Genomic DNA, 71866 nt, shown 5'->3' on the forward strand with positions numbered 1-71866 from the left:
CTCCAAGTTCTACAGGTTATTGGACGTTCTAAGCTGACTGTTCCCTCTCACTCTCTCTTTAGGGGTCGCCTTAGATTCCGCCCGTCCAATGGCCGTGGTAGAGTGTCCAGTTAACCCAATCAATGGCGAGCAATGGGGGATTGGGCACCTTGCTTAAGGGTATCCCAGCCCTTGACCTGCAACCCTCCAGTTACAAGCCAAGTTCCCTTTCGCCCTGTGCCGGCTGGAATTGGCCCCAGTGCAACTTCCATATGGGGAGTAAAGTGGTGAGTGGGTGAATATCGGGTGAATTCCAATTCCTTGCTTAACCCTCAATCTCAAAAATGCGCGCTCCCTCTAGTGCAAGTGCTGTCCCGATTCTCAGAAAAATTAAGTTGAGCGACAAGTTTAAGGGCTGTATCGCCCTCAATATTGAGATTTTCTGAGACCACCCTTGGGAGAAAGGGCTACCCAGAATGCATTGCGTGTTTTGACATAACAAAGATGGCGCCGAAAGCAGCGAAACGAGTACGCTACAAATTAAGTATTTTCTTTGTTAATAGAGATATAAAAATGATGAAAACCATTGTATTATCTTAGTTTAGGCCCATATTATGGATTACTGATGTCATTGTTGCGTAACATACATTTTTATTTTACGATCTTTTGTCAATAGTCGAATAGTTTGACAAACGGATCGTAATAAATAATCCTGATGTAAATGTGTTCTTCTTCTTCTTCTTTTTTGGATTTGACAGACTGGACGCAGCTTTCGCGTTATTCTGCCCCCTACAGTCTGAAGACGCATCTGCATTTAAGGGGTGTCCCATTCCTAAGTGACAAAATAACCCTCAACACTTGGTTTTGAGGGCCAGTGAAGATTAAGGGTTGAGCTTGAGGGTTAAGATTGGAATTGGAATTGGCCCATCATCAAATTGCACTTACTGATGCCATGGAGGAAAAAAGTGATTGTGCAAACAGTCAATTTCTGCAGAAATGTCGTGAAGTGCATGCTTTGCTTTGCTCATTGATTCTCTGAACCGTTCACCATCCGAATGGTGTGATCATTATTACTGCAGAGTGGAGAGAGGCAATACTATTCAAGCAAAGTTACTGTCATTTATGATCAGCTGTCAAACTTGTTTTTCCTGCGAGTTCCACCCATTGGCTGCAGGCAGGTGTTTGACTAACATGTGCATGTGCATGTGTGAGTTTGTTCTCCGAAGAGACAGAAAGGGTGACTGGACGAGAGTAGGGCGTGTGAAGACTAAATATGGATTAAGAAGTTCGTGAAGGAGATGAAGTAGCGTGGTCGTCGCTTGTGGCTGAAAAAAATTCCAGCGCATGCGTCACAGACTCTGTCTTGACAGCAGTTTGCCCTAAAGCTCCGTCATACTGCTGTCATTTAAAGTGTAATTAAAGCAACTATTTTCCAACTGAAAACTATATGGGAGTCTAGTAACGTCTTTGCAGTTTAGCGTAAAGTATTTAAATGATACATGTTCATGTTCATCAGCTGCCTCTCGACTCAGTGGATGCATTCAAATCGTCTTTCTTCGCCCATGTTTGTGAGCATTTGTCACCATCTTTGTCGAATCAGCACGACACTCGTTGTCCCAGACTCCTCCCCCTTTTATAAACGCCAAAGCTGCAGGAAGTGCGGCGTTTTATTCATATTCAGATGTCACTACAGGACCACGCCCCCCCTTGCACTGCTCCCCACTCACGCCGCACCCCTAGTTCTTGGCATTATTCAAAATCAGGCACTGGGCGGAGTTAGAGCCAATTCCAATTCCTATCTTAAGCCTCAATCTTAAACTCAACCCTTAATCTTAACTGGCCCTCAAAACCAAGTGTTGAGGGTTATTTTGTCACTTAGAAATGGGACACCCCTTAAATGCAGATACGTCTTCAGACTGTGGGGGGCAGAATAACGCGAAAGCTGCGTCCAGTCTGTCAACTCCAAAAAAGAAGAAGAAGAAGACATTTTAAATACTCTAAATACTTAATTTGTATCACACTCGTTTCGCTGCTTTCGGTGCCTTCATCTTTGTTCTGTCAAAACACACAATGCATTCTAGGTAGCCCTTGCTCCCAAGGGTTGTCTCGGAAAATCTCAATATTGAGGGCGATACAGCCCTTAAACTTGGCCCTCAACTTAATTTTTCTGAGAATCGGGACACTTGAAGATTGAAGGTTAAGCAAAGAATTGGAATTCACCATTTGTCTCTGGACTGTGCGGTTTCATAGAGCGAATCTCCTCCACACTCTACACATAACGTGTAAAAACTAATAGCCCTAAAAAAAATGTTTTCGTAAAGAATGTTTTAAAACATAACATAGATATATAATGGAAACTAAAGTGATAGCATACTGTCTCTTTAATTATAATGATATGCATCCCGGCTCTGAACCCAAAACCACAGCATTACTGCACACTGAACACTGACATTAAGTTACATAACTAATTCTAAATCTTAAACCAAAGCCATGTCTTAAACTTCCAGAATAAGATCTTTGGCAGTGTTTGGATGAGGAAAAGTAACAGATGTATCACTCACTAATATAGAAAACATCCTCTCTGTCTGAAATCATGTCCATATCCATACTTTACCATCAAAGAATGTCAACATTTCATGCTTTAAAAATGCAAACTTTAACAGATCGTTCGGTTCCAACTTTCCAAATGTGTCATCGTGCTCCAGTTTTGCCCGTTGCGTTTCTAAAATGTCAAATCTGAGGTTTTAACTGTCCACATTTATCTTTTCAAGATGGGTACAGTGTCACTACCTCGTGTCATATTGTCTCACTGTCGTTACAACATTTCCATATAGAATACAATCAAATTTAACAAAAAAAAACTGAGCTATTGCTTTAAACTCAACAGACATGATTCTTCATTTTAAAGCTGCAGTGCGTAATGTTTAAATAAAACTCATCAATTAAACAAAAATATAGTGATAATATGGGATCGTAATCTAAATATTGCGATAATATTGTGACTTAAATATTGTTATAATATCGTATCCTAACTTAAATATCGTGATAATATTGTGAATTAAATATCTTGAAAATATCATATTGTGACTTAAATATTGTAAAAAAAAAATGTATTGTGACTTAAATATCTTGATAATATCGTATTGTGACTTAAATATCGTGATAATATCGTATGGTGACTTAAATATCGCAATAATATCATGACTTAAATATCATGATAATATCGTGACTTAAATATCGTGATAATATCATATCGTGACTTAAATATCATGATAATATCTTGACTTAAATATTGTGATAATATCGTATCGTGACTTAAATATCGTGATGATATCATATCGTGACTTAAATATCACGATAATACCGTATTATGGTGTCTCTGTTTATGCTACAAACGCCGCTACGTTTCCGAAAATTAGATCAGTCGTTCTTGCAGTAAATGTTAAATTTTTATCCGTTGAAGCGTCGCTTCGCAGTTTTTGCGAACAAAATCCCGCGTTGATTGCTGTTATCAGCTGGTATCGCTAACAATTGCAAGCCCGGCATACGTTTTCTGACCTTGCAACCAGAACATTTTGTGGAATTACACACTTCATGACCAAACGTTTGCAGCTTTTTGACTCATCTGAAAAAGTCTGTTCAGAAAGTCAAAACAAAACAAAACCACCCACACACAGATTTTGAATGAAAACATGGGGAGTGTTCTTTTCTTTTTTGGCTCAGTAGAGTAGGGAGAGACAGAGGGGCGTGGCCTCCTCCTCCTCCTCCTCCTCCAGCCTCCAAAAAGGAACCTCCCTTGCACTTTGTTGCAGTCTGCACCAGAGAGGCCGGGGGCCCAGGACCAGGGCGCACAGGTGGAGAGAGAGAAAGACAGACAGTCAGCGGGAGTGATAGAGAGGAAGAAAGAAAGGAGAGAAGCAGCTCCTCTCCTCTCTGCAGAACCCGACTCCTGTTCTGGCTCCTGTTCCTGCTGCTGCCGCCTTTTCCAGTCACCATGAGTTATTACGGGTCACAGCAGGGGCTGAACGTGAGCCGCAGGGCCGGCTCTAAAAGCGACTTGACCGCCGGGGGGACCTACCCTTACTCCCGGAGCGAGATCCTGCAAGGAGGCGGAAATGGATACGACCAGTACATGGACGGATTCAAGTCCTACTCCTATTCAAAGTCATCTAAAGGAGGAATGGTCAGCGGGATGTCAGGAGGTGGAATGGTCACCGGAATGTCGGGCGGAATGGTCAGCGGGATGTCAGGTGGCGGAATGTCAGGTGGAATGGTCAGCGGGATGTCAGGTGGCGGAATGGTCACCACAATGCCAGCCGGAATGTCAGGTGGAATGGTCACTGGGATGTCGGGCGGCGGAATGTCAGGTGGAATGATCAGCGGGATGTCAGGCGGAATGAGGTACGGATACGTCTCTTTTTGGTCACTTTCCTTGTGTTATCCTGGCTGCCGTCTGTTGCCTGTCGTCTCTAAGCAGCTGCTTGACATAAAATATTCATCGCCAAAGCCTAGAGAGCGACCAATACATGGGTTTTCCTCAGGCCGATACCAACGTGCCCATATCAGGCCGATATATAAAAAAAAATGTTTGGCTAGTTTTCTTGTATCCCTGCACGATATGACCCAAAATGTTACCAATAAACAAACAAGTTAAAACTTTTTTTTTTTTACAAAAACAAAACAACATGGAAAAAATTTAATAACAATTATGTGTCGTTGGGGTGGGAATCGCCAGAGACACCGCGTAATGATTTTGTTTTTTATTTTATTACGATATAGTTGCGAGAGAGCACTTGCACCATCTCGTGGGTGGAAACACGTCAATCGATTCGATTTTTATGCTAACGTTATGCTAAAGGTTGAATCTTTATCTGTAAAAAACAATAGCACACTAAAAAAATCAATCTGAAAAACGATATATATCGTCGTGCTAAATATTGCGATATTCCACCCCGCCCTTATTATGATGTGTCTTATTGAATTCTTGCCTAGCCCAACGTTGTGATTGTTTTTTTTTGATTGAGTTTTTCCTTTTATACAAAACCAATAATGCATTCACTCACTACAACTACTTTGTTGTAAAAAAAAAAAAAACATTTATCATCTTTCTGAGAGCTAAATTATCCAATGACGAAACAAGAACTGCCTGAGGCAGATTTAAAAAAAATGCATCTTATACGTTGGCGTCCCTGCAGTTGACTCGTTGCCAAACGAGCATTTAGCGTTTGTGCATTTGCAGAAGTTTCAGTGTAATTTGCAGTAAAACACACTCCAGTAGAAAACCATTGCCCTGAGTGCACTCTGCAGAGTTTACAGAGCTCATTTGTAATGTGTTTGTTGAAGGAGTTTCCCACTTTACCTAAACCTTGCATTACACAAGTGATCAAACACAGATATGGAGAAGAAGCTTCAGTGTAATTAACGTGTGAATGATGACTTTAAACTGGTTATTAAACTCACCAGTGAGCTGTTTCTTTTTCCAGCTTCCCTCCCAGAGGAGAAACACTCTCACTTTGATTTATGTGTCACAATGAACTGCTAAAACTGTGGAACACTCTCTCTTTGTTCCAGAGAACTCTCCCATCACAGAGGCACAGAGGGAAAATGTCTCTTTAACGAAAAAGGGCAGAAAGAACATTAAAGCTGCAGTCTGTAACTTCTGCTGACGTTATTATTCTGCCTCGGAATTCCTTCAAATTCACCATCATAATAGTCGGCATGGCCCTGAACCAAGAGCCGTTGAAAATATTTGCAAACCTCTTAAGGAATAATTTTTATGAATTTTTGAAATTCAGGAAATTATCCATTTGATTTTTGTGAAAAGAAATGACTACAGGCTCTATCAAGCAAAACGATCAGACCTGACTGAGGGAGCGTTTGTGTGTATACACCTTGCAGTTCAGGGGTGGGTGGGGTTAGGAAGCGTTTTGCACTCCCGAGACTTTTCGTGGACGCACCTCTGTGTTTTTGCTCAGACTCCAGTCTGTTTGCGATCGCCTCGCTTTGCTAGCGCACCGTTGCCGATGCCTCCGTCTAACCTTGACATGAAACAAATCGCTTCCTGTGTGCAGCCGTGGTGATTTCGCTCTCAATGTTACCTCCCAAGTAAAGGCACTTGGTTCTTTTGTCGAATTGTGAGCCTGAGCTTTAGCATTCCAAACCGTACCGTACTGGACCAAACTGAATCGTATTGCGATGGAAACGTGGAAAAATTGGCGCAACCGAAATGCAATGTGAGATCGAGTACACATGACGCCAGACCCTCATTTTCGGTATGAACTGTGAAGCTCTCAACGGACGCACAAAACCTTACCTGCAGTACCAGGATGGCCCATGAGGGGGCACAGTCCACACATTGGGAACCACTTTTGTTATTTGGGTTTAGGGCTCCGACTATGGATATTTACGGTTATTTTCTCGCATAATTTGGGGACCGTTTGGTCTCCAAATCTTGAAATGATGAGCTCCTCAAAGGCCTTGTTTTGACCTCAAACCAAAATGAATGGGTTTTAATGATTTATTTGTTAAAACGGAGCAAAGAAACCAGGAAATACACTCAAACCTGTAAGTCGATAATTGGAATAGTTGAAAGGGATAACAAAAATATACATCACGTTTTTTCATCGTTTTCTTAGTAAAATTGTATTTTTCAAGGTAAACTAGACGAGTGTTTAGGTTTGCTGTGTGACCCTTGATGTTTATGTTGTGTATCATTGTATTGTTTGAATTAAAGAAGAAAAAGACAAAAAAAACACAATAATGATTTTCCTCTGCTGTTCCCCTGCAGCGGCGGCTCCAACCTCAGCGTCATCCACCAGAGGGCCATGAGCCTGCAGGCCCAGTGCCAGGACTACCTGAAAAAAGCTGAATACGCCCTTCAGTCTGTGAGTCTGGATTTATCTCTCTGGGTTTGGGAGTTTTTTTTTTTGTGTGTTTCACCAGAAAGAAAGAAAGAAAGGATTGTGTTGCAGCTTCTCTGCTGGGAACAAAAAAGACACAGAAAGAATGAGAGAAATGTTGCTGGGTTGTAAACGGAGTCACTGGATCAGCGAGACTTGTAACAGAAACCAGGCTGAGAAAGGAAGAAGTTTAGTTTAGTTTCTCTGCTTGGATCCATTTTTGGAACCAAAACCGCCTCCAGTGCTGTTTTCACCTGTCACTGAGAGATTTATGTTGATTTAGCACACGTTGCAAACGCCGGCACGTTGAGCAACTTTCCCTCAAATTAGTTTTTTTTTTTTTACAAACTTCAAAACAAGAAAAAAAGATTCATCATATTTCTGAAACATGTGGGCGTGTGATTTATTTTCCACGTTTGGCTTTGACTCCTCCTCACAACCGTGTGATTCTGGTTGAGGGAAATATGTGAAATTCTGAACAGCGTCACGATTTGATCCTCTCCAAAGTCTTGAAATCATCAGAGGGGTTTTAAAAATCTGTGAAAATGTCGGTCAAACGTGTGCACATCATCATTTTTATGATGATTACTTAAAGGTCCGTTGTGTAATATTTAATTTATTAAAAAATAATTGAGCCTAATACATACTAAGTATGCTTTAATGTAGTGCTGTCAAACGTTAACGCGTCAACAGCGTTTAACGGCGCCAACGTTAACGCATGACGTCATGACTCCCGATTGCTAAAATGAGTCTCGCTAAAAAGTAACGCTAAACTTTAAAAACAGAGGCACTCATATGCAGTTACACAGGTACGCTGGTTATTCGTAGCGCTGTTCTTTTCCTTTAATAAACAGACCGCTCCAGTTCAACTGTAGGCGCGCTAACGGCGCTAAAAGGAGCTAATGCAGCTAACCGAGCTAACTGGTAAACGGTGCCTGGACTCCGAAGTCGCGGCACGTAAACGTGACGTAATTTTTGCGTCTTTTTCCGGTTGGTCGTCATGGAAACATGTCATGCCTTAACCTTTTGCACAGCACTACTTTAAAGTAAAGAATCTTTTGGTCTGATAAAATTAGCCTTTTATTCGTAATCAAGCCTTGTTTCTACAGCCTGAGCGTGCGTTTTGTATTTTAAAGTTAAATCTTGCTTTGCAAACAAAGAAGAATGACATCCTTTCTGGCATGTCTCTGTAAAGGGAAGGTATATTTGTTGTAATCTGCAGTGTCACCAGTAGATGTCACTACTTCTTACACAGCGACTTTTCGTCTTCAATTTTTCCCCAAAAAACATGGCTGCCATTCACAGAAATGGGCGGAGCTTAGGACATATTGGTAGTCATGCTTTTGGTCATTGAAAATCTTCATGATTTCCATTTGATCCACTTTCGACCTCATCTAAACTAACATTTCTATATACTGTACATGTATTTAGAGATTATGCCATATATTGGAAGCCTGATGAAGTTCTAGCACCAAATCGTTTACCCTTGCATGTTGAAACGTGTTCAGTGACTCTGTTTCCTCCTCCTCTCAACACATCTGTCAACGTGAAATATGATTGTGAAATGAGTGTATTTAAGTTTTTAGGGCTCACTTATATTTAGAGAGAGATATAATTTACACTGAAAACCAGATGTTACACCAGCTCTCGTCTCTATTCACGGCCGATTATGTGCAACAGATTGATTTCTGCAATATTATAACAAAAAAATGGAAAGAACGGCAGGTGAATTTATCCTAATAACGTATTCCTGTGTTCGTGTCCCACAGGGCGGCGCCTCAGGTGAGGCAGAGCGCTACATGATGATGGCCAAAGAAACCATCGAGCAGCTGAAGAGCTGTGCTCTCGACCTGAGACACATGGGTCAGCCCAACGACAACGTGGTCAGGACGTAAGGACGACTCCCCCAGTCCCTCCCTCTCGTCTTCTGATTCCCCAGGTTTATAATTTCTATAAATGTCCCTTCTTTCTTTCTTTGTTTCTTTCTTTGTTTCTTTCTTTCCTTCTTTCTTTCTTTGTTTCTTTCTTTCTTTCTTTCTTTCTTTCTTTCTTTCTTTCTTTCTTTCTTTCTTCTGGATGTGCAGCCTGGAGCAGTGTAAAGACCAGCTGAAGGGCGTCCACATGGCCATCACAGGATCCATGAGGAGGAGGAGCACCAGAGGAAGCTCCGGCGGCGGCGGCGGCTGGGAGGAGCCTGGTAGGAGCTTCCAGGATGCTCTGGGCTGGATTGCACAGCAAAAGGTGTGTGCAAGTGTAACTACTTAATGACTAAGCTTAACCAGACCACAATAATCAAAGGTTCTTTATTGTCAAGTACAACGTAAAAATGCAACATTTATTACCAGTAATGGCATTTTTTGTACCTGTTGTTGACAGAAGCAGCAGAAACAGGAATAAATAAATGAATACCTAAATAAATAAATACAGGAATAAATAAATAAATGCATAAATAAATAAATAAATGCTTTACATTTACTTCTTCATTTCTGTTGACCTACATTTATTAATTAATTGATTAGTGTATTTATTTATTTATTTATGCATCTATTCAATTATTTATTTATTCCTGTATTTATTTATCTATTTATTTATTATTAGTCAGGTTTAGTCCATACAGATGAGGTAGACAATAGTGAGTAAAGTGATGTAACATGACTAATATGCAAATAGAAGAAGATAAACCTGTAAAAATATAAAGTTAATTAATTAATTAATTAATTAATGCATTTATTCAATTATTTATTTATTCCTGTATTTATTTATTTATTATTACGTCAGGTTTTGTCCTCCATATGGATGAGGTAGACAATATAGTGAGTAAAGTGACAAAACATGAATAATATACAAATAGAAGATAAACCTGTAAAAATATGAAGTTAATTAAATTATTAATTTATGCAATTATTATTTATTCTTGTATTTATTTATTTATTATTACGTCAGGTGTGTCCTCCATATGGATGAGGTAGACAATATTGTGTATCGAGTAAAGTGACGTAACATGAATAATATACAATTAGAAGAAGATAAAACCTGTAAAAATATAAAGTTGAGGAGGAAACTGAGTGACAGAGCCATCGTGGAGAAGCTGAATCTTGGACACATTTTGGTTGAAAATTTTTCAACTGACTGCATTTTCTTTCCACTGCCGCTGAGGAGCAGAAAGTGAAAACATGAGTTCTGAAGTGAAAGCGGGAGCTCGATGAATTCCAATCAGCCTCTTTTTCAAGTTTAAACAGGCTTCGCTCTTATGTGTTTTTACAGGCGTCGAGTATAAAGGGAGGAACTCTGACATTAACAGCTGCGTACAGTGTTTATTACAACATCACAGAAAGGACACAGTCAGACATACTTCAGTGTTCTCAGGCGGAAACTGTGGAGACTGGGTTTTGTTCCAGTGGTTTAAAATGTTTGCCCTGGAAAAACAAACACAACCTGATTTACTGTCACCACCTGCTGGTGTTATAAGGCGCATGTGGTTGTAAAAAAAGAAAACACAGACAATATTGTGTGTATTAATCGCAATACAACAGAAAATGTGAAACTTTAAACACCTTTAAAAACTAAAATGTGTGATAAAATGACTTTTATTTGCAAAATATCTACATAAGGGACTTCTAACGACAAAAGCACAGTGGTCCAACACGGCAGAGCTCATCCCTTCAAAAAAGATCTTCTATTTCTTCTATTTCCATTTTGGTTAAAGTTTTTTTGTGCGTTTTGTGCATTTCAGCGTCTGATCGAGACGGCTTCGTGGGGAGACGACCCCGCCGCCATCCAGCAGCAGCTCAACAACCACCAGAACTTCCACAGCAGCATCCAGAGGAGCATGGAGGTGGACCGAGCCAGGGAGGACCTGGTGGGTTTGCCCAGTCCAAATAATCCTGACAATGCTATCAACCGAACGTTTAGGAAAACAAACAAACCTTCTGTCACCCAGTGTGTTTGCATGCATTTTAAAAGTCCAATTTTTGTCCGACTAAAATCGAGCTAGTCTTAGTCGGACTAACCGCTACCTGGATAATGTGATTCATAGTAAGTTTCTGGCACATGAAAGCCACCATACGTAATTCCCTAACACGCTTTGGAAAGGGAAGGGTGTTTGTTGCAATCTGCAATGTCACCATTAGATGTCACTGCTTCTTACCCACTGGACCTTTTAAGTGATCACAAAAAGAAAAACGAGGAATGAACCAGTAATGATGCATGGCTTCCCTGCTTCAAGGAACAGGCAGACACACATTTTGTCTTTAAACGAGTCAATTTTCTCCCCAAAAAACATGGCTGACATTCAGTGAAATGGGCGGAGTTTAGGACATGGCAGGGCAGTTAGGCTTTCGTCATTGAAAATCCACTTTTTTTGCATGCATCTTAAAAGTCTGATTTTAGTCAGACTAAAACAATTATCCAGTTTTCTTAAACACATTAGTCCGACTAAAATCGAGCTAGTCTTAGTCAGGCTAACATACCTGGATAATGTGATTCATAGTCCAATTATGTATGTGCATGTATACGCTTAGACAGACTAGAGTCAGACTTGGCTTTCCGCAAGTCAACTGATTCAACACGCACTCGCTTATAGAGAGATACAGCGCCACCTATGGAGGTGGAGTCAGACGTACGCGGCCAATAAATAGATTTTCTGATTGTCTGTCTTAGTCGGACTATGGCCTTAATATGATAATAAAACTTAATAAACTTAAAGAGGGCAAACTCTCACCTCATGGACACATTTAGTGAGATGAACCATTTGTTTACAGACAAACAAGCTAGACTTACGAGCTTAGAAGACCGCCTCTTTGTGGAGTCTCCTGAGTACATCTACTATCCTTCTTTAAGCCTCAACAATGCTGTATATATAAAAAAGCTTCTCATACAAATGCTCCCAGACACACAGTCGTGAGTCCCATGTGTCAGCAATCGCGGGGAGGTTTTGAGGTATAACCCAGTGGTATGAAATCATCTGGAAGTTATTTGGCTCTGCAGCTCCGTTGGTACCGAGGCATAACTTGTCAGTTTGACACGTTCAGTTTGAATCTGTTAGAAGAAAGCTGACAAATGCATCGCGTACGTGACAGAGTTTATTACTGCGACTGCATCTAAGTATAGAAGGTCATCTCCACGCCACCTGTGTAGTATTATTTATCTACTTAAAGGTGCCATATGTAAGAATGTGGCCAAAAACGGTTACTACATTCAAATTCAAAATACCAAGGTCTTCTAGGTGACGTAACTGGCAACCCGTGGTTGCTCGGCAGCTGAGATTCTACTGACTGCAATGATTGGTAGACGGCGCTAGGTGGCGCCACATGACAAAACATGATTTCAAAACATAAACATGATTTGCACTCTTTTTTTAATGCAAATATTTTGGCTGTACTGTTGTTGTTGGTGAGTTCAGGTTGAAGTTTCACGAAAAACGCTAAGAGTTTCAAAAAACTTTGATGGGGAAAAATGCTTCCACCTCTGTGCTGCCGCTGTATACACACAAACGCTCCCACGGTCAGGTCTGATAGTTCTGTCTTTAGATGAAGGATGCAGCTTACAAACATTGTGACAACATTTTTGTTCATACTGATAAAACAGAGATTACTTACCTATCTATTATCTAATGTGCATGATTCTCTCCACTTAGGTCAAGAAAGGAGATAAAGGAAACATCCATGCTCTGGAACAGGAGTGGGACAGTCTCCAGGTGAGGACAACCAACACATCCCTGTATCTACATATAAATTGTCCGCTTCATTCATATATCCAATCAAACTCCCATCTCTCCTCTCTCCCCCGACAGCAACTGTCCTTCGGCCGGACCGAGCAGCTGCAGGAGCTGCTGCAGGTCCTCCAGGACATCTCCAAAGAGATCATGTGGGTGAACGACAGGGAGGAGGAGGAGCTGGTGTTCGACTGGGGAGACAAGAACATCGACCAGTACATCCCCAGGAAGCAGGAGAGCTACTCTGTGAGTCACAACACATGAGTGACACCAATGTTGTCATTTCACACAGTTCTGTTGCAGGTCTACATCTCTGTGTCATATAGGAATTCTGCCCCCTAGTGGTCAGTCAGTTTTGAAGCCACAGCAGCAATTTGAGAATGTTTTGTCCCTCAATTTTTAGAAAATTACCCTAAGACTGGAGGATAACGTTTGTTTGTATTGTTTAATCAATATATATTTTTAGAAATGTATTTAATTATGAGGCAAAATACTGGTTAGTTAGTTTTGGTCCACATATACAGGTATTTACTCAAGTCAAAAGCAATAAAAGTGACACTTAAAGGTGCATTATGTAATAAATCTAAAGTAACTGGCCATAAAATCCTTCTAATATGTCACAGAGACTCAGGAATAATGTTCATATAACAAACTGAACTCACCAACAACAACAGTACAGACAAAATATTTGCATTAAAAAAAATATTTTGCAGACTGCAAATCATGTTTTTGTTTTGAAATCATGTTTTGGCATGTGGCGCCACCTACCGCCGTCTACCAATCATTGCCGTCAGTAGAGTCTCAGCTGCCGAGCAACTACGGGTTGCCAGATAAGTCAGAAAACGAAACCTAAAAGACCTCTGTATTTTAAATTTGAATGTTGTAACCGTTTTTGGCCACATTCTTACATATGGCACCTTTAAACAGAAGAAAATGTGAAACAAAGAAAAATAAATTAAATAAAAACCACATTTACTGAGCAATAATGGTGTATAAACCATTACTGAAAGTCACGCTGTGTTAAAATGGCTGGACGAGTTTAATAAAATCGTCTTATAGTGAATTATTATAAGAAATCACACAATCAGTATAAAAAATCCACCGAAAGATACCAGAGGGGAGGAGTTTTACGACACATCGTAGATCAACATAGGTATTAATACATTCATATTTGACTTTCAAATGAATGCAAAGCTTCTGTCTATGGTGTCAGGTTCAAAAGATGCCACAGAAATCCGTGTTTTAGTCTCAGTTTCTCAGCGAAATAAATATTAAAAGTCTGTTTTTTGTATGACATTAATCTAATCTCATAGGGGAGCAATGACTTTTGGTGGTGGATTAGATTTTGACAGCTGCAGTAAATCATCTGCATTCCTGTGTGTGTGTTTTTCCCTCCCGTCGTCTGTGATTTGTAAACATCTTTTCTTATCTTTTTTTTTTCCCCCAACAGAAACTAATGAGTTCCCTGGAAGCCAAAGAGAAGGACCTGAACAAACTGAAAAGCCGAGTGGACATGCTCCTGAAGAACGGTCACCCCGCCTCAGACAAGATCGAGGTGTGGACCGATCATAGCTGTGTGTGTGTGTGTGTGTGTGTGTGTGTGTGTGTGTGTGTGTGTGTGTGTGTGTGTGTGTGTGTGTGTGTGTGTGTGCAGTTAGGAGGTGTTGTACTTGACACCTTCCTGTTTTCCAGGCTTACCAAGACACCTTACAGACTCAGTGGAGTTGGCTTCTTCAGATCACCAAATGCATCGACACTCATCTGAAGGAGAATGCAGCTTACAGCCAGGTAACACGTTCAAACGCCATCTTTAAAGCCTGCCTTCAGGGTGCGCGTTTTAACGGCCATAAGCCAAAAGAACGTTTAAATATAAACAAATGTATCTCACATACATTTAAACCACTGTCAAATTAGTTCACGCAGTGCAATTAAAGCTGCAAACGACGCTTTCGGTGTTTCTCAGATTAGCAAGTGTTTAGATCTTGTGTTGTTGTTCTGCACACAGGAAGTGATTTGTGCTATATCAAGACAGAAGGAGGCAACGGCGATGTTGCGCTAGTAAAGCGAGACACCCAGTAACCCAGTAAATCTTGTCCCCGCCCATCGCTGCTCTACAGTCTTAGAAATAAAAGTGCTAAGTAGAACCATATAAGGTTCTTCGGCTTGTCCTCATAGGAGAACCCTTTTTGGCTCCAGGTAGAAGGTTCCACCTGGAACCCTTTTAAAAGCCTTTATTCAGGAAAGGGGTTCTCTGGATCAAAATGGTTCTTACTGGAACCATTAATGTTACCAAGAACCCTTGAAAACCCCTTTCTTTGAGAAAGGGTTTTTCAAAAGCAAATGGTTCCAGGTAGAACCCTTATTTCTAAGAGTGTATCTCCCTCTACACTTGGATCTACCTGTTCCTATCTAACGGAGTTCTTTCCAAGACTTCTTCTATGCAGCTTATTCCTCCTAAGAGTGTACTGCTGTATAGACACCAACGCTCCCTCAGTCAGGTCTGATAGTTTTGCTTGACAGAGCTCAGACGAGGGACGCAGCATACAAATAATTGTCATAATTTCTGTTTATGGAAGATGAAACAGAGGCAGAATAATAACATTAAAAAAAGAACGTCACCAAATATTATGTACAGCACCTTTAACGTTTCCTGTATTGTTTGTCTGCACTGTAGTAAAAGTCTGCAGTACTCAGTGTATTAGTACAAGTATCTGGTATAAAAACTCTTTTGTGTTAGTGAGATTTAAACATAAATATCACATGTTTTTTTGAACAGTTCTTCAGAGTGGCCAACGAGACGTACAGCTCTCTGCAGATGGAGCACGAGAACGTTCGTAAGAAGTTCACATGTGATAAGAACACGTCTCTGGAAAGCCTCCTGGACCTTCTCAAGGAACTGGAGGTACTGTACAGCAGCTTTAACGGGACTGAATTCTGGGTAGAAAATCAATGTTGGTTCCAGTCTTCCATGTGTGTTTTCTTTTCTTTGATGCTTCTTTATTTAATTTCCACCAGAGGGAGAAGGAGAGCATCATGGACAACAAAAGACAGGTCCAACACGTGGTCAACAAGTCAAAGAGCATCGTGAGACTGAAACCCAGAAACCCTGAGGAGAAGAGCAGCAGCCCCCTCATCGTCAAGGCTCTGTGTGACTTCAAACAAGACCAGGTCAGTTTCCTGATGATGATGATGATGATGATGGTGTCAAGAAGTAAATGAAGAGTGTCATACAGAGCCGGATTAAGTTTTTTTTGCACTTTTTTTTTTACGCCACAGAAATTGATCCAAAAGGGCGACGAGGCCATCCTGAAGGACAACTCTCAGCGCAGCAAGTGGCACGTGACCGGCCCCGGAGGACTGGACATGTTGGTGCCATCTGTGTGTCTGATCGTTCCTCCGCCCAATCCTCTCTGCGTCAGCCTGGCTAAAAAGTACGTCACGGACTTTAGAGTCGTATAAAAAAACAAAAAACAAAGAAACATCACGAGTAAAGGTTTGAACTTGATCTCTGTGTCGTCCAAAGGAACGATCAGTACTACGAGGCCATCCTGTCCATCTGGAATCAGCTGTACATCAACGTCAAGAGTCTCATCGCCTGGCAGTTCTGTCTCATGGATATCAAACGCATCAAGTCCCTCACCATGTCCATGGTCAGTGTCAAGTCAAAACATGAACAAGCTTAGTTTATCTCCACACTGTTAGCGAATAATATAGCTTATATAATATATATATAATATAATAGTTTATGGTTAAAACACTATCAAACAAGTTATATCCAAACTTGCTGGTACCTGATCTTCCCTATATAATTTTACTTCCACATTTGGGGACCCGAAAAATATTTCCTATGACCCATTTGTGGTTCCTGACCCAGTCTTTGGGAACCGCCGGAAAAAAGAGAAACATACAATACAAACGCTGAGAAACATTGACGGCTCCTTCACAGACTTCAGTCTCCAATAAAACGTATAAACTTAGACACTCAGGGTTGTGATATTGTTGTGGTACCAGCCCGTGAACCATGGATAAACGTGCTGTTTTTGTGTGTTCAGCTGATCAAGATGCGCCCCGAGGAGTATCGGCAAATCATCAAGAGCCTGGAGTCTCACTACGAGGAGTTCAAACGCACCTCCCACGGCTCGCAGATGTTTGTCGACGACGACAAGAGGAGCATCGAGAACCAGTTCTCCGAAGCCCAGACCCACTACGACCTGCTAGTGGGGCAGCTGCCGACTTACAGTGAGTATCGCAGATGTGAACGAACGCTGGCCGACAACAGGTGGAAGCTCCAGCAGCCTTTAGCTTCAATTTAACAGTGTTACGTCAAGACAAACGGTGGGTTTTCTCCAGGACCTCCAGTGAGTTGGACGTTGACCGTTTGACCTTAGGTGTGGATGTGAGAGTGAATGGTTGTTCCTGTCTGAGTACCTGCTTTTCACAATGTACTTTACATCCTTAGTTTGAAATAATTAGTGCTGAGCACTTTAACGGCGTTACTAGCGTTAACGCATGACGCGCTTCTATGGCGACTGACCGGTAAAGGATGCGCGTGACATCATGTTTTACGTACCACAGCACCGGAGTCCACGCACCGTTTACCAGTTAACGCCGTTAGCTGCGTTAGCTCCTTCAGCGCCGTTAGCGTGCCTACAGTCGAACTGGAGCGGTCTGAAAAGAGCAGCGCTACAAACAGTGGCGCAGCTTGTGATAAGGCAAGGCAGGCAACTGCTTGAGGCCCCGAAGCTGATAGGGGGCCCCCGACACTCGGAGCCTGAGGGCTGTTTTTACTGAAATGTGCAGTGACCAGCCGCCTCCCCGTCCCCCGTAAAAAAACAATGGGCGATTTGCAATGACATCTCAGTAGTAAACCTCGCTAAAGGGGCCCCACCTCACTTTAACCTGTGTGAAGTTATCGTTCTGCAAGTTGGAAAATGAAGAGGATTATTTACAGTGTAATGCATATCTTTATTACTCAGTTTATATTTTTTCAGTTATTAACAGTATTTAATTGTTCTATATATTTATATTGTTTTATAATGTCGGTTCTTTACAGTGTAATGTATTTTTTGAATGAAGTTTATATAGTTTTTTTAAAAGCTATTTACAGTATTTTATTGTTCTTTACATTTATATTTTCACGTACTTTTTAATTGCAAGGTGTTTCCATGTTATTTCATTCATTTTGGAAAAAAAAATTATTTTGAACTCATACATTTTTCGTTGGTGTCATATTATTTATAACATAATGGTGATGAACACTGGTTGGAAGGAAGGGTCCCCTGGGAATTTTTGCTTAGGGCCCCTACAGACTCTAGAATCGCCTCTGGCTACAAATAACCAGCTTACTTGTGTACTTTTTAAAGTTTAGCATTACTTTAAAGACTAATTTTAACGAGTAAACATGACGCCATGTGCCTCTTTTTCTGGTCAGTCGTCATTGGAAACGCGTCACGCGTTAATGTTGACACCGTTAGCGCCTCACACCAAGTTTGTTTCGGTCGTTCATCTGCCTCTGTTTTCCCTGTCATAACCCTAAAAAACACATCTTGTGTCTCCACTCAGTCATACAGTATCAGCAAGAAGAAGCGAGACAAGCGGCCAACCAGCAAAACCAGCTGATCATAATACAGCAGCAGCAGCAGCAGCAGCAACAAGACGCCGCCGACGCGGAGGCGTGGAGGCTGGAGGAAGAGGCCAGGAGGCTGGAGGAAGAAAGACACAGGGCGGAGCGGAAAAGGCTGGCGGAGAAGAAAGTGACCGCAAAGAAGGAGCACGTGATCAAGAAGGAGGTGGTGAAGTTGAACAAGTCGGAGCCGGCGAAGAGGAAAGTGCTGTCGCCCTCGCCGGCGTCGTCGTCCAGCCGCAGCCTATCAGAGCTGCACGCTCTGAGACTGAGGCTGGAGGCCGCAGAGGGTTCGCTGAGTCAGCACGTCCACATCTGCCTGGGAGACGAAGGCACGCACGACTGCGGCCTCAGAATCACACAGTTAGAGGTAGAAATAACCGTAATGTCGCATTTAAACACAACATCGAAACACCCTTTTATATTAATTTATGTGTTGTTGTTTTTTTTAGACGACGCTGAGCGACATCGACGCAATTCGCCAGGAGTTCCTACATCTGAGGGACCAAATCCAGAGGGAGCTGGAGGGCATGAGCGACTCCGACAAAGCCCAGTTCCTCCGCAGCGAGCTCAGCATCATCAACGAACGACTGGGCGGCCTGGAGGGCAGCTCTTCTGCTTACCTGCAGAGGTAAAGACAACCGTCACCTCACACTGTTTCACTCAGAACGAGAAAGTGCAAGCACATCATGCACATAATAGAATTTTTGGTTGTGGGGAATTCTTCATTTATAAGTTCAATTTGTCTTTTTGATCGCTTGATATTTTAATTTCAAGTTGCTTGGAAGTTTAATCTCATTAATTGGTCTATTCCAGCTGTAATTTAAAGGTCCCCTTTTGTGCAAAATCAACTTTTTAATCTTTTAGTACTTATATTTGGGACTCAGTGGGCCATACCAGTCCCCAAAATGTGAAAAAACAAGACTCAGTCATGTTTTAGTGGTTCCACTTTGTGTAAGTATAGGCGATAAAACACGAGATGTTTACACCTCCCGACCAAATGACGACAGTGCGGACATTTCACCGTGAATGTTGGCACCCCGCCAGGCAGAGTACTTCACAGCTCCACCATAGCTCCCCCTTGTCCCTGTGAAATACGAGAGTGCAGGCGAGGGAGGAAGAGTGGCTGCACAGCGGAGCACAGTGTTTTACACAAACTTCTAGCCTCAGAGGACTTGTGTGTGATATATTTTATATATGAAAAAAATGTTCACAAGCTTCACAAGCCCTTTGTTGTTGATTATGTGTGTAAATTCCTATGCTAGAAAAACACCTTGAACACACCAGTTACGTGCCTGCAGTTAGGGATATGAGGAGCACGCGTTTGAAAGCACTGCAGAATGATGTAGATGTTGTCCTACATTTCTTCTCAACCAAAGGCTGCCTTTCTGTCGTGTTTCCACGTTCTCTCCTCGTGTTGTTGATCCACACACCTCAGTTGGAGCCGCAGTTACACTGGTGCGTTCAGGGTCTTTTTCTAGCATGGGAATTTACATACACACCGCGGCGCATTAATCGTTTTTCTTCAATTTAAATGTTTTTATGATCGCGAGGAGCCAAAATCGTGGTCACTCACTATGCATTACGGTGAAACTCAGTAACAACGGGTAAACGGACATTACTATGGGGTATATGGAGCGGGGGTTGTGACGACAGTGCATGACAATAGGTGATAAGTGGCGACACTCCCCTGGAAGCAGTGGATGTGTGTTTACCTGGGTCCCATTCACATGTAAATGACCAGGCACAAAACCAAGCGTTCTGAAAAAGGCTGTTTTGGCAGAGTTATTGACTTACTACATTCAAATTCAAAATACCGAGGTTTTTTAGGTTTTCGTTTTCTGACGTAACTGGCAACCCGTGGTTGCTCGGCAGCTGAGACTCTACTGACAGGCTTCAGGCTTTTCTTTGTTGAGTCAGAGTTGTGATTAATTTTATATCAGGAGTAGCAATGATTGAGCAGAAGTCACAAAATTGACCGTTTTACTTATTTTTGTTCAATAAAAACGAGCCGAGCGAACTTTGAATTGTGACATATTTCCAAAATTTCACAAATTTAATCAATTCTGAGAACTTTTTGCTCATTTGTGTTTACATAGTTGGTGAAATTGTCTATAGGTTGTGCTGGAAAAAAGGATAAAAGATGCTCTATATTGCACTTAAAGGTGCATTATGTAATAAATCTAAAGTAACTGGCCATAAAATCCTCCTAATATGTCACAGAGACTCAGGAATAATGTTCATATAACAAACTGAACTCACCAACAACAACAGTACATCCAAAGTATTTGCATTAAAAAAATATTTTGCAGACTGCAAATCATGTTTATGTTTTGAAATCATGTTTTGGCATGTGGCGCCACCTACCGCCGTCTACCAATCATTGCAGTCAGTAGAGTCTCAGCGGCCGAGCAACCACGGGTTGCCAGTTACGTCAGAAAACGAAACCTAAAAAACCTCGGTATTTTGAATTTGAGTGTAGTAACCGTTTTTGGCCACATTCTTACATATGTTTTTTACATATTCATGGGATGTGTTCTAAGGGAACGTCAATCGCTGCTAAAGTAGCCATGGGTTTTCACACAGTTACAGCCACAAACAAACAATCAAATGTTCCTCTTCCATCATTCATCTCCTGGTGTTTTCAGGCTGCGGGCTCTCAGGGACATGCTGGAGAGTGTGGCACGAGCTGAGGACATCGTGAAAGTGCATGAAGCCAGACTGACGGAGAAGGAGACCACGTCTCTGTCCCCCAGTGAGGTGGAACAATACATGCTGGCCCTGAAGGTATTGTGTGGCATTTTTATTTACACACATTTCAACAAAAATGTTGTCGTTGTGCAGCGAGATTTCAGCGTAAACTGCCCTCTTGTGGCCATTTCTGCTTCATTCAACACGATGTTTTGGATATAGAACGTGAAAGCAGAGTTGGATCAGAAGAGGGATCTTCTGGCCTCCATGGAGGCGGAGCTTTCCAACGTCAGCCACTGGAACGGTCAGGTGGGCGGAGCCTCCCAGCGGTGTGACATGGTGCTGTCCAAGTACAGAGAGCAGGTGGGGCTGCTCTCAGACCGCTGGAGACGGATCCAGGGACAGATGGACACCAGGTATGTCCCTCTGCGCCGACGTATTGTTGTCTTTATTTGTAACCATGGCGACAAAAATCGCAAAAAATTTGAATAATTTCCACATACAGTACACAGAGCCTCACTGTGTCGTCATACTTTAACGTAGAGACGTGGTTGAAACTTTAAACGGATCACAAGACTTGATAATTTTTGCACTTAAATCAAAATGTATATATATATTATGGTTTTAAAACAATCTCAGTTTAAGTTTTGTACTTTTTTTGGAGTGTGTATTGCGCCGTTAGAGTGGCACAATCCATGACAATCACAAAAATCTCTTCTCCTGGCCACAATTTCCAACTTTCACAGATAATTTGTACATAAAAATGTTGCTATGGTTGTTGTCTAACCCTGTGTGTTGTTTTCCTTTTCATATAACTTGCATTTTTTTCTTAAAATCACCTAAAGGTGTCTGTTCCCATAAGTGGGAAACGAGTCTTTCTGTCTCTGTCTAAAGCAGGGGTCTCAAACTGGCGGCCCCCCAATCGATTACATGCGGCCCCCCCACTTAATATCATGTTATCATGAAAACATGGCTCACGACCTCACTGTCTTTTAAACACAGTGTGCAGCTGATGCACCGCGATTTGTCCACACTATTATTTATGTTTTTGATATTAAAATTGACATTAATTTTGCATCATAAATAGTATTATTAAGTATACGTGTGATATCATGATGCAATATTGTAAACAATTGTTTTTTCACCCACTTTTTGTTCTCGAGGCCGGCCCCCTCTTAAACACAATAGATGTGCATTGGCCCCCAGGTCATTTGAGTTTGAGACCCCTGGTCTCAAGCTTTGTTGTTGTCTTGTGACTTTGTTCAGACTCCAGGATCTGCAGCTGTATCTGCCTCAGCTTCAACACTACAAACAGACCAGCTCGTCCCTCAGCGAATGGATCAACGACACGCGCAAAAAGCAGGACGTGCTGCAGTCCACCAAGATAGACAGCGTCCAAACACTAAAAGAGCACATCGGCAACCAGAAGGTTTGTTGTTTTTCCTGCTGCTCTATATCCATTTATGTTTAAAATCACCTGACATTATTGTTGCTTTTTTTTAAAGGAGCTGAACTCAGAAATCAAAGCGAGGAGGGAGGTGTTGGAGAGCGTGCTGAAGGACAACGATGCCTGTGTGAACTCTGTCAAGGTGAGGGAGCTTATCTGATGAATTTTAGCACAATTTCGTTTTGTTCATCTGAACGTCCACTGGTTCTCATTTGGTACAGTTTTTGGTCGTCAAATAAAAATAATTGACTTCACATAATATTAGAACTGTGAGGACGTCATTCTTGTTTTGTTTTGTTATCCAGGATTATGAAATGTACCTGGCCTCTTACACATCTGGTTTAGAGACTTTGCTCAACATCCCCATCAAGAGGACGATGTTGAGATCCCCAACAATGGATCTCAGTCAGGAGGTAAAAATGAATGAAAGAAAAAAAAGTCTTGTGGGTGAAACGAGGACATTAAAAGGGTGCGAGGGTCAGTGCAGATTATTTATGAATGATTAATCTTTGAGTTTGCACTGCTTGTCTTTCAGGGGACACAGCTGCAGACCCGCTACATGGAGCTGCTGACCCAGTCTGGTGACTATTATCGGTTCCTGGGAGACTTGCTCAAAAACATGGAGGAGCTAAAGGTACAGTTCTGTCAACATTAGTGCTTTTTTCATTTAGTGTTTACAAATATTTGCTTCTTATTGTAACAGTATCCTGTCCAATCTTGAAATGCATAGATTCATTTTTGCACCATAAATATGTTTTTTCTTGTGAACTCTGTTTCGCTACGTATCAAAACAAACGCCTTTATTTTGAAATTATCGTCACAAATGTTGTGCGGAATATCGTGATATAGTTCTGAGCTAATATTACTCACTCTGACTGAACAGTTACAGTCAGTGTAACATTATATGTTCTATCAACATATTATGCCAGTGTTCAAATTGTGAAAATGAAGTGAAATTCAACCTTTTTTTGACTTGAAAACTTCACTAATGACCATTTGTTACACAGCATTACAAATGAAAAATGACTTTTAATTGCTTGCGGAGACAAAGTGGCCGTTTCCCTCAGCTCTCTGTGACATTTCACCTCTTCTCACCTATTTGTTTTTGAGTTTAAGACCAGGATCTCTACTGTTTTGTTTCAGTGTCACCAGATATTTTTGCCTCAGAAGTTAACTGAGACCAAAACAGAGATAAAAGTAACCTGAATTAAAGATACATTTTAAGTCTGGTTCATTGTAACGTTGCTCCAGATCTCGTAGATGTAACCAGGTGTTTGTTGATGAGCTGATAATGAGACAATGTTGCGTTTGCAGGTGATTTTGTTGACCCAAGTGATTCAAAATGAAAGAAAGTATACTCTTGAGATCTTAATTCCATTGTTGAAGTATTGTGTTTCAATTGTTCAAATATCCTTGAATACATTTCTTAAAGCCACCTTTTGCTTTTGCCTCTTCGTTGTCTTCGTTCCAGATGCGTAACACCAGGATTGACTTGTTGGAGGAGGAGCTTCGTCTTCTCAGAGAAGACATCCGAGACCGCAATAGCAAGAACAAATCTCTGGAAGACGCTGTTGCCCGGTACCAGCTGGAGCTTTCCCAGTCCCAGGACCAGATGCTGTCCATGGAGGAGGTGAAGCGACACGAAGCTCTGCAGACCAGCGCCACCATGGAAAGCATCGATTCCACTCGCAACCAGCTGGCAGACCTCAACGATCAGATAGAGCGACTCAAATACCTGCTGGAGGAGGAAAAGAGGAAGAGGAGGCTGGCCGAAGAGCGCTACTCCCAGCAGCAGGAGGAGTTTGAGTCCGTGCTGAGGAAGAGGCAGAATGAGTTAGAAACGGTCAGCTGGTCCAAGGTGGAGATGGAGAAGAGCGCGGTCGGTAAGGATAACGAGATTGAGCAGCTGCGGCGGCAGCTGGCCAACGAGGCAGCGAGAAATAAGGAGCTGCAGGGAGAGATGTCAAAGGTAAGGAGCCAATGCAGCGATGAGATCGGTAACCTAAAGCTGAGCTACGAATCCCAGATCCATGTGAGTCGCACAGACGTTCAGAAACTGGCAACTCAGAGGGAGGAGGATACAGCTGAGCTCCAGCTGCGGTGTGAGAGGGTGGAGGCAGAGAGGAGGGATTTGGAGGAGGAGCTCAGGAGGCTCAGGATGTCCCTCAGCCAAGCTGAGGAGCAGAAACTTAAGGCAGAGGTGGAAACTCACAGTCAGCGTATTGTCATCACGGAGGAAGGGCGTAGGAGGAGAGAGCTGGAAAGTCAGGTGGAGGAGCTGATGAGGCAGAGCGACCAGGACGGCGACCAGTACAAAGAAGAGCTGGCTGAGGTCGTGAACGCCCTGCAGGAGAAGAGTGAGCAGCTGGTCTATGTCACACATAGTCTAGAGGAGGAGACCCGCAGGAGAAAGACTGTAGAGGAAGGGCAAGTTGTACTTGAACAGAGTCTGACTCAGTTGCAGGTGAAGTTAACGAATGCATCGATAACTGCGACGCAGTTGAAGGAGTTTGAGGTGGAGCTTCAGACGACGCGTTTAGAGCTGGAGAGGGAGCGGAAGGAAAGAAGCAGAGTAGAGCAAAACGTGAGCAGGCTGCAGGGACGCATCAAGGACCTTCAGACCGTGAGGGACGAGCTGGAGAGCCAGGTGGAGAACCTGAGGATGACCGTCCAGGACGAAGTGGCCAGAAGAAGTCAAGCGGAAGCAGAGCTGGAAAAGACAACCGCGACGATGACGGAGTATGCGAGCACCATCTGCGCACTGCGCCAGAGTCAGGAAAAGGCCAGCGCGTCGGGAAAGAGAGGCAAAGAAGAGCGACACGTGTTGCAGGAGGAGCTGGAGAGAAGCCTGAAGCAAAGCGATACCTACGCGGAGCGCGCAACCCAGCTAAGTGCGGAGATGAAGGCTCTGCAGCAACAACTCCAGCAGGAGCAGACCAGAGTCAAAGAGGCAAACCTCAGGAATGAAGGGCTGTACAGAACTATTGAGGAGAAGAACGAAACCCTGAACGTGAACTCTGCTGAGTTTCGAAGGCTCAAGGACGAGACGGAAACACAGGCCAAACATAAGCTGAGGCTGGAGGAGGAGCTCAGGACGGCAAGACACGAGCATGAGAAACTCACGAGATCCAAACAGGGAAGTGATGACGAGCTCTCCTCGCAGATAACTGCCTTGGACCTGCAGCTTCAGGCCAGCGAGCGCAGCAACAGAGAGTACCGTAGCTTGATCTCCGAGCTCTCCTCAGAGCGGGAGAAACTCAAGCTGGAGACAGAGAGGTTTCAAAAGCAGGCCACTGAGGTACATGGACGTTTAGCACTAAGTCCTGGAGTGTTCCCGTCTTTCCAAACCCAAGCGCTGCTTTGGACCAATCAACTTGTAATCACTATAGCCAAATTTGTGCTTGCATGCTAGATAGATGCTGTAGATCTGTCGATGCCTCCTCCCTCCCCACTCCCCCCAGTATCTCTAATTTACACACATACATGTATGTGTATGTGCTTTGCATGTCAATCAGTCGCATGCAAACATCATCAGTGTCGCCCTGCCTACTGACCTACTGAGCTCCGCAACCCTCTGTCGTCCTCCATACCCACACATAGTGTGAAGAGATGTGCTTTGTCTTTTTGTGCCCAGTATAATGATCATCTATCTATCTATCTATCTATCTATCTATCTATCTATCTATCTATCTATCTATCTATCTATCTATCTATCTATCTATCTATCTATCTATCTATCTATCTATGGTCGTAGCTAGGGGTGGGACTCGTCAGAGACACCATGATGCTATAATATTTAAGTCACAATATGATATTATCACGATAATCCACAACAAAAGTTTATTGGTCACATCAGTTAAAAAATTATCTGAAAAAAAAATGATACTTGGTGTCTCAAAAGCGATATAAATATTGCCACCTCCCCACCCCTATGCAGTACCCTATCTGTTTTAAGTCTAACTCTCATTGTCGGTCTGTTGACTTTGTAGTTGTTAGTTGCTGTGAACAATGTAGTGACAATGTAGTTTGTTACTCTACACGCTTAGAAATAAGGGTTCTTCTACAAGGGCTGAGGTTCTTCCTGGAACCGTTTGCTTCTGAAAAACCCCTTTCCCGAAGAAAGTGTTTTTCAAGGGTTATTGGTAACACTAATGGTTCCAGTAAGAACCATTTTGATCCAGAGAACCCTTTAAAACCCCTTTCCTGAATGAAGGGTTTTAAAAGGGTTCCTTGTGGAACCTTTATAAAACGGTTCTACCCAAAAAGGGTTCTCCTATGAGGACAAGCTGAAGAACCTTATATGATTCGACTTAGCACTTTTATTTCTAAGAGTGTACAAGATTGGGAAGATTGATGCTTTTTTGTTTCAAAAAACAAAACAAAAAACCATTACCTATATACTTCTACTTCCAAATCTAGAAGCTGTTACTTGATTTACCTGCAGAATCTCTGATTACAGTATGTGATAGTTTTCCTTCATGTAAAATGCAAAAATGACAGTTCTTGAAACAGCATAAACTGCGTTGACTAACGCTTTGTCTCTACTTTTCTCTGCCCTCTGTTTCCCTTTCAGACGACAGCCACGATGCAGTCCATCCAGTCTCAGTACAGTGAGATTGTGAAGGAGAGAGATGCTCTGTTGCTGAAATTTCAGTTCTCTGAAAAGGACAAAGATAGCTCCCAAATGCTGGAGGAGGAACTCACTCGTATTAAACTGTCCCTTGATTCTGAGCTGCGCAATAAACAACATCTACAGGAGGAGAATGAACGGGTGAAGAGGGATTTAAGTTACTGGAAGGAGCAGTATGAAAGCAAACAGAGCCTGATGAGACAATACGACGCAGACAAGGAGCGTACGGAGAGAGAAAAGAACTCTTTGAAAAGTGAAATCGACAGGCTGATGAGGGAACTCAGGGAACTTGAGGAGATGAATAAAAGCAGGGTGGCGGCCATTCAGAAAGAATTGCATGAAGTGACCATTGTCAGAAAAACCATGGAGACCGAGCTTAAAAGTGCTCGAGAGCCACCGACTTTGGATGCATCCACTGTGACCTTTGATGGCGTCCGCAAGCCAGTCACAGCAAACCAGCTGCTTGACTGTGGTGTTTTAGACAAACCGACATTTAACCAACTGGTGAACATGCATAAGACTGTGCCTGAGGTGTCCGAGGACAAAAAAGTCAGTCTTAAAGGGACGGGCCCAATTGCTGGCGTCGTCGTTGAAGGTCCAAAAGGTCCAGGTTCCATTGGTGCACCGTGCTTCAAAATGACATTCACTGAAGCAAAGGCACAAAATCTCCTGCCGGCAGACAGTGTTGACCTGCTCCTGGATGCTCAGGCTGCCACCGGCCACATCATTGATCCGAGGTCTAATCAAAAGTTGACCGTTGAAGAGGCGTGTAATCAGGGCGTAGTCGACGAACAGGACAGGGAGAGGTTGTCGGCAGCAGAAGCTGCAGCTGTAGGGTATAGAGGACCTGGCACAGGCAAACCCCTTTCAGTATTTCAGGCCATGAAGAAAAGACTGATTGACAGGAACACAACATTGCGTTTGCTACAAGCGCAGGAGTCTGTGGGGGGCATTCTAGATCCCGTACTCAGCGTGTTCCTTCCCAAAGACGTGGCCATTGAGCGCGATCTTTTTGATGACGACATAGATCGTGCTTTGAATAAGCAGCCGAAGCTCTACCTGGACCCAGAGAGTGAGGAGGGTGTAACGTATATGTCAATGAAGAGGAAATGTAAGGTAGAGCTAAACACGGGTCTTCTGCTTCTTCCCGTTTCTGGCGAAACAGACCCTTCCAATCTCGTCTTCGACGGTGTCCGAAAAACCGTCACAGCCAAGCAGCTGCATGATTGTGGTGTCTTAGACAAGCCGACATTTAAAGATCTCAAAAATGGCAAGAAAGCCGTAGGAGAGGTGTCTGTAGACAAAAATGTCATTCTCAAGGGGACTGGACCCATTGCTGGGATTGTCGCGGGGAGTTATGGCAAAATGTCATTATCAGAAGCTAAGAAGCAAATGTTTCTTCCTGTTGATTGCGCAGATTTGCTCCTGGAGGCCCAGGCTGCCACAGGCCACATCATAGACCCTGTAAACAATCAGAAGCTGACAGTAGATGAGGCATGCACCAGAGGGGTGGTTGATATTAGAGATCGAGACAAATTATTGGCAGCAGAGGCTGCTGCAATAGGATACAAGGAGTCTACCAGACCCAAGCCTCTGTCTGTGTTTGAGGCCATTAAGAAGGGACTAATTGATAGGAAGACTGGACTGCGCCACCTGCAGGCCCAGGAGTCAGTTGGAGGAATTTTAGATCCCAATCTTAGTGTGTTCCTACCAAAAGACACTGCAATTAAGCGCAACCTTTTAGATGAAAACCTCCAATATGCCCTAAACAAGAGTCCTACTTGTTTTCTTGACCCAGAAACTGAGCAAGAGGTCAGCTATGAGGCACTGAAAAAAATATGCAAGACAGAACCACACACAGGTTTGCTGCTTTTGCCCGTCACTGAGAAGCTCGACCCTTCCCAGCTCATATTTGATGGCGTACGCAAGTCAGTAACAGCACAGCAGTTGCTTGACTGTGGAGTCCTGGACAAACGGACATTCAACCAGCTAATAAAGGGCGAGAAAACAGTCCCAGAGGTGTCTGCGGATAAGAAGATCTTTCTGAAAGGGACAGGGTCGATTGCTGGTGTGGCAGCTGGTCCTCGAGGGAAGATGTTGTTATCAGAGGCAAAGAAACAGGGGCTCATGCCCACAGATAGTGCAGATTTGCTACTGGACGCTCAGGCGGCCACAGGCCACATAATAGACACCACAACCAATCAGAAGTTGACAGTAGAGGAAGCGTGTGCCTCAGGAGTGGTCGACAATAGGGATCGAGATAGACTCTTGGTAGCTGAAGCTGCTGCTGTAGGTTACCGTGATCCAACCACAGGTAAGCCTCTTTCTGTGTCTGAGGCCATCAAGAAGGGATTAATTGACAAGAAGACTGGGCTGCGCCTGCTTCAGGCCCAAGAGTCTGCAGGGGGTATTCTAGATCCCAACCTCAGTGTATTCCTCCCTAGAGAAACTGCTATAAAGCGAAAGCTTTTGGATAGAGACCTATGTTATGGACTAGACCATAGTGCTAAGTATTATATTGACCCAGACACTGAGTGTGATGTCAGCTATGGGGCATTAAAGAAAAAGACCAAAACAGAGTCACACACAGGCTTGATTCTTCTGCCAATCGTAGAGAGGAAAGACCCTTCGAAACTAATGTTTGAAGGAGTCCGAAAGCCAGTCTCGGCAAAGCAGTTGTTCGATTGTGGAGTCCTGGACAAGCCGACATTAAACCAGCTTGTAAAAGGGGAGAAAACTGTCCAAATGGTTTCGCGTGAAAAGATGGTCTATTTGAAGGGTACTGGGGCAATTTCTGGGGTGGTCGCGGGGAATCAAGGTAAAATGTCATTGGTAGAAGCAAAGAAACAAAACCTTATGCCCGATGATAGTGCATATCTGCTGTTGGAAGCCCAGGCTGCCACAGGCTACATCATTGACCCAGACACTAACCAGAATCTGACCGTAGAGGAGGCTTGTGCTAAGGGAGTAGTGGACATCAGAGACAGACAGAGGTTATTGGTAGCAGAGGGTGCAGCTGTGGGATACGATCATCCTAGCTCAGACAGGCCTCTCTCAGTATATGAGGCCATGAAGAAGGGAATAATCGACAGGAGAACTGCACTACGCTACCTGCAGGCCCAGGAGTCAGTGGGTGGAATTTTAGATCCCAACCTCAGTGTCTTTCTTCCAAAAGAAATTGCCATGAAACGCAATCTTTTAGATGAAACTCTCTGTCATGCTTTAAAAATGAATCCTGCTTGTTACCTTGACCCCGAACCTGAGCATGATGTCAGTTATGGAGTTTTGAAGGGAAGATGCACGAAAGAGTCCAACACTGGCTTACAATTTCTGCATATCTCTGAGCATTTTGACCCCTCCAAGTTAGTCTTTGATGGTGTCCGTAAGACAGTCACAGCAGAGCAGTTGCTTGAATGTGGGGTCTTGGACAAGTCAACATTCCACCAACTCATAAAAAGGGAAAAATCTGTCCAAGAGGTGTCTGTTGATAAAAAGCTATTTTTGAAGGGGACTGGGTCAATTGCTGGTGTTGCAGCTGGGCCTTCAAACAAAATGTCCTTGTCAGAGGCAAAGAAACAAAAAATCATTGCTTCTGATTGTGCCGATATGCTACTTGATGCCCAGGCAGCTATTGGCCACATCATTGACCCCAGAACAAATCAGAGACTGACAGTGAAAGAAGCATGTGCCAGGGGACTTGTGGCAAAAGAGGATGAATCTAGGCTGTTTGCAGCTGAAGCTGCAGCAATAGGTTACAGAGACCCAAATAGTTCCAAGCTTTTGTCAGCAGGCCAGGCCCTGAGGATGGGATTCATTGACAAGGACACAGCACTACGTATACTTCAGGCTCAAGAGTCTGTAGGGGGGATTTTGGATCCTGCTCTTAGTGTATTTCTACCCAAAGACATTGCTTTGGGTCAGGGTCTCATAGATGAGGAACTGTACGATGCCTTAAATCAGTATCCTAAATGCTATTTGGACCCAGCCACCCAACAGGCAACTACCTATGTATCTCTGAAGAAACAATGCAAAGTTGATCCAACTACCGGTCTCTTGTTTCTTCCTGAACCTAAAAAGCCCTTAACTGTACAGGGGCTCAGAGGCCAGGTGTCAGTCAAAGATCTGGTAGATGCAAATCTGCTGGAAGTGTCTGTAATAGACCAACTAAGTCAGGGCAGATTGACAAGCCGGGATATCGAAGACCGCCTGCACTCTTACCTGAGAGGATCTACCTGCATAGCAGGAGTTTATGATGAGGCCAGTGATAAAGTGATGCCTATCTATCAGGCCATGAAAGATGGACTGTTGCGACCTGGGACCACTCTAGAACTGCTTGAGGCCCAAGCTGCCTCTGGCTTTATAGTTGATCCCGTCAACAACCTGTATTTGACTGTTACTGATGCCTATAATAAAAGACTCTTTGGGCCAGAGTATAAAACTAGTTTGTTAGCAGCAGAGAGGGCTGTGACTGGTTACAAACTGCCCGGAACAGACAAAATTATCTCCCTGTTTGGGGCTATAGAGAGGGGTCTAGTGGAAAAGGGCCATGGCATCCGTTTACTTGAGGCTCAGATTGCCAGTGGCGGTATCATTGATCCTGAACATAGTCATCGTATTGATGTGAATGTTGCCTACAAGAGAGGTTACTTTGATGAAAAAATGAACAAGAGCCTCACCGATGAGAGTGATGATTCCAGGGGGTTCTTTGACCCAAACACAGAGGAAAACTTGACCTATCTGGAGCTGAAGAAACGCTGCATCACAGATAAGAAATCTGGCCTAGTCCTTCTGCCTATTCTAGACCAGAAGAAGTTAGAGTCGACTCAGAAGAACACTCGGAGAAAGAGGAGGGTGGTCATCGTGGACCCAGAAACAAATAAAGAGATGACAGTACGTGAAGCATATAACAAAGGGTACATTGACCACGAGACCTTCCTGGAGCTATCCGAGCAGGAGTGTGAATGGGAGGAGATCACCATCACTGCTCCAGATGGTTCGAAACGGTTCACTGTCATTGACAAGAAGACTGGAATACAGTATGACATCGATGATCTCCTTGAGAAGGGAGTCATTAATAAGTCAGATGTAGCTAAGTATCGCGCCAATGACATCACCCTTACACAACTAGCAGATATCATCACCGAAAGGACCAGACATGACTCTTCATTAGTATCAAGGGCTTCATCTTCAGTGATGTCATCATCAACTTCAAGAAAATCAGAATCATCGGGTCCATCTTCAGCGATGTCATCATCAACTTTCAGAAAATCGGAATCCTCAGGTCCATCTTCAGTGATGTCATCATCAACCCATAGGACATCCGAATCCTCAGGTCAATCATCAATCTTTGGAGCACCAGACTCCTCAGGTCCATCTTCAGTCATGTCATCATCAACCTTTAGAACATCAGAATCTTCAGGTCCCTCTTTAGTGATGTCATCAACAACCATAAGAAAATCAGAATCCTCAGGTCCTTCTTCTGTGATGTCATCATCGACCTATAGAACATCAGAATCCTCAGGTCAATCATCAGGAATGTCATCATCATCATCGACAGTTTTGCCACGGTCTTTGTCGCCGACTCTTGCCAAAATGACCTCAACGAGAACCACCACCATCACAGAGCACAGTGCCACACACAGCAGTGTTTCCCGAGACACCCCTGACTCCCTGAAGCAATCGTCCAGCGTGTCTATCACTCTTGCGTCGCCTGTCGAGGCAGTGGGGGAACAGGAACCCGTGGGTGCCATCTTTGACACAGAAAATGTTGAGAAGATATCCATCATGGAAGCTCTAAACCGTGGTCTGGTGGATTCAATCACAGCGCAGCGACTGTTGGAAGCCCAGGCATGCACTGGCGGTATTGTCAATCCTGCAAATGGTCAGAGGGTGGGCATCCAAGAGGCTTCCCGTCTTGGCATAATAAGCGATGACATGGCCTCTAACCTTAAGCCTGCACAGAAAGCCTACTTTGGCTTTGAGGATGTAAAAACAAGGAGGAAAATGTCCGTTGCTGAAGCCTTGAAGGAGATGTGGCTGCCTTATGAGGCAGGACAGAGGTTCATGGAGTATCAGTTTGTAACAGGAGGGCTGTATGACCCAGAAGCTGACTGCAGAAGATCTATTGAAGATGCTTTGAAAATGGGCTGGCTGGATATGAGAACACTCCAGAAGCTCCAAGACATCAGACACCACTCAAAGATCCTCACCTGCCCCAAGAGCAAACTCAAGATCTCCTACAAGGACGCTCTGGATAACTGCATGGTGGAGGAAAGCAGCGGGGTGAAGATGCTCCAGGCATCGTCCGTGTCTTCGAGAGGGATTAGCAGTCCGTACAACGTTTCCTCTGCCCCAGGATCCACCTCAGGCTCCAGAAGCGGTTCGAGACGAACGTCCCGCAGAAGCAGCGTGGACCTCGGCTCCTCCTCCTCGCTCTCTACTCACTACAGTCACGCTAGCTTCACCAGCTATACCAGCAATTAAAGTTCTGCAGAATGAATTTCAATGTATTTGAAAACGGTTGAGTTAATGAAAGAAAAGTGTGTGATGTGTTCAGGAGAAGAATACGAATTTAACATTTTTAGATTTTAGTTTTGCTATTGCTGTGCCTTTAAAATGCTTCTTTAAATGACGATGAGAATAAATGCTACCAAAATATTATTTTTTTTTGTGAAAAGGGACGAAGTATTACTGCAAATTAATGACAATGGAAAATGGAGTGTATGTTATTTTAATTAAAATAGGCTTAAAACTAAAGGCCAAATGCTTACATACACATATTTCATACATATTTTTAGAGTCTATATTGAATGTAACTGCTTTTTTGTCCAAGGCCTTGTATTGGTAACATACTGTAAGGGAGGCATGTTTACATTTATTTGCTTAAAAAAAAAAATGCTTGTTCTTTGTGAGGGTAATGCATGGTTGGGTCACTACTATACTTACCTTACTTACTATTGGTTTCTTGCATTTTAGTAATTCCAGTTCTTGTAACAGTTGGCATCTCGCAATAAAAACTAACCCTTGAGATTCAATTTATGTCGTGTCCTTCTTCATACACAGTTTCACACACACACACACACACACACACACACACACACACACACACACACACACACACACACACACACATATATATATAAATATTCTTCAGATTAGGTAGTTGCTATAAGAGCCCACAGCTCTGGAGTCTTTTACAGAATAATTACTGGGGCTAATAATAATTCAACAAAACCTTATTATGTTTAACTTACAAGTTAAAGCCATTTTCTTCTTAGCATTAGATCATTTTAAATTGGGCCTTTTCCTCACACCACATCTGATATTTATGGTCACTCAAGCATGTGGATGTGTACACAGGAGCCTAGGATAATAATAATATTGTTTCTATCCCAAACGTAACAGTTAAATGACAGAGGGAAGAAAGTGTGCTGCAACAAACGTATAAAATGCAGTAAGATCTCAACACCAGTTTACAGTATTTTTTAAATCACAATCAGTTGTTCAACGGCCTCCATTGCAATTGTAGTCTCTAAAACAAAAAAGGAACAATATATTCTGTATATAATATAAAAATCCCAGTTATGGGTGGCGAACACACACAGTAACAGTTCGTTACAAACCTGGCACACCAGGATTAGTGTAATATGGCTTTTCAATGCTGAATTAAACATTGTGTTAAGTCATAATCATTTTGTAAAAAAAAATTATCATGCACATTTTAATCATCCAACCAGACTATTTAGCCTCACAATTATGGCTTTTTATTTCACAATTTTCCTTCATTTATCCTCTAGTTTACTAGATTACTTTACATTTGACATTAAACATAACTTAATACCACAATAGTGAACTTTTTATCTCATAACTATAACCATTTTTTAGAAATTGGCTCACACTATGCATCACTGATAAGCAGAGGGTTTTATTTTGAAAGTCTCACCCGGAAGTGCTTGCTTGGTACAACCGACGGATGTAGCACGTCAAAGACGCCGAACAAACTATTTATTGGGGGGGAAATGTGTCGCTAGCGCTGTGACAGTAGCGTTTATTTCGGTGTCATGTCACCGCCTTTCATTTAAAGAGAAAAGTTAGAGGCTGCAGAAAAGAAAAATGTGTCTATGTTGTCGTTTCTGTGTTGGAACGAACATTAGCTCGATCGCTGCCGTTATGTAGCAGTTAGCTTGGAGCTGACAGCTGAGCACTGGTGAGGGAAACGTGGAAAACACCAAGGTAAATGCAACTTTAATAACATGTGTGACTGTTTTTAACTCTGCGAAAACATAATAGGCAGTACATTATTTATCTTAGACGTTAAATTAATGGCAAACTGGAATCATTTTTATTCCCACATATCTTTGCTATTGAAAACATCGACAACAACCTCGTCTAAATAAAGTCTTAACACTGAAGGATTATGTGCAGATCACAACATGGCTGACGACCCCCAGAGAAACTTCCGCTCTGCTTATTATGAGAAGGTGGGCTTCAGAGGAGTGGAGGAGAAGAAGTCACTGGAGATCCTTCTCAAGGATAATCCTCTGGGTGGGTATATGTTCATATTAGGGTGGTCATTTGCATAGCACATAGACACAATACTACACTACACTGCAGTGCAGTTTTGTCCATGATAACAACGGTTGAGATACTTTCATTTATGCTATGGCGTCACGTTTGATCACAACACGTATAAAAGTATTTGTGTTTATTCACAACAAAACATCTGTGCCTGTGCTCAGTCAAAACTTGTTGAAAAAGAGAATAAATGCCAGATAGCAGAACATTTTGGTCTTACTAGTCCAGTCAGTGCAAATTAAAAATTTCAAATAAACGTAACAATTAAGCAAAGTTGCATCATTTCAAGTAAATGCAAAGTTGAATCATAGTTCTTAGGGGGTTTCATGTCCCACATACTTAAGATTTTACATTACGAGAGCTTCATAAAGTAGTTTTTTTGGTTGAATTTTGATAAACAGAAGTGTCTTCCTCTCTTTCCAGATTTAGAAAAGCTAAACACCTTCAGTCAGAGGTTCCCTCTCCCCTCCATGTACAGAGTCCATGTGTGGAAGGTGCTGCTGGGTAAGAAACGTACAAACACCCAGGCTGGACAATTTTAATGCTAGTTTAATGAATGAAAATGACTGTTTGACTCGAGACCGTGTCTGCTAGATTTTAAAATACCAACGAACACTCGTGTTGTCTGGCTTTTGCAGTCTATGTCCTGTTTGACTGTGACTCTTCTTGAGTTGTTCTCTCCTTGGATGAGGTCTGAAATAAGACCTCAAGACTCCAGATTATCTTTGTAAATGATCATTTTACTCATGAATATCATTACTCACATTTATCATTTAAATATGTTTTGTTTTTGTTTATTTCTTAACTGTATTAGGTCTTCTCCAGGGGGTTAAGTTCAGTACTCTTTGGCTGTTAAATCCACAATTGAGTCTGTTTCCCTCAACTTTGAGCGTGAAGACTCGATGTATTGTTATCTTGGAATATGCTTGAAAAACCTGGTCAGAGGACTGAGACTGAGTAGATAGTAGTGGATGAGAATGAAGAGAATATGACGGACGGATCAGGTAGTGCAGGAGTTTTCAAATACCAGAAGATGGCAGTAAAGCAACATCATGGATGCAAGCCGCCATTAAAAACCATAGAAGAAGAAGTTGATTCCTCTCTTTAAGTGAACACTCTTCTTCTTGGCTTGTTCCTGCAGGCATCCTGCCGCCCCACAGTGACTCTCACGCTCTGGTCGGAGGCTACAGGAAGGAGCAGTACCAGGACGTCCTGGAGGCTCTGGAGGTCATGAGATACGTCCACTCCTCCACACCCTCCACCCACGTCTACCTGCGCATGTTCCAGCTGGAGAGCGAGGTGCTCCCAAGGTGCTCTGAGATCACGCCGCCGGTAAGAAGAACCCAACTGTGTTCTCTGTGGTGACTTTGGTCCAGGTTAGGTCGAGTTTTACAGGACATGGGGGACAAAGGGAGTGACCAATCCAGACCAGATGTTACTGTATGTCCCTGTAAAACCCTTTGTGTTGAGGGGATTAACGGAAATGAATGGTACTGCTCTGGAATTAGCTGATAGAGACACCATCAAAAAATACACTATCCTATACCTTAAGGTAAGAAACTCTACCTTATTTACATAAAGAGCTTATTGTAAACCTATTAAACCAATTAAATGTTATTAGTCACTAATGCTAACATATTTATTGTATGTTAAGTACAATATATTAACATTTACCTTAATTTTACCTTTTTCAATTATCTTTTTTAATGCTGTTTACATACTGTGTAGTGGTACTAATTTGTTCAGTGCTTTTATATTAGACACAGAGGTAAATATTTACTTATTCTAATTGTTATTTATGTATATATATTCTTAGTATATTTAGTTTCAAAAGGATGTGTGTGAATCTCTTTCAGATTCTCATTCTTTAAATTCTTCAGTGAGGGCTTTTCTTGTAAGTCATCCAGATTCTTTAATTTAATAACAGTGGGAGTTGTGACCACAGATGGTGGTTTATGGCTTCGGCTCGATCCAATGTCATAATAAGCTACAATTAAAAGCCACATTAACGTGTAAAAACCACGGCTCATATTGCAGCGGCTCTGCATAGGTCACAGCAGTCTCATCCCACAGATGTTTGAGGTTAACTCCAGGCTTTTCATTATGACTTCAATGAGACAATCCTGGAGCCTGAGAGGACAATGATTGTTTACCACTTAGCCAATATTACTGCTATTAATCATGTGCTTTCAATAAACGTCACTCACAGCCCAGTAATCGGTATTAAAACATCAGTCACTGACTGGATTCCTGTGTGTGGGTCAGTAATGACAGTATTTTGGAAATGTTTTTGTGATTTGCTATGCTTGGAAATCCTTGAGTTTCCAGTTTGAGTAAATAAATAGACACGGGTCATTTAAAGTGAAGAAGTTCAGTTGGCCTTCATTCTCTGATGCTGCAGTGGATGAAGTGTAGAGTATAAATGTTGTTGTTTTTTACCCAGGATGAAGAAAATGAGGACTTCCTCTCCATCAGCAGAGCGATGGAGGAGATCGTGGACGATCCAGTCGACTGCTACTGGCTGATCAAGTGTTTCATCAATCAGTTCCACCTGAAGTTTGGAGACTCGATACCTCATCTGGTAAAGAATATTTAATATTAGTGAAAAAATCTAGTCACAAAGCAAATTGATGTCAACGAATGGACGCCACATTAGCAAAAACTGTGAGATTTAAAAGCAAATCATCAGTGTTATTGTTTGTAGAATGAATCCTACAACTCGGAAGTACTCCACAGGATAAGAAACTGGAAACAATATTTATCTCATATGGCTGTTAAATAGTTTATACTGAAACAGTAGAAGCCAGCGCTTCATCGTGAATAAGGATTGTGTTGTGTTGTGTTGTGTTGTGTTGTGTTGTGTTGTGTTGCAGCCAAAGAGCCTGGAGCATTATCTGAGCCAGGAGGAGCCTCGTCTGCTGAGCCATCTGAAGAACACCGGAGCCTTAACTCAGCTGCCGTACAACCTCTGGTTCAAAGGCTGCTTTGCCGGCTGCCTCCCAGAATCCAGCCTGCAGAGGTCAGTTTACTGGTCCCACACGCTTTAACTCCGATCCATACAGTGTCTTTAAATTATTTAACCCAGAGGTTTTTGTTTTGGGCTATAATCAATCTCATCTACCCACGTTTGTGTTTGTGATTTGTCAGCCAGCCCACGTTTACCACTTATAAACTTATAGTTTCTGTGTGCAAAAAAAATATAATTTAGTATCCATCATTGGTTTCTAGTCACTTTTAAACCTAAGAACCCCGTACTTCTGATGTAGCCGAGAACCAAGAATCCAAACTCTGGCTCTGACGCCACTGTAGATTCTCCTACATGTTTTTTATGGGGAGGGGCGACTCAGTTTGTTGTAAATCTATAATTAAATCCTTTAATCAGAAGCCCTTAAACTGTTATTTGACATATTTTTGAGTCCAGTAGATGTAGTTGGAGCCTGGATATTAGTTTAAATGTAATTTGACGTGAACGACATCCATTTTTTTAGTCCGTCTGTGTGGCTGAAAGGTCAAAGAAAGAACTTACCTGGACCAGGAACAATTTAAATCAAATGTATAAAGGTGCACAGGCTCAATAATGTCTAGTAATAAAAGCAATTTGACGACTAGAGTTGAGGCAAATCTTCTTAACTGTGCACTAGAACAAGTTCCAGCTCAAGCAGCTAACAACTAGCTGTACATAGCAGCTAACAGGTAGTAATAGTGACTAACAGCTATGTGTAGCAATTAACAGCTAGCTTTAGTGGCTAACAACTAGCTGTACATAGCAGCTAACAGGTAGTTATAGTGACTAACCGCTATGTGTAGCAATTAACAGCTAGCTTTAGTGGCTATCAACTAGCTGTAGGCCATGAAATGTTTGTTAGCTGTTAGCTAGTGCTATAGCTAGTTATAGTAACTAACAGCTAAGACCAGACGTGTTGATTTCCACAGAAGTTGAACACAAACACAGCACAATTTGAGTCTGTGTTCACAGTGTAAATGTGTATGAAAGCTGCTTTTCTATAAGGTTGGGTATTGTTTTCCTTTTCCTGATACCATTAAACCACCACTAAACATAATACATTTGTTACTATTAATTTAACCCTTTTTATTAACACCTTAAATATAAGACGATACCATTTTAACTCGCTTAAGAAAAGATGGCATTGTGATTCTGTCAGAAAGATAATGATCTTATGGAAACCGATGCCATATTGACACTAAATTCAGAGCCCAACGCGTTCTTTTAAATCTGGTGAAACAAAGGCTAATTATTCACACGAGTTGAACATTAGCTTCACAAAGCTGTTAATCGTATAAGTGTCCCGCAGGTGATTAACTAACGGCATCAGTGATTGTGCAGTGCCAGAGTTTGGATAAGAAATACTAGCGATATAAGTAGAAATGCCACACACACAAATCACTATGAATTTTGATTTTGTTTTAGGGTTTGGGACAAGGTGATCAGCGGCTCCTGTAAGATTCTTGTCTTTGTTGCCCTGGAGATTTTGCTGAGCTGCAAAATCATGTTGCTGGGCATCAACCGGCCTGAGGGCATGGTCAAGTTCCTGTGTAATGTGAGTCACTGAGAGCACGACACCAATGCAGCATGAATCACAAAAAAAACCAAAAAAAAAACGTCTCGCTGATTTTGTTTGTCCTCTTTCCAGATACCGCGGGAAAACACTGACGCCATTGTGACTAAAGCCATCGATCTGTGGCACAAATACTGCGGCACGCTGGTGCATGCTGTGTAGCCAAAGGACGACGCGGCCACAGGTGAGACGCTTTCCCAGAATCCACCGGGACAACTCCACAGAGACGCTGACTGACTGTGACGTCTCACGTCTGTCACTCACTCTTCTCTCTCTGCTCGACTGAACTGAAACCCATCACGGGGCTGCTTTTGATAAGCAGCGGGAGCCACTTTTTCTTTTTTGACCGAATCAATTTCCCCAAATAATTATGACCAACTGCACATGGGGGAGGGGATTGAGTCCCGGGGGACACATCAACACTGAAAACTACTGTTACCAAGGGAGGATGCTGAAGGTCTGAAAAGTCACCGAAGCAGGAAACGACAAAGGAGGCATAAACTTATAAACTTTTAATAAGTTCCTTTCTTTAAGAAACTGCATACATCATAAGAAGACTCACAATAAATTAATTCCCACATGCAGTTTTTTTCTGCTTTACAAAAAAAAGTCTCGCTTACTTTCTTTAACTATGTACAAGTCTTTATAACTCTGAGAAAATGTTTCTCAACAAGAGACAGTAATATCACTGACTCCTCCTCACTCACACACACACACACATGTACCAGACACTCGATAATCATGGACGATGGATTGTAAACAATGGAAAATCAGGAAATAAAACAGATTTTTCAGAGTTCAGCAACATTCGACTTGTTGTGTGTACAGTTAATATTCTGTGTACGTTGAAACGAGTGAATTTGGCAACTTTTTCCTTTTTAAAATCCCTGTAAACGATACTGTAGGCACAGAGACGCGGTGGTTTACTGAACTCTGGACAGCGTGGACAACACTCTGGTGTCGCATTCAAGGAGGCCCCCCCGTCGACTTCCACAGCAAGTCTGAAGAGCGTTTGAGCTCTTGAACACAGCCCTGGCATTGACAGACGAGGAAATAACAGGTTTGAAATTATTGCTCAGTTGATTCAATGCAGTGAATTCAGTAGTAGATCATAATCATTTGTTTTTAACGGCTTTGAAGTTGCTGTTTTTTAAGTTTTTGGGACATTTTGGCTTAAACTTCAGCTTAAACTTGTGAATATACCGGTCACTGCGGTTTTCTACTAACTGTTATGATAATCGACTAATCCGTTTAAATGTTTTTTTTTTTTATATATATATAATTAAAACTTTAGTTTCTTTGCTCCATAAAACAAAGAAATCATTAAACCTGAATCAAATTTGGTTGGTGGACAAACCATTTGACAAAATATCGTTTCCATCTTTGAGAAACACTTCTCAACATTTTCTTTACTAGAATAATTGTTAGCTGCAGATCTAAAGGGAAGATTTCACTTTTTTTGGGGGGGGGTCGGCTCTCGTGGGTAATTTTTTTGAAGATAGAAAACACTTGCTTTTCAGAGGTTTTGCAAAGAAAAAATAATTCTTAATTTAAGTGTTTGTTTTTGTAATATTGATTTTGCCCATTAGGGGGTGCTGTACCACCAATTTCCCACTCTGGAGTGAACAAACGCAAATCTCTCTATGGAAACAGGAAACATTTTTGTCCTTTCTAAAAACCCCTGAAAGGCAAATTAATGTTTTTTCCCATCTTCATAAAATGAGCCCTGGCCCAATCATTGTTTCCCCCCAAAAAAGAAGATAAAACCTTTTTTTCTACCACTTAAGGGCCTCCATAAAAATGAGATAAATGTTGCGTGATAAATCCTCTGTGGAAAACCTAAGCGAGGGGAAAATGAAGTCCTTCTGAGAAAAAGAGACTAATAACATGGTGAAAAGTAAGAAGAAAATCTGTGTGTTTCCGTCCACCACGTTGGCACCGACTCTGACATCAAAATCAAAAGTGCTGCAAAGTAAACGCGTCTTCTTCTTCTTCTTAAAAGAAAAAAAAAAAGACAATGAAAAAGCTTTTAAAATTCCAAGAAGTCTGTAAAATCTCCACTGAAAGGAGACGCCAGCTGTGAATGTAATCCATCTGAAGTTTTTGTTTTGTTTTTCGTCTTTCTGCGATTGGCTCCAACTCATCATCGTGTGTTGCGTCGGCTTCAGTTTGTCACTTTGGAAGTTGACGCCGTAAATGGTAGCAGTGAGCGGAGCGAGGTCAGAGAGTAGCAGGACGATAGAAGAGAGAGATCGGACTTTGTTGTCCATTTTTACGGCCGATGAAACCTGCATAGAGAGAAAACGTGAGTTTTATTTAATCTGGTTTTTCCACCAGTGGGAATGTGTTTAATCTGCATTTACCCCCAAAGCCAAGTGTTGTTTGTGTTGTTTTTCTGATCGCATACAGACGTTTGATATCCCGATACAAGAGTTGTCGGTTGTGCTGATGTGTAATGTGCTCTACAGCCTGCTGGGGGAAGTAATGAGTCGTTCTCACCTGGTCAGATGACGGCTGGACTCGTGCACCTCCATCTCTGTGCTTTTGAACTCGTTTAACTCCTTCCTTATAGCAGCCTGGACGACAAACACTTCAACATGTCAACTTATTATCCAGAGTAAATCGAGTTGTAAAGGAGTAGTTTTTTGAAGTGTGGTTGTATGAGGCATTGCGAGGATAAAAATCACTTAAAAACGTCTAGGATATCTTGAGTATCTGCATTTTTTTTGTAGGTTGTGTTGTGTTGTGCTGTAATCAACTCATTCTCCCACACCAAAGCCCATAGAGAAAATCAGTGATTTTACATCATTGCACACAGGAGTTGTTTATGCACTGTTGCCTCTGTCAGTAAATCCATGTTATTTTGTTGACTTCAGTGTTTAAAAATCCAAAATAATCCAAAATAAGGAAGCAGGAGGGCACCAGCTCTTCATGAGCTAAAATGCTGCTTTTTCCCCATGGGGTTTGGTGCAAGAGATTGACATTTCAGTGTCCAGTCAGAAGTCTGAAGTGGCTAAAGGGTTACACATGCAGTTGTCAACCACACTACAAAAAGAAAACCTCCCTGAAGTATTACTGTGAGTTAGAAGTGAACCTTATCAGCAGCTGTTAGCCGGGTCCATGGCTTGTCTGCTCTCCTGTCGTAGTCCTGAGCCTCGGCCACCTCCACGTAGTCACTGAAGCGGATGAGGATCTTTGCTTCCCTCAGCTCCTCTACTGTCGGCCTCTGGCTGAGCTGCAGGGAGGAAGGCAGTTACGTCCAATCAGTATTCGTAAGATTGAATTAAATGTTATCAAATGTTTGTTTGCTCAAGGGAACTCTGATTCTGGATAACATCCAAAAAAGTAGAGAGGAAGTACTGTGTCCAGTAAAATGGAAATCATGAGCTACAAATAACACTTCCACCTTGTCCAGTTTTACTTCATGTAGTCATTTCTACCATAAAATCTATTGTATTTCTTATCCACACTAAGTCAGATTGTCCACTGGTGCCCTTCCCTTCATGAGTCACATAAAGCCTGTGTCATGCGACCGTTTGGACAGTTCTGCGAGGAACAGACAGGCGTTCTGTGAATTTATGGTTAATTACCATGCGTGCTGAGGACAGTCCATGCTTGAAGAATTCTATTTGTCGGGCCTGTGGAACGTGAATTTGAAAACAAAATAATTGAGTTTAAAAAGGTAATTTGGTTTGTCCTCCACTCAAGTCTCAAACTACACTCTTGTACCAGAACAAGATGAGAGCACTTTGGAAGCTTAGGCCTTGTTTAGACTGCAGACCAAATCCGATTTATAAGTATATCCAGATTTCTGGACTTGCAGCATGACTCGGAGAGACCGAAGTTAACTGGAGGAGCGTTAAACCCTCTTATGACCATCATGATATTCAGGCTTCTGTCCCTTTTTTCCCCCAAGATAACTTTCATTTTCCATATCTGGCAGTTATTCAACCGTTGAGGAATTTACGTGACTGAGAAGCTCAGCTAACATAAAGCGAAAGGCGGGAGTTAACACCCTGGACAGATCGCCTTCTAGATATCACAAACGGTCAAGGAGTTACGTCGGTAACGGAAGAGTTATGTGGAAGACGATATGTTTAAAAATCAGGGAAACCAACAACCATTTTGTTTATGCTACTTGTTTTTCCCCGGGACGTGACCTTTAACCTTAGAAATCCATGTGGAAAACTAGTACAGACTGCGTTATTGACCGTTTGTTGCGGGACGTTTACATCGAGGAGGGATGAGTGTGAAGGTCACGTGCAGGTCAAACCACAACATGTGGGTCAGAGAGGTTGTTTCTGCCCTAATTGTGTTACTTAAAGTAAAAACATACACGTTTGCACAGCTATTCTTGTCAGGACTCTGCATCGACTTCATCCTGAACAGAACCAGTTCCTCAGAAATGAGCTTCTGCCTCATTAGGGGGAGTAAGTTTTAGTCTCCATGAAGTCCACGTCTTGTCCGTCCATCTTACCTTTCTGGACAAGTGTCTCTTGATCTCCTGCTTTTCCTCCTGCTCCTCCTGATCGTTTCGAGCTGGAGGCGAATAGAAAAAGAGACGACGATCACACACGTCACAGTGATAATAATAATAAGAAGAATGAGTCTGGGCATGTGACACGACGTACGTTTGAGGATGTTCCTCTGCTCCAGCTCCTCTGCTGTCGGCCTTTGACTCAACCGTCTGACAAAAAACAGGGAAAATACACGTTATTTCAGAGACATTAATGTCAATTCTTCAGCATCTTTTGAATTTACAGTGTGTGTAAAGGCGGCGCAGTACGACTTACAGTATTTGACGTTCTACAGACACTGTCAATTAGCATAAAAAGATGTTTAGTTTGTCTGTCGTGGGCTCTTGTAAAAACTATATTTTACACCCTGGACTCAGGCTGCTGCGGTTAAATGCTAACTAAATTAGTCGCTAGGTATTTCGATGATCAGTCACTTGGTTTGAATTCAGTTTTCCTTTGCACATTTGAACAAAGAAGTCATGAAAACTGAATCAATGAGACGTTTGTTGTCTCAAGGTTTGGATTTTATTTTATTTGACCAAACAACTCATTGAATTAATCCAGACAGTTATTGACAGATTAATAGATGACCACACTGGACCTTGAATGTTAAATTTTCAGTCATTTTCAATGACTCAATTTGTGATAAAACTATATTTAAGATGTTTGGCAAAGATTTTCTGATACCAATTTCTTAAATATGAAACTTGAAGTATTTTTTCACTTTAACGATCCTCTGACTTCTGTGTGTTTGTCTGTGCTTTTATTTCGGAAATCTGGCAACAAAATTTACACTTTTTCCTCCACTTGTAACTGATTATCTAAGCTTTAATGTTTCATACTCTCAGGGTCAGTTAGCGGGTGACTGTGCCAACATGTGGTCATCTCGTTTTCCTCACATGACACCTTGGCGCGCGTGTATGTGTGTGTGGTTAATCCAGCAGCTTACCTGGTCAGTTTAGTGGCCGTTTGTTGTCTGAACTCAAGCCTCTCCTGGTCCGACTGCAGCGGCAGAATGTTTTTCTCCTCCAGTTCCCTCTTTGACGGACGGTTGCTCAGCTTGATGGCCAGCGAGTCCTTTCGTAGGACCTTCATGGCTAATGTGCCTGCAGCGGTCAGAGAAGGTGTAAACGGACGTTAAAAAAATATAACGTGTAAAGTTATTTGGGAAACTGGGCGAGAAGAGATTCCATTATAACTTCGGCCTTTGTTCAAAAGGAAACAGAAATGTGTAAAGTGGAGACAGTGGTTTTCATGTTTTGTGATTTCTTTATGAAATTAATGATAGAACCTTTGTTTTAGGTGTTTAATTGTATAATTCCCCCTGTTTATATTTAGTGTTGATCACTAGTACAAAAATAGAAGTGACATTCACTAAATGCATAATCGTCTCCACATAAATAATTCACATCTGATTACAGAGTGTGTGTGTGTGTGTGTGTGTGTGTGACCATATGGAGGCTCTTGCTCACACACATGCTCGTACCCACAAACTATGGAACACTCTCTTTGACTCCTGCCAGTCTTTTAGTAAACAAGGACTGTAGAAACAAGTGTTTGATCTGTTTTTATTTCACTATTTCCTTGTTTTATCTTTTCTTACAGTTCTGCTGACACCAGTGAACGACATGAGGTCAGGACAGGAAAGAGGACTCCGTCATCTTCAAGTCTCTGACCATAACAGCCTTCACTACAGGCAAACCCAGTGATCCAGATGGATCCTGGCATTTAAAGACTTTTTCACTTTTTATTCTTTGTCATTGTGTATTGTATGTCTTTGGGTAACATCTACTGCACGTCTGTCCGTCCAGGGAGTGGATCCCTCACCTGTGGTTCTCCCTAAGGTTTCTACCCTTTTCCCTTTTACAAGGGTTTTTTTCCCTGGTAGTTTTTCCTTACCCTGGTCGAAGGTCTAAGGACAGAGGATGTTACCAACCCTGTGAAGTCCCGTGAGACAAACTATGTTTTGTAAACTGTGGGCTATACAAATAAGGATTGATTGATTGATTGATTGATTATTTACCCACTTTTTTTTATTATTATTGGCAGTCACTCTAGTTCTGGGTTTTATGGAGTTTTTAACATTAATGAAAAGCACTTACAGCGATATTTCTATCTGAAAGGCACAGTTTACTATTGCGTCTGATTTTAATCCACACAGAATCAGCATTTAATGAGCCCTAAAGCGCAATTTATTTAAGCACGTGTCCCAGAGTGGAAAAAATCAATTTCATTAACATTTTTGAGTATAGAACGAATACGCCACTTTGTGAAGTCATAGCAACCACCTCTCTAACCTTAACCTAACCCTGAAACCCACACAGTTTATGCGTGTTCTCCACGTCGTCTTTTTAGAGTCGTTTGAGTGAAGATATTCCTTAGAACAATGACATGTTTATGGAAAGAAATGACAATACAGAAAAAGTATCTAGAACGGCAGCTAACGATTATTTTCATAATCACGATAAATCGTTTGGTCCATAAAAACGTTGATCAGTGTCAAACCTGGAAATGTCTTGTTTTGTCCACAAACCAAAATGATTCAGTTTTTTAATGATATCTTTGTGATGTGGAGCAAAGAAACCAGAAAATATTCACATTTGAGAAGCTGAAAGTCAGAAATCTTGTTTTAATCATGAAAAAACGCCTTTCAAACTGATTAATCGATTATCAAAATAGTTGCCTGTTAGTTTCTGTCTCCGTGTGGATACGACCTCATACAATGGTAAACAGTCTGTATTAATAGACTTCATAGAGTCACACAGTGCATGTGTGTGCAGAGCTGGGACATTTTGGCACCCGGGAATCAAACCCTTGACCTTCTGGTTTGAAGATGACTCACTCTATCAGCTGAGCCCCCACCATTACGTTCCCAGGACTACTAAACTACTAAAGTGGAGTTTCACTTCTCAAACGGCTCACTTAACACCACAGGAAAAGAAAAACCTACTTGAAAACAGAGCTTCATCCTCATCTTCGTCATCATCTTCGTCGTCTTCCTCATCCTCCTCATCGTCCTCGTCGTCTTCTTCCTCATCTTCCTCGTCATCCTCATCCTTGTACATGCCCGGCAGGTCCTCGTAGTCCGCCTCGTTGGGGAGGTTCTCTTTGTCGTCGTCGCACTCGATCATCACCGTGGGAACAGAGTGCATCATGGAACTGAAGGGGGGGAGGGGGGTCAAAGGTCAGACACTGTTTTTTGTTTTTTTTTAAGTGTTGTGTGAGCTTCTCTGTGGCACATGAATCCATCAATAACGGGCAGGAACAATCGCGCTGATGGATGTGGAGGTGGGAGCTGCTGGAGAGGACGGGATGGAAATGCTGTCATTAGTGGACCAGGAACCACAGGAACATGTGTTTTTCAAGATAGTTTCTAGAAAGCGAGACGTCTCACTCCGTATAAAACATGATGTAGGTGTTGTCAGGTCCACGGTGTGAAAAGGCAGCGATTTTCCTGCAATGAGGTATATGTTTTCGCCAGCGTTTGTTTGTCTGTCTGTTAGCATGATAACTCAAAAAGTCACTGATGGATTTTGCTGAAATTTTCAGGAAATGTCTGCAATGGGACCAGGAACAAGTGATTAAATTTTGGGGGCGTAATCTGTAGGCGCTATCACTGTTTACAACACTCGCTGTCTGACCATAATGTTATCTCTAGTTGCAACTCTCGCTGTCTGACCCAGGCAGGGTGTATTTTGTAGGCACTGAGCTGCCACTCTCCTTTCTAACAAAAATGTTTTTTATCTGATGAACATCGATATTCTCTTCTAGTGTTGGTAGATTTCAAGGTTATAATATCGATATGGGACGTGAAAATGTGGCATGGATCCATCCCTAAAATCATATTCCCTCTTAAATCCTTTGAGTTAACCTAAATTTTGTTATCCCGTCCACCCCTGCTTTAACAACCAATCCTCACCTCTCAAACCTCTGCATGGTGAGCGCCAGTGTCTTGTTGAGCTCCTCCATGATGCGACTGGACGGGTGGAGGGCAACCGGCAGCGTCCCGTACTGTAGCGAGTGCCCGCCCATCGCGGCATGGCCGGCCGGGCCGATGCACTTCTGGAAGGTGATGGAGGAGGGCTCCATGCTCCCCGCGGGCACGGAGATCATGAGCTTCTTTGGAGGTAGAGGAGGAGATAGCCTCACCGACATGCACGGAAGCCTTACTGGGGCACCGTCTGTGCGCCAAAAGAGACCAGATTAGACGTGTGTTTGCAAAAAAAAAAAATCACGAAGATCATGCGATCACGAAGCCTCACACACCTGTCATGTGATTGGGTAGCCTGTTGAAGGGTTTGGGCAGCAGCGCGGGAGGTTGTTTGTGTAGCGTCGGAGGTCTGGAGAGCGTCGACTCTGCGCCGTCGGACAGATACGCAGTGGGCTTTTTCGTGGGTGGAGCCTGGCTGGATTTCTGGGCGTGGTCCTGTTGACATGCTGCACTGTCGGTGACCATGTGAAACTCCAGGGAACCTGAAGAGGTAAAAACAAAACAAATGAAAGGAATGAAACTGAACTGTGTGAGAGGATGAGATAACAACGATTGTTGTTTTACCTGCTCCCTCCATCAGCTCTGTACCCTCAGACTCTGATTGGCCGGACTGTCCGTTCTCCGACTTCACTTCCTCCCGTAAGGCTGGGGATGAGCCATCTGCTCAGGGACACAGTCACAGTAATGATGGGAACAGTGTGGATCTGGCAACGCATCACTGAAAGACTAATAATAGGGACGTCCTGATCTGCTTTTTTGGCCCCCGATCCCTTTTTTTTTTACTACCGAGTATCCAGATAGAGTTCCCGATGCTTGTATGTCCCTGGATATCAGAACTGCACAGTTTTTATTCACGGTAAATATCAGTCAAATAAATAATATTCCTGACCGTAGTTCATTATAACTCGTTGTGTTTGTGTAGAACAAGTCGTTAAACTGCAACGAAATAGGCGGAAATATCACTTCTGTCCATGTTTGTTGAACAGTCACAGTGACAATACACTGTAAATACACTCTAAAATTTAAAAATCTACTGTTATCTGTATACCATGATCTTAAAATACACATATTATTTCCTTGAATTTCAGATAATACCTGCTTTGTTTCTTATAGCTTTTTAATGTTAAAGGATAGATTTACTGTACGTGCATTAGATGAAACGATGAAATTGCATATAAATGTGGTCAAATTCTGCTATGACATGCATAATTAGGCTTAATATTAAAAGAAGTGTTATTAATTAACATAATTTTGTCGATTCGATTTGGTGTATTTAACCGTCTTAGCCTTTAAAACCTGGGAAAGTAATTTAAGACGATATCTGTAGATAAAAAAATATTGATTTATTGAGATATATGAGATTGTATGAGATCTTGGCATTGTTTATGTCTGAAGTAACTGAAGCGTCATTATCGTACAAAGAATTCAAAGTGGCTCAAAAGACAACAGATCAACTGTGAATGTCATTTCGGTCACGTTAATGGAGTCTCACCTTTGTCGTACACCTCCTTCAGCACCCCTTTCTTGATGAGCTCCTCTCTGCTCTGACGAGTGGACATTTTCCTCTCCAGCACTGAGGGACGACAAAGAGAGACAGAGACAGAGAGGACAAGGTCACTGGGAGTGTGATCAGTGTGGAGGACTGAGTCTTTAATCTAAAACCCTTGAGTCACGCAAGGGTTTTAGATTACTTCACCACCAGGTGTTTCTCTGAGGGAGTTTATAGGAAGGAATATGAAAATACAAGAGCAGATACAGATTTTCTCTTTTATTTTCATATTTCTGCTATATTATAACAACAAATTCACCACCATATTTGAATTATTTGAACCGGGGGACCCAAAAAACAGATTTCTTGTGACCCATCTTGACGCTGTATTTCACCGTATCAGACCTTAAAGAACCGAGAAATTCACAAACAACATGCATGTACCTGTTGTAGCTGCTTATAAAACAAACTAAAAAGTACTATTATTATTGGATGCAGAGAAAAACGGGAGGCAAATAAATGAATGTTAAAATAAAATGACATTGCTGTGACAGCTGGGAGAACAGCTCGGCTGTAAGAAGCCTCCTGTCTCCACTACACTGTGTGTGTGTGCATGTGTGTGTGTGTCTGACAGAGAACAGGAAATGGGATGATTGTACCAGCTGAGAAACAACAACAACAGCAGCAGCAGCGGCGGCGGCGTTGGTTTGTGCGTCTCTGACAAAGACGACGATATGCTGACGATCCACCACTTACCGCTAATTTGTTCGCCGCGGTGAAATAAATAATTATCGACTCTGTGTTTGCGTAATTAACGGCTTTTAGCCACCGCGGCGCGATCTGTGAACAAAAACAAAAGGTTTTGGGGGAAACGCTGATCAATATTTCTCAAGATTCTCTGACATTTTATGAAAAATTAACACATTTTTGTGTGTTTTAGTGTGACTCCCTACTGGTTGCTGTTCCTGTGGCCTCTGCGTCACCTCCTGCTCATTCATCAGCAGCAGGAGGCGGGCGTTTATCTGCCTGTGAGAGATGGACGGCCGCAGGCTGATCAAAGTGTTTTTCCTCACCTGCAGACGTCTGCTTGAACTTCTCGCTCTTCTTCTTCCTCCACTTCCAGGGCTTGAACAGACGCCCCAGTGTGGCAAACTTGCTCCGGCGGCGGATGGGTGGCGTGTGAGTGCCGGGCACCAGCGAATCGGAGCGCATCGCTGCCAGCCTCCCCACCTCCTCAGCTGCAAACACAGCAGAACGAGACGACGTTAAGCAGCAGGTAAACACTTTACACAACTGTGTGTGTGTGTGTGTGTGTGTGTGTTCAGACAATTATGGCACGGAAAAAAACATCTGATTATCTGTGAGAAAAACAACCAGGATACGGAGTTAGCAGCAAATCAAGAGATAGTGTATTAATAATCTGAGGAAATATCTGGAATGAAGTGGACAATGAACGGGTGAATGACCTCAGACCCAATACTGATATCACATCCTCAATATCTACAGCTACAGATATCAGTCTGATGCAGTCATTTCACAGCTTTTTTTTAATGTTATATGGAGCAAAGAAACCAGAAAAATATGTGCATTTAACTGTAAAAGTCGTGGATGATTAACTTTAACTAACTATCTTTAATTAAATTAACGATTGTGAAGACAGCACAGCAGGAAGTGTGATTTGTTATTACTAGAGCTGACTATTTTGATAATCGGTTTGAAGTTTTTTCATGAATAAAACAAGATTTCTGATTATTTTAGCTTCTTAAATGTGAAGATTTTCTTTGTTTCTTTGCTCCATGTAACAAAGAGATCATTAAAACTGAATAATTTTGGTTTGTGGACATAAACAAGACATTCGAAAAAGATCATTATTTCCATGTTTGCCAAACACTGTTCAACATTTTTTAACGTTTTCTGACATTTTATGGACCAAACGATTAATCGATTACAAAAGTAATCATTAGTTGCAGCTCTAGTTCTTGCCGAATTGTTTATAAACATCTTAAAATCTGCTGAATTCCAGTAAATAAATTCAGTAAATGCCTCTTGTCTGTCGTCATGCAGTCACTGAGGGAAATACTTCTGTTGTGAAATCCTATTTTTGTTGGCCCAGAAGTGTTAAACGGTGTCTTTTCAGTGACGAAAAAGAGATTTAAAAAAACAGTCAGGGAAGAGGCTTCGTCTCTACCGTCTTCACTGTCCACAGAGGACACGTCACATCCCCACCCAGAAGAAAAAGTGAGATGAAAGTGCTCTGATCTGTGACTTAAATGTCAAAGAAGGAAGCTCCAACAGAGAGGGAGCACATCATCATCGTCAGCTGAAGCTCATTCAGACGACAGTAACAGCGTCAGGCGGAGCGACCAGCAGCAGAGAGCGACTGAAGTGAACACGTGTCTGACAGCGTGTCGAGAGTGGACGACAGCCCATTAAAGGGAAATTCTCATTTCCATTTCACAACAATATCACCTTCTTTCAAGTGGAACCTTTCCCTCCTCCTCCTCCTCCTCCTTCTCTGCCGCCTCCTCCCCCTTTTTCCATCCAGCGTCTTGTCTCTGAAGTGTAATTCCCTCTGGAGCTGTTTGGAAGCAATCTCGCTGAGGACTGCTCACATCCTTGCATTTGAAAATTACACCTTTTTTTTTTCTCATCATGCACAACACCCTCTTAAGCCAGCGACCATGGTTATAAAATCACGGAAATGATCTTCAGTTCAGCTTAAATGGTCAGAAAATGTCGATCGGTGTTTCCCAAACCTGGGAATAACGATGTTCTTGAATGTCTCTTGAAAACCAATTGTTTCTTTGTAATATGAAGCAAAGAAACCAGGAATATTTTTCACATTTAAGAAGCTGTAAAAATCACCCTATGACCCCATTTGGACCCCATCACTTTCCTGCACCAAAGTCCATTGAGAAAAATCTCCGTTTTAAGTTCGCAGAGACACGAGAGCTGCTGGTATGCTGCTGCTGCCTTATTTGTTAATATTAAAGTCACAAAATAACACGTTTGAACGCGCGGGGAGTAAACGGTTAACAAAGCAACACGTTAAATGTTGATTTCCAATTAGAAAAGGAGTCCAGAACATTTTAATAGAGTGACAAACGTATTCTTTAGATAGTATTTATTAGGAGGTACTTTAATGAAGTGGCTAAAAATCCCCTTTATTTCCATCGTTTCCGCACTGGAAATCTACTTTAAACCGTATTAAAAACAAAAGCTGTGCCTCATCATGTGTGCAGTCCATCTGTTTGACTTTATCTCCTCATGCAATACTAACTCAAGTGTTTCAAGAGAAAGAGAAAAGTTTATTTCTAACTCTTAATACAACACACACACACACACAGAGTGAGTCAGAGGTTCTCGGGCTCACACTGCAGGGCGACATTCTTCGACCCCAGGCTCTGTTCTCTGAACACTGACTCACTCCACTGCAGTGAAAGACACTGAAAACACTCCACTCCATTAGCTCTACTAATGTCGCTTCGACTCTTCGGTCGGTTCCTGTTTTCGATTTGTTGTTGTTTTTGCAGTTTTTGAGAGCGAGCTTTGACTAATCCATGCTGCATTGATCTGCTGAGGAATAAATACCAACCCTGGAGGAGAGGAGAAGAGAAGTATTTGACGACTGAGACGATCATAGCAGCGATGAGTCAATACTGTGATTAGTTAATTAACTGGTAAATGGGTTGATGTTTAGAGTTAACCATCTCGTGGTTTTGGGATGAGACAATATGAGATTTTATTGAGCATCATCACAATAAAAACCATATAATGGAGTATAGTTAGGTTCTGGTTGTACAGGTATTAAAGGTCCCATATGTAAGAATGTGGCCAAAAACTGTTACTACATTCAAATTCAAAATACTGAGGTATTTTAGGTTTCGTTTTCTGACGTAACTGGCAACCCGTGGTTGCTCGGCAGCTGAGACTCTACTGACTGCAATGATTGGTACACGGCGGTAGGTGGCGCCACATGCCAAAACATGATTTCAACACATAAACATTTGCAGTCTGCAAAATATTTATTTTAACGTGAATATTTTGTCTGTACTGTGGTTGTTGGTGAGTTCAGTTTGTTATATGAACATTATTCCTGAGTCTCTGTGACATATTAGGAGGTATTTATGGCCAGTTGCTTTAGATTTATTACATAATGCACCTTTAACTTTGCATTTGTATTAATCTGCAAATGTCCCAGATGTTAAGCAAATGACTTACAACTTCAATTTAACCATGTTATTTAAAAACGTAAACACATACATCTTCACTAAAAGGTTTGGGAAAATTGTACCATATTCGGAGGGACCCCCAAAAAAATCTTCTGCGACCCGTCTTAGGGTCTCGACCCAGTGTTTGGAAACGGCTGCTTTAAAGTTGTTATGATGACTCACAAACTACCTATCATGACCAAAATCACATTTGCAAGAGCAAATTTGTGCTTAATATTGTGACTAATTTAAAGCCGTATCAGTAACACCTGATTGGTAAATGGATTGTGACCTAATTTTAAGCATGTTATTTAAATTAATGCATATTCTATTTTAACTTTTTATAGTCAAATTCTTAATATCTTTTGATATTATACGTTCACACAATGTGGAAATGCATGTTTATTATTTATTATCTTATCTTAAAGCATACAAATAAATCTTGACTAAAAAATTGGGAAAAACATGGGACCCCAAAACTATGTCTTCTGGACCATGTGTGGGTCCCGCCCCAGTCTTTGAGAATCCCCACTGTACATACAGTAAATACAGTGAGTACAGTGTCAAAGACCTCCTCCTGGTTCTCTTAAAGACAGGGAGCGGTCACACCGGCAGATGACCATCAACATTTCGAACACCCATACATAACCTCCCCCCCCCGGTGCCCTCAGCCCCTCTCTCACCGTCCAGAGGCTCTGATCCCCGGCAGTTGCTGCAGATGTGTTTGATCTCTTTACTGATGTGGCAGTGGATCGTGAACGGCGTGTTGTTGTTGTTGTTGGCGGCGGGCGGACATCGCTGCTCCTCCCGCTGCTGCTGCTCCGGCTCAGCGGAGCTGTTGCGGGACTTAGTCCCGGTCAGGCAGAAGCCTCTCCTCCTCCTTCTCCTTCCCCTCCTCTCCGTCTTCGGCGTTCGCTCCTCGGAAGCGGGCACCGTTATTAAAGCCGGGCAGTCGCTGGTGGCGGCGGCGGCGGACCCGGAGTGCAACCAGGGCCGTGAACACATCACGTCGCCTCCAAAGCCCGCCATGTTGAGGCTGTTTCTGCGGGACTGAGCCTGGAACCTCTCACCCTCTGCCCTGGAGCAAGGAGGGGGTTTTCAAACGGTTCACTATGGTTCACAGCTTCTCCGTCAAGTACTGACAAAGTAGTCCTCACGAGAGGAGCGGCTTCCGGTCACACAGCTTACAAAATAAAAGCATGTTTGAAGGTTTGACAGTTTATATTGATTTGAACTGTTTTGGACTAATTTAGGGCAGATGTGGCATAAACCTTTTATTGGGTGGTGGTGTAATACATTTGCTAAACATTTTATTTTCATATATATTTCCCATATTTTTGTGGGGATTTGGTGAAAGTAAAACCTTCAGCGGCGCTTGGGGAGCAGTGAGGGGGTTAGGTGCCTTGCTCAAGGGCACTTCAGCCGCGGACTGGTTGGGGATCGAACTGGCTACCCTCTGGTTTCAAGCTTGAAGCCCTAACCACTAGGCCCTAACCTCTGTGTCCTATCAAGTTTGCTGTTCATTCATGATCCAGGACTGCAAGTATAAGTAATTGAGTATATTATGTACCAAATGCAACCAAAAATAATATTCTACAAAGGTTCCCTGAAGGTCGTGACAAAAGTTTACATTAGGAGAATGTTATTAAAACTGGGGCAAACCTTCAAGGAACGTTCGGAATAATGAAGGTTATTAATTGTATTAAATAACACATAATAACAATGATACAACATATTAATAGTAGTTAAAACTCCTATAAAATAAGTATATGCCTATAATTTGTCACTAAACACAGGCTAAACTGAAGTACAATTTACATATTTGTTCCTATTCAAAATCTGCTTTTGAAGTCTTTAAAGCATCAGTACACACAAACACAGCATGCCAACTAATTTACTAGCAACGAAAACCTATTTTAGAACCTTTAAAAATATATATATATATATATATATATTATTTTATTATTACTGCACTTATTTTGAAGGGAAATTCCAACATCCGGTCACACTCTTATTTTCTACTACAGTAACTTTATACTCCTCAGCTTCAGCCAATCGTGGCTCTCTGCTGCGTGTTGGACTCGTGCCGTGAGCCAATCAGAGCGAAGCACCGGGAGCTTCAGAATCTCAGGGTTTTATAAGACTGAGGTTCAGAAGATTTTATAACATTTATGGGGTTTATTATACGTCCATCTTTTATTTTAACATTAGCTTCTACTGGCTTAGAAAATTGTGTATATTAATAATTGTTATTATTTGTACTACTATTGTTGGGTAAAAAGTAATATAGTCGAAATCTTATAATCAATCCTGAACCCTTTGCAGTATGGGGTTTCAGTCCTGTGTGTTGTTCCTTCAAGACGCTCTTGAAGACCCAGCTCTTCCAAGAGCATCTTCTGTCCGAGCACTTATCTTACCCCCTCCCCTACACTTGGATCCACCTCAGAGTTCTTTCCAAGGCTTCTTCTATGCAGCTTATTCCCTTGCTAAAAGCGTCTGCTAAATGCTTAAATGTAAATGTACTCCACTCTCATGGAAGTTCTCTGCAAGCTGAGAGACATCTGATCGAGAAGCTGCGACGCAAACGGGGAAAAAGGAGCTCCAAGATTGAAAAGATTTAAAGAAAACAGACCAAGAAAAGGCAGCATCATCACCTCAGTTGTGTTCTGCTGAAGGTTCATAACCTGTAGTTACACGTCCCTGCCTGCAGGTGGGGCTCCCTTACAAGTGAGATGAACTCACCATCATCCTCCTCACACAGTGACAGACTGAAGCTGCAGGGTGCCGACTGGTGAGGAGGAGTCGTCTGTGATCACAACACAGATGAACTGGTGTTCACCGCTGTCGTCCGTGTCACTGATTCATTTCCCATTCTCCCCGTGTGTATAAAACATGCACTGATGTTTGGATCAAAAGCACAAGCTTCTGCGCACAATGACTCATGGAGGCTTTCATATTCAAAGTGAAAGGCAGAGCGTGACGAAGAGATGAAGAGTTTCAGCGGACAGTCTTTTGTCTGGACCCCGGCTCTCCGTCCTTGAATGCATGAGTCAGACCTTTGGTTTTCGACGAAGATGTCCTCTAAAAAACTGTGAGAGGATTTTTTCTGATCCACAACGGAGAGGAATGAACGCAGTTTAAGTGGAATAATGAGGATCTGAAGTGTCACACAACAAGTTAAATTCTGGGATATAAGAGCACCGGTGATGTTAAAACAGAACTACAAAGCTGCTTTCAGTCACGCTCTAAACTCTGCAGATTCTCTGGAGCATGTCAGTTGTGCGAAAACAAAAGGTACAAAACGCAGGGTTTCCATGGGTCCTTAAAAGGCCCCTGAAAGGTTTTAAAGCGGACCTAGACCGGAAGTTCCAATTAACGCTGTTTTATAGTGTGTATCTGCGTCCTTACCTTGTTTAAGAAGCCCTGAAGGTTCTAAACAAACAGTTCAGCCACTGCTGAGAACGCTGTGTTTTATTGTAAAAAACCCGGTCCGGTTACGTAAACACCAGTTCTCCTGAACAGCAGATCGTCCTGCTCCGGGCACTAGTCCGGGCAAATCCGGTTGCGTACATTGAACCGCAGAAGAAGAGGTTGTGGAGGTGTTTCACGAGCGACAGTGTCTTCTGACTCTGGGTCTGACTCCGGGTCAAAGTCATAAAAGGGACTGCGGTGGGAAGAAGCTATTTTTAAACACTGTTAAAACAATGTTTTGATAATGAGTAGCAGTGCATCAGTGCTGAATATGTCACTTCCGGGTACTGGCCAATCACAAGACTCTGTCTTCTGTAGACCTCCGTAACTAACATATATGTGCAACAGGACCACTCTATGTGAGCTTTAAAAATCACCCTGAATAGACACGGGTCATTGAAAGTGCTTGAACGTTGTGCAAGAAAGAAGTAAATAGTTGATTTTTTTGGTTAGCACACGCTATTCTTCAGTCATTTACCAGCTTTCACCACTGTATCGTCCAAATCTAATAATGTCTGCTTGCTTATTTTCATCCATAAATGCTGAAGTGCTTCTCTTTCTTTCGTATCGATCTGAATTTGATTGAGTTGTCGATGTAACGAGAAGGAAAACGGGAGCACAAGCTAACAGGGAGATGATATTTTCAGGTCTGACAGTAGAAGATAAAACATCTTTATATACACCGAAAAAAAAACAAAAAACAGCATCCATTCTGCAGGTGCACATCATGAGAAGGAAAGCGTTATTTTCAGTTCTCCACACAGTTAACGGTGTCACGACATGGAGTTTAAATCAGGCTTTCAGAGACGGGGGAAGACAGATGGAAGGATGCAGCCGTGATTTATTATTCAGTGCTGCACCTACAGCCGGTATTCACATATTTTATCCTCTTATATCTTGTTAAGGATTTGTTCCAGATGAAAAAGTCTTGGGAAGGAGACACAAGAATCTTAATTAGTTTCGGGTCAGACATCCTTGGCTTATTGAGGATGAATCCCAATAACTCTGGTGGACCTCAAACTTTTCTCGATTCAGCACAGGATAATACGGGTTTTGCCTTTTCTTAAACCGCCAAGGTACCTTACCGGCACCTGGAAGTTTTACATTTTAATCATCTGGATCCAGAAGACTTCCTGGATCTGGATAGAACTTTACTTTGTTTACAGTTTTTACCGTCTTCCATAGGCATAATAGGCCTCCCCTCGTGCTGCTACCTTGTCGTGGTGGGGAGGCTTGTGTACCTCAAGGATCCCGTAGGCTATACCGTCTGGGGCTTTTAAGCCCCTGGCAGGTCCAACCACGAGGGGCAGGTTACGGGTCAGGGGTCAGACAAAAGGCTGTACCTGGTCCTCCAGGTTGGGGGTTGGGCACAGGGTCAAAAACCCGGTCCTGTAAAAAACATCCTGTCACGGAAACAGCAGCAAAGGCATTTGCTGCCCTAGATCAGGGGTTCTCAAAGTTTTGATACCTGAGGGCCAATTTAGGAACCCAACATTGGACTGAGGGCCGCCAAAGGAAAAAAACAAACAAAAAAAACCCAGAAAGAAATCCCATTTGTAATAATTTTAATGACCAGATTGCAGTTCTACAGTTTAGCGTTAAGTAATATAAGCGTTAATATTATACTTATATATACACTTTATAATTTACTGGGTAATTACCCAGTATTTTGGCCATTGTTCTTAACTTCTAATTACAGGTAATACCAAGTAACACATTTCTGTTACCATATATTTACTAGGTAAATAGCTAGTAATTGGGGGCTGTAGCTACCTGCTTATAACCCAATAATACACTAAAATTCATCATATAGAAACCAGGTAATATGCAGTATTTTTGTTTACACTTATTGGTCTGTATCCAATAATGTCCAATAAACATTTAACAAGCTTAGTAGCTCCTGGATTAAAACTATCACTATCACGAGCCGCACTTTGAGAACCAATGGTTTAGATGTTGCTAAGATATCCACATCTGAACTTGATAAATTGGACTGAACCACGTTGAATTTACACTGCCATCAAATCTGTAATCTGGATCAGGTCCAAAACTTAAAGTCTTGCATTGGTTTATGTAATACTTCCTGTAGAGGGCAGTGGCGAGTACCAAGGTGCAGGCATCAACCAACCATTGAAGAGGTTACTTTATTACGCTTGATCTGAAAATAGTCCCAATCAGTCGTTGGTGTTGCCGATGAGAGAACGACGATGAAAAGCCTTGAATTTGATGTCAACCAAGATGTGGCAACCCCCCCCCCCCCCCAAACAACTTTATAATTTTTCATCAGTGGGTGGTTTCTTACCAAAGTTATCACCTACCCATCAGATTAATCTGTCAAAAAATGTAGACAGAAGATGGACAGACAAACTGACAGATAAACCCACACCACTGAAAAGGTAATAATGGGTGTATTGGGTTCAACATCTGCCGGATCCATCCAACCACCAGATCCACTCTCTATCTACCTCCGTGGTCCTAACCTCAGACAACACTGATGACAAGCTCAGTGGGGCACAAAGGCCGGGCAGGTCACAGCTCTATGTGCTGCTGATGGTCATTGACTTTGTGCCTCTGCGTGTCTGACTGAGCCGGAGCGCTCGCACTCTTGTGCACTCAAACATACGGACACGCACGGGTGAATGCACACACACATACACACACACACACACACACACACACACACACACACACACACACACACACACACACACACACACACACACACACACACACACACACACACACACACACACACACACACACACACACACACACACACACATCAGTAGCCACCCCACCGAGAGCACAGGTGTTCTCGTCACAGTAGGTTGTGGTGGCAGAGTATCATCAGTTGTCTTCTACAGCTGTCCGGTTATTTTGTCTTTGAGACACTGTGACGTCTTTACACCTCTCTCTACACCATACGCCCTGAAGCGGGGGTCTCAAAGTCAAACGACCTTGGTGGAGCTTCAACTTTGAGTCCAGTGGAGTGGGGAAAAAAAAGTTCCAAAGCATCTGTTCAGCAGGGATGGGCCGTATGAGATTAAAATTATATCATAATTTTTCAAGGAGTTAACATGTTTTCACCGTTTGTGCGTGGGTTTTCTCCAGGTTCTCCGGCTTCCTTCCATTGTCCAAAAACTGTAACCAATTCACCCAAGATTTGGGGCTTGTACCCCGCCTATTGCCCTATGTCAGCTGAGATAGGCACAGCGACCCTCCTGTGAAGGATAAAGCGCTAGATAATGGATGGCTGGATGGATATTCCATGAAATCAATCATCAATCGTCCTAGCATGTGCTGTGTGTTGCAAAATGTTGGGTTAGTGTGTTGGTGCGAGCCAAATCCCAAAATTTGAGGCTTCGAAATGTGAGCTCACATTTCTTTAGGGTGACACTGCAACCATTTTGCCACTGGAGAATGACTCTCAGTGGCACCTGACACCAGCTCTTCTCGGCTTTTACCTGCAACTCGTGAAACTGAATCTAAGCTGAGCGTGCAGTCGATAACACTCTCCAAACCCGTCTTGTGTACGAGTACGACCTCATTGTTGTTTGTTGTTATTGTCTCAGCTCCTCTTGTCTCTTTATCGCCGTCTTTCTCTTTCTTTTCTTCTTCTTCTTGTGAAAGCCTTTTGTCGCTCGTGGATTGAAAAGTGCCACAAAGTGCATATAATTAGGATAAATGAAACAGGTTATTGATCAGGGGTCATTCGGGTCAGGCTCTGCATTAACAGCTAAATGAACATACCATGATCAATATTAGCACTCTTGCTAACAGACGGACTCTGGCCCACAATTAACAGATCAAACTTTGATTTTAATCCATGCCTTTAAGCTAAATTCTGCTAACTTTAACTAAGAGACAGAGCCACTGTTGCTGGAAAAGTTTAGAGGTGGACAAAACATCTGTCAAAAACAAATCACTACGACTGATCACTCGGTTTACCATGGGTGCACCTACGGCTCAGATCTGTACCGCATGAACACCAAGGGTTAACTCCCTAGAATGAGCAGAAAAAGGATGCTAACTAGCTGCTAAAGAAAGAGAAATATTGCGCTCGAGTCACTGAAGTCTGGACACAAGTTTCCTCGAGGACCAGGATTGAGAAGCACTTCTGTAGAGGATAATTTCAAAAGATAATTCTGCGTTTGTAACCAACAAAAAGCAACAGTTTGCAAACATTTTATCATACTACATGAAGAGATGATGTGCCGATATTGTGTTTACAGATTGTCGCGCTGTGCCAGAATCATCTACTGTCTTCATGAAACCACATTTATGCTTGAATGCTGGAATAATAATAACACCGTACAAACAAAGCTCTCAGACATAGGCTGTGGTTTTCTTTTTGGTCAAAGCGTGGTATGTCCAACCCAACACTGGTGGACACGGCGCCATCGCTGCATAGACTCACTCTCATGTGTGTCCTCAGCAGAACACTGTAATTTAATGGTTGACATTTTAACGAGAGCTCTGCGGCACATGAACGTTTTCAGCTGCGTTGAAGTTGAGTAATGTCCATCTTTTTCATGCAGCAGCAGCACAAACACGTAGCTTCTAATCCAATCACGAATTAAGTAAATATTCCGGCAATTTGTTCTGAAGCTTTAACAGGAGTAGACCATCCAATGTCCTGCCTGTTGCAGACATTTTCTTGTTTTGTTTGGACAAAGTGCACCCCCAAAGTGTCCCCAAACCCTTTAGCAACAATATCGACTATTGCTATAACCGTAACTTGACTATAAAAAGGCTGGAAGGACCATGTTGTGGATGTGCTACTTTATCAGTTGGGTAATTGTTATTAATGAAACCAGTCTTGATCATTAGCGTCTTTATAATTTATCTCCTGTCTCCAAAAGCCAAAAAAACCCTCCCTTTCAATCCTTCTCCTCGACTATCCATTAACCCACAGATCATCGTCTTTCTTTCTTTCTTCTCATCTGACCGTCTGTCTCCATGAGGGAAGAAGAAGATGAATCATCCACGAGGCCTTTGATGCTGCCGCCCCTGCTAATTTGGTCCTTCAGCCGAGGCTGTCGCCCTGACAGAGACGTAACACGGAAAATGAATGTGTCAGTGAGTGGTGGACACCTGCTGTGCAGAGTTTATAACGTAATAACAGGACTCGTCTGCTTCCTTTAAACGTCCATGGTGCAACATCTGCATCACAAGATATCAGGACATATGTATATAAATGTATATACGCATTCAAACTCACTTCTGCTTATCAGGGTTTGGCAGGAGCTCAGGAGTTCAGGATGTTCTGGCTGTGAGTTTAAGCCATTTCAGTCATTTTTTAAAATATATAATTAAACCAAGCTCTCTGGATTTGTCAGCTTCTTAAATGTGAATATTGTCCTGTTTCTTTACTCCTTACATTGTCAATTTGGGTTGTGCACAAAGCAACTAATCAATTGAGAAAATAATTGACAGATTTATTGATATAAGCTTGTATTTAAGTACCTTAAAGGGATACTTGAGTAAAAGTACAAATATCTGACCAGAAAGTTACTTTAATAGTACTTTAGTAAAAGTCTTAAAGTCTATGACATTTACTGTAGATAAGTATCAAAAGTCATTTTCTTATATAATGTACTTGAGGAGTTAGGACTGAGCCACCATTGTCTTTTGCACCTATACGCTTTTGCCTATTTTAACCATAAAAGGGCCAGAAAATGCAATTTTTTCCACAATAACTATTAATATCTGTTATTTACATTTTACTACATGTAAAATAGTGTATTAGTGAAGAAATTGAAGAAAAACACCATAGTTGTACATGGACACCAGATTTTGCGTGTTCAATTTGAAATGTGAACAGTATAAAACATATTTAAAATGACATTTTTCTACCTCAAAGTCCAAAAACGGAAAGTGGAAACTATATGTACAGGTGTTTTTCCAACTCTCTTCTCTCTGATTCGCCGCCTCTCGCGACAGCACGAGTGAAATTACCGTAATAACCGCACGTTGGCTTTGACGTGCAACTTCTTTTCCAATAGCGCAAACCTTCACTTAACAACTACAGTGACGCAAAATGCTCTTGTGCAAACGTGATGTCTGCATTACGCTTTGGTGTTATAGTGTTAAATATACGGATATTTAATTAGACGAGTCAAACTTTGCTCTTTAACCGAACGTCAAATATTGCACTCTATCATTTTCCTATACACACATACTGCACTGACACACACACGCACATACAGCTCTGGGGTGAATCTCATTGTGTTTGTGATAAATGGAAGAGGCTGAACACACGCACACTAGCTTGAAGCTTGTTAGCTTCACAGTAGGAGCTTCCTGTTTCACTTCGCCGCTGCCGCCGCTCTCCCCTTCAGGAGACGCAGATGACACAGTGAGAACGTGGCAAAGAAGCGTCGCTCCCTCTGGTTTTCCTCCAGTGGATAAATCATGATAAAACGCTTGGCGACGATGATGACGCTTGGCGAGGATGATGATGAGGGTCTAAATCAAGGGGTCACCAACTATATTTGTCACTTTGGGGACCGGACATTTTGGCCTAATAATTTATTTTAGTTTTTTTTCATTCATTTTATTTTCCAAGACGTCATGAGCTGTCAGCATCAACACAACCTGTGAACAAACCGCGTTAAATCGTGTGTGTGTGTGTGTGTGTAGACGAGTGCAGAAGAGAGTGTGAGGTCAAAGGTCACACTGAGTTCAGTAACTTCCTGTCTCTCTCTGCACTCTCTTTCCTGGAGGCTCGGCGACAGCCTCACCACCGCACAACTGCAGCTCTGTCACTTTAAATTAACTGAACACACACAGTGTGTGTGCGTGCGTGTGTGTGTGTGTGAAGTAGGTTGTGAGGACACATTTTGATTCAAACATATCTTTGTGAGGACATTTTGGCTGGTTCTCACGACTTACAAGGAATTAAGCACTTAGAGTAAGGCAATGTATTGCGTCATTGTTATGTGATGTGGGTCCTCACTAAGGTATAAAAACACGTTTGTGTGTGTGTGTGTGTGTTCTCCAGTAAATGTGTGAGACTTGGCCAAGCTCAGGGTTATGACTCACTATCTCACTCTCCCGTGTCTCTGCAGCTCATTGGGTTTGATCGGTGGCCTTCACTAACACAGACGGACTTTACTTTAGCTCAGCAGCAGTGGTGCTGTTTGTGTTATGGATTGCTGGTTGTTGTGCAGTTTGTCTTTGCGCTGAGGACAAAGTGCGACAGCGTCTTCCGCCCCTGGCTGAAGAACAAGGGGATCTAAAGCTGCAGTTGTTATTTTACAGATATAATATGGAATATTTCTGCTTTAAAATACGGTATGTGCCAACAACAAGACTTATGTTATATATTTTGTTGACTTCCAACACTCCATATCCATAGAAATCCATGTCTCTATGGATGTGATCACATCAACTTATTACAGTTTACTCGCTCCATGCTCTGCCGACAAAGCTTTCCCCCCATAAGACCGCAATTCCCATGATCCCATGCTGCTTCCTGACGTCATCACGCTGGGTCTTTTGTTATTGTTTTGATTAAGAAAACCCTGAGCAGCAAAAAAGGAAATTACATCCTGTGCATTTAAGTGCTGTTTAATCTATCACATAATTATCACCGTGTCGCAGAGATTCACAGGAGGAGAAGAAGAAGACGGCGCAAAGGGAGGAGAAGAAGTAATGGATGATTAAATCCAGAAGAAGGCATTGGAATCAAACTGCAGTGAAGCTCCAGGACAAAATAATTGTCTCTATTATCGTTGTAAAATTACGGAACCCCTCTGGTTACATAGGTGAAAAAAAATATTATCTCCTTCATAAGACATAAGTAACTCCTTCCCACACTTTAGTAACATGTGGCCACATCATCAGTAACTCTTTCCCACACTTTAGAAACACATGGCTATGACATAAGTAACTCTTTCCCACGCTTTAGTAATGTGTTTACCACAACATAAATAACTTGTTCCCACACTTTAGTTACACGTGGCCACGACATAAGCAACTCCTTCCTGCACTTTAGTAACACCTGGCCATGACATAAGCAACTCCTTCCTGCGCTTTAGTAACGCGTGGCCACGACGTAAGTAACTCCTTATCACACTTTAGTAACACGTGGCCATGACATAAGCAACTCCTTCCCACACTTTAGTAACGCGTGGCCACGACGTAAGTAACTCCTTATCACACTTTAGTAACACCTGGCCATGACAAAAGCAACTCCTTCCCACGCTTTAGTAACGCGTGGCCACCACATAAGGAACTCCTTATCACACTTTAGTAACACGTGGCCATGACATAAGTAACTCCATCCCACGCTTTAGTAACACCTGGCCATGACATAAGTAATTTGTTCCCACACTTTAGTAACACTATCCATGACATAAGTAACTCCATCCCACACTTTAGTAACACCTGGCCATGACATAAGTAATTTGTTCCCACACTTTAGTAACACCTGGCCATGACATAAGTAACTCCTTCCCACACTTTAGTAACACCTGGCCATGACATAAGTAAAGGCCACATTATACTTCTCCGACTGCGTATGCGTCACCACGGAGACGCCTCGAGCATTTATACTTCTGCGTCGTGGTGACGGACACACGCTGCAATTTCCCGCCCGATCAGTAGGGGTCGCTGCGCAAGGTTGTTGTGCTTCTGGCTACAGTGAGCAATGGCGTCCGAGAAAGAAAGAGAGAGAAAGACTGTTGTTGTTGAAACAGTGGCCGTTTCTCACTTTTCTGTGTGACGGAACGCAGTTTTAAGATAATTTGAGGCGAGAAATTGGCCATTTAGGGTCTAAACATGTGCTGTGTGTGTATAGATATGACGTATTTATAGTTCGGCAGCGGCGTTATCGGCGGGGATCAGCTCCGCCTCTGTCAGGACGCCCGGAGCGCACTGTGAGCCGGCACAGAGCAGCTTCGCTCAGCCTGTCCTGAGGACCAATCGCAGCTCTTGCCGTCTCCGTTGTCCCTTGACAGAGTGACGGACACGTAAAAAATATTTCGTGCACCCGGAGAAGACGCAGAGGCTCTTCGACAGTCTCTGCGTCGACGCAGAGTCTCTACGTAGCCTACGCAGAGCACTTTACGCAGAAGTATAAATTGGGCTTAACTCCTTCCCACACTTTAGTAACACCTGGCCATGACATAAGTAATTTGTTCCCACACTTTAGTAACACCTGGCCATGACATAAGTAACTCCTTCCCACACTTTAGTAACACCTGGCTATGACATAAAATAACTTCTTCCCACACTTCAGTAACGCGTGGCCATGACATCAGTAACTCCTTCCCACGCTTTAGTAATGCGTGGCCAATTTTTTTTTACCCATAAACAGTAGAGCTAACTTAAGCCAAAGGCCCTATATTGTTCATGTTAAATTCTGTAGTAACCATTCTGTGTAACAGTAAAAACATTTAGTTATATCTCTGTGTGGACCCTGACATCATCACTCCTGCTCAGACACCTTCTCACTCTGCTCTCTGTCAAATTAAATCTGATTCAGACGCCGACCTGATTCAGGTTTTTCCTCCCAGTGAAGAACGGTCGTCTTGTCAGAGCAGAGAAGATGAACCCACGTGTCACAGGATGAAGAGTGAGGAGGGACGGGTGGGGAGCTGTGTTTTTGGGAGGAAGTGCTCTTTTGCATTTAAAGCCCTCAATTTTCTTCATCCATGATTTATTATTCCCAAGCCCCAAGTAATTGTGACTCTGGCTAATATGAGCAGATAACAGAAGCCATAGTCTTTCGACTCTTTTGTGCCAGTCTTCATGGTTCCATAAAAGAAAAGCCTCCACCCTGTCCTCCTCTTCTCATTTAACCCCCCTTTGTCTTCCTTTCTTTCAGGTCTGTATTAGAGCTCCCAGTGTTGGACTGAGAGCATGGTGATGCCTGCATCGTTGGTCTTTGTGAGCATGGAGAACTAAGCTCTTACCAACTGAGCTGACCTTGATTTCCTTGGGTTGCTGGAGCAGAGAGCTGTGCTTGCCTGGGATCTGGACTGACTTGAGACGATTCAGCGCAGAGGAGAAGCCAAAAAAAAACAAAGGCGAGTGTGAGGAGAATCTGGCTGAATGAATGAATAAATGAATGTGCATATAAATAGAACCAGCAATGTCACAAAAATACCCTGGTGTTACTGTAGAAATGATAATGGGTGGAACTTCCGCAGCAGAAGATAACCACTGGATCGCGTCAGTCCGTCAATACATGAGCATCGTGCAGTTTGGGCAGGATTTCCAGCTACATTTTGGAACAAGTTACCCATGGAAATTAAATCTGCCTCCACCACTGAACATTTTAAATTAACGTGCGGCCAAAACATAAAATAACTCGTTCCCACGCTTAAGTAACGCATAGCCACATCATAAGTTACTTTTTCCCACACTTTAGTAACGCTTGGCCACAACATGAGTAACTCTTTCCCACGCTTTAATAACACATGACATAAGTAACTCCTTCCCACGCTTCAATAACGCACGGCCACGACATAAGTAACTCTTTCCCGCGCTTTAATAACGCACGGCCACGACATAAGTAACTCCTTCCCACGCTTTAGTAACGCACGGCCACTAAATGAGTAACTCCTTCCCACGCTTTAGTAACGCACGGCCACAACATAAGTAACTCTTTCCCACGCTTTAATAACGCACGGCCACTAAATGAGTAACTCCTTCCCACGCTTTAGTAACGCACGGTCACGACATAAGTAACTCCTTCCCACGCTTTAGTAACGCGTGGCAACGACATTAGTAACTTTTTCCCACGCTTTAGTAGCGCTTGACCACAACATAAGTAACTCCTTCCCATGCTTTAGTAATGCGTAGCCACAACATAAGTAACTCCTTCCCATGCTATAGTAACGCACGGCCACGACATAAGTAACTCCTTCCCACGTTTTAGTAAGACCTGGCCATGACGTTAGTAACTTGTTTCCGCGCCTTAGTAACAACATAAGTAACTCCTTGTCACGTCACAGTATCTATACTATACTATAGTATAGTGTAATGTCTGAAATCTCAATATTTAACAACCCCGCTCTCGTTAAAGAGGAACTATGAAGTCAGAAAACGACGTGACGTGACACCAAACCGAGTCGAGTCGTGCTCGAACTGTATCATGGAAAAGAGCCACGAGACTCATAAACAAGATTGTGTCTCAACCACCTCGACAAAACATGACCAACCTTCCTGTTGTGTAAATACTGATCTGCCTCTGACTTTATAGAGCTAATAAAGTGGCTAAATGTGCTTATATCTATCCACCGAGGCCACTCCTCCAGATCGTCCTCCTGTCCCACAGCACACAGTTTTTAAAGCTCACATAGAGTGGTCCTGTTGCACATAAATGTTAGTTATGGAGGTCTACTTACATATATTAACTTGTTTTTATGGTCAAAAACCTCCTAGTTTCTGCAAACGAGCCGATAGAAATCCTCTTTTCTGACGGTGTTTTTCTGCTGCGAGATTTCAGAGTGAACTTTCACCCCCAGAAGACACAGTCTTGTGATTGGCCAGTACTATCCAGCACATCCGTTCTCAGAAGCGCAGCGCCCCCCTCTGGAACGGTGGATGCACTGCTCCTCATTATCAAAACATTGTTTTAACAGTGTTTAAAAATAGCTTCGTCCCGACTCCCCACCGCAGTCCCTTTTATGACTTTAAACCGGAGTCAGACCCAGAGTCAGAAGACACTGTTGCTCGTGAAACACCTCCACAACGGACGTTATTCTTCTTCTGCGGTTCAATGTACGCAACCGGATGTGCCCGGACTACCGCCCGGAGCAGGACGATCGGTTGTTCAGAAGAACTGCTGCTTACGTAACTATTACAGGATTTTCAGTGATCTCGTTGAGCCCAGAGATTACAATAAAACACAACGTTCTCAGCAGTGGCTGAACTGTTTGTTTCGAACCGTCAGGGCTTCATAAACAAGGTAATGACGCAGATACACACCAAAAAAACAGCGTTAATAGGAACTTCCGGTCTAGTTCCGCTTTAAGTAACACCTAAAGAGTAAATGTAATCCTTTAAATGTCTTATAAATTGGGAAACACAAACACTGTTCCCTCACATTTGCTTTAATGTGGTTTATGTACACAGTAAAGCAGCCTGGCAGCGTTTAAACATCACTAAAAGAGTCAAATTAACTCTTTACATTTAACTGGTAGTGTTATACACTAAATGAGTTACATTTATTTAACACAAATCCCGACTGCGTCTTGTTCTAATCAGATCTGGTATTAAATTCAGACTTTAAGTGTGATTTAGTGAGTTGTTAAGTCTCTTAAAAAGTAAACCGCTGGCTGTAAACAGAAACACGAGGTCAGTTTCTACTTATTATCACTTGTTTTTACATGTTTACACTGTCTTTTCAATAAAGTAATGGAAACGCCATTTAAATTCACCCAGACAACAACAATTTTAGTATAATTGGAACCACAGCTGTTAAGTGCAGGCCAGACACGATGGGACATAAAAAATCTAATCTAATGGAGGATCAAGAGGTTAATAAATTGTACTACATTGATTTACTCCATTGTGTACACATTTAGCTTAAATGTACTCGCTTCTAAATGAATCAGGTGGAAGGTTAAGAATGCCTGGAGTCTCTAGTCTGTGCGGTGACATCATCGAAGAAACACTGTAGTAAAATCACGTGAGAGCAGCACCAGGCCGTCTGGCAAACGCCTCTGCGATAAACTCATGCACACCCGGCCTCCCACACACACATGTGCTCATAATCCAAATAACATATGAATGTCGATGTAGCAGCAGCTGAACACGACATAAATGAGCTTTGGCGACTGAGAATAAATGAGATTATACCAAAGACGTTTGGGTGGGAGGGGATAAAACAGGGATCCTTCATGCTTCAAAGGGAAAAAGGGGTGAAAATAAAGCCGCCCTCTGCTGATAACGCTAGATTCTCGTCTGTTTCCAGCTCATGGCCAGGAGCAAAGACGCCGCCGTGGCCTAGCTGCTCTGGAAGAAACAGTTTCTGCTCAGACTCAGCACATCCTCTAAATGCTGCTAATCTGGCTGTTAGCAGAGAGGAGGTGCAGTGTTTTTAATGGGGAAACAAAATGGAGAGGAAGATTGTGGAGGGCTAGGGACACAGAGAGAGAAAGAGAAAGAGAGGGATTATCGGCAAATACTATACACATGAGGAAGAATGTGAGTAACCCCTGATCTCATTAAGATCAGTGTGAAGCCAGCGTTTTCCCCCTTTCCTCCCCCTTCTCTATGTGCACTTCTTAGTTTAGCTTGGGGCTTCACAATAAAAGCATATCTATGCATGTTAATGTATACGTTTGGCCTACAATATATTAAAGTTTTAATGACTTGGTGTTAATGTGATCAGTGACTGAGGCACTAAGCAGAACAATCGCAACACCGGGGGAATTTTTTATTAGAATTTAGTATTGAAGCCTACACTACCGGGCTACACACACAACGGCTCGCTCAGCTGTCCTTTCAAGGACACTGCACTGACTTCAAGACCAGGGGTTTCAAACTCAAATGATCTGGAGCCCCACTGAATGTCTAGTTTGGCAAAATAAAACCTTTAACCCTAATCTTAACCATCCCCACAATTCCAATTTTAGCCCTAAACCTTAACCAGTTCCTCAGACATGAGTTTCTGCCTCATCAGGACCAGGTTTTGGTCCCAACGAGGACTACTGGTCCTGACAAAGTCGGTGTTTACGCCAGAAAAAAATCCTTAAGAGGAAATAAATACAAGCACACACATAGAAACACATCATGTGGATGGGATTTTGTCACAATAGGTTGTTCTGTGAGAGTGGAAATGCAGAATATATGGCACGCATGTGTGAGAGACCTGGTATTCCTTATGTTGTGGGGACCTCAATCTGTTTACACGGTCACATTATGGGGGACTTGTCTTCCTTATGGGGACAAAAATTGAGTCCCTGTATAGCGTAAATTACTGCATTTTAAGGTGAAGACATGTTTTACAGTGAGGCTGGTTAGAGTATTTTTTATTTCACCTTTGTTGGTCCCGCAAGAGCGCAGCAGCAGCCCAGTTAAAAACAGAAAACCAAAGA

General features: G+C 42.4%; 3 protein-coding genes across 3 annotated transcripts; 2 read left to right on the forward strand and 1 right to left on the reverse strand.

Annotated features, from left to right (window-relative positions):
• Positions 1 to 3973: 3973 nt before the first annotated feature.
• On the forward strand, positions 3974 to 33997 carry LOC310926450 (desmoplakin-like; the record flags this gene model as incomplete). The annotated part of the gene is made up of 25 exons (XM_083888578.1): positions 3974 to 4380; positions 6767 to 6863; positions 8648 to 8769; positions 8963 to 9119; positions 10612 to 10737; positions 12514 to 12573; positions 12670 to 12837; positions 14042 to 14146; positions 14284 to 14379; positions 15368 to 15493; positions 15607 to 15759; positions 15868 to 16022; positions 16115 to 16241; positions 16644 to 16830; positions 18154 to 18584; positions 18667 to 18845; positions 20863 to 21001; positions 21128 to 21321; positions 22172 to 22334; positions 22411 to 22494; positions 22658 to 22765; positions 22888 to 22986; positions 23824 to 25650; positions 26926 to 32212; positions 32402 to 33997. The coding sequence occupies 25 exons, from the start codon at positions 3974 to 3976 to the stop codon at positions 33463 to 33465; spliced, it is 11661 nt and encodes a 3886-aa protein (XP_083744704.1). The 3' UTR covers positions 33466 to 33997.
• Positions 33998 to 34957: 960 nt separating this feature from the next.
• On the forward strand, positions 34958 to 40906 carry tbc1d7 (TBC1 domain family, member 7). The gene is made up of 8 exons (XM_083888380.1): positions 34958 to 35214; positions 35407 to 35526; positions 35980 to 36060; positions 36698 to 36888; positions 38000 to 38137; positions 38430 to 38575; positions 39986 to 40115; positions 40209 to 40906. The coding sequence occupies exons 2-8, from the start codon at positions 35415 to 35417 to the stop codon at positions 40293 to 40295; spliced, it is 885 nt and encodes a 294-aa protein (XP_083744506.1). The 5' UTR covers positions 34958 to 35214; positions 35407 to 35414; the 3' UTR covers positions 40296 to 40906.
• Positions 40907 to 41094: 188 nt separating this feature from the next.
• On the reverse strand, positions 41095 to 55358 carry phactr1 (phosphatase and actin regulator 1). Its single transcript, XM_083888379.1, has 13 exons — positions 55025 to 55358; positions 51204 to 51368; positions 50134 to 50214; positions 49206 to 49301; positions 48917 to 49123; positions 48570 to 48831; positions 47601 to 47809; positions 45600 to 45756; positions 44765 to 44820; positions 44611 to 44672; positions 43228 to 43368; positions 42633 to 42709; positions 41095 to 42421 (listed from the first exon to the last, which is right to left on the reverse strand). The coding sequence occupies exons 1-13, from the start codon at positions 55344 to 55346 to the stop codon at positions 42406 to 42408; spliced, it is 1851 nt and encodes a 616-aa protein (XP_083744505.1). The 5' UTR covers positions 55347 to 55358; the 3' UTR covers positions 41095 to 42405.
• Between the last annotated feature and the right edge of the window lie 16508 nt (positions 55359 to 71866).

The sequence above is a fragment of the Microchirus variegatus genome, assembly GCF_963457635.1.
Source record: "Microchirus variegatus genome assembly, chromosome: 4".
Lineage (NCBI taxonomy): Eukaryota > Metazoa > Chordata > Actinopteri > Pleuronectiformes > Soleidae > Microchirus > Microchirus variegatus.

Coding starts and splice junctions, on each gene's coding strand:
- tbc1d7 (XM_083888380.1), top strand. CDS start 35,415: ATGGCTGACGACCCCCAGAGAAACTTCCGCTCTGCTTATTATGAGAAG. Junction 38,138..38,429: donor GAGACTCGATACCTCATCTG/GTAAAGAATATT, acceptor GTTGTGTTGCAG/CCAAAGAGCCTGGAGCATTA. Junction 40,116..40,208: donor TGGTCAAGTTCCTGTGTAAT/GTGAGTCACTGA, acceptor TCCTCTTTCCAG/ATACCGCGGGAAAACACTGA.
- phactr1 (XM_083888379.1), bottom strand. CDS start 55,346: ATGTGTTCACGGCCCTGGTTGCACTCCGGGTCCGCCGCCGCCGCCACC. Junction 51,369..55,024: donor GGGATCAGAGCCTCTGGACG/GTGAGAGAGGGG, acceptor CTGTGTTTGCAG/CTGAGGAGGTGGGGAGGCTG. Junction 50,215..51,203: donor GTTCAAGCAGACGTCTGCAG/GTGAGGAAAAAC, acceptor GTCGTCCCTCAG/TGCTGGAGAGGAAAATGTCC.